This window comes from Malus sylvestris, chromosome 17 (genome assembly GCF_916048215.2).
Source record: "Malus sylvestris chromosome 17, drMalSylv7.2, whole genome shotgun sequence".
In the NCBI taxonomy this organism is placed as follows: Eukaryota; Viridiplantae; Streptophyta; class Magnoliopsida; order Rosales; family Rosaceae; genus Malus; species Malus sylvestris.
In genome coordinates this window covers 12686646-12758734 of record NC_062276.1, presented here as the reverse complement: position 1 = coordinate 12758734, position 72089 = coordinate 12686646, and the positions used below count along the sequence as shown (strand labels likewise).

At 35.8% G+C, this 72089-nt stretch overlaps 3 protein-coding genes and 2 long non-coding RNA genes across 9 annotated transcripts in view; 2 read left to right on the top strand and 3 right to left on the bottom strand.

Moving 5' to 3' along the window:
- The window catches only part of LOC126612050 (serine/threonine-protein phosphatase 5-like), a 9129-nt gene extending 5909 nt beyond the window's left edge, over nucleotides 1-3220 (bottom strand). The window contains exons 1-4 of one of the 2 annotated variants that reach the window (XM_050280352.1): nucleotides 2954-3220; nucleotides 1766-1856; nucleotides 250-419; nucleotides 105-176 (exon numbers count right to left, since the gene is read on the bottom strand). In XM_050280352.1, the coding sequence (XP_050136309.1) occupies nucleotides 105-176; nucleotides 250-419; nucleotides 1766-1844 (321 nt within the window). In that variant the 5' untranslated portion in view covers nucleotides 1845-1856; nucleotides 2954-3220. The remainder of the gene's footprint in view (nucleotides 1-104; nucleotides 177-249; nucleotides 420-1765; nucleotides 1857-2953) is intronic. The other variant, XM_050280353.1, reaches the window with a different exon arrangement.
- A 5829-nt stretch (nucleotides 3221-9049) lies between these two features.
- On the bottom strand, nucleotides 9050-13586 carry LOC126612055 (uncharacterized). 2 transcript variants are annotated; one of them, XR_007618952.1, is made up of 4 exons: nucleotides 13486-13586; nucleotides 12884-13085; nucleotides 10158-10224; nucleotides 9050-9304 (listed from the first exon to the last, which is right to left on the bottom strand). It is a non-coding gene; the product is annotated as an uncharacterized LOC126612055 (long non-coding RNA). The 2 variants fall into 2 exon arrangements; XR_007618951.1 differs by having other exon boundaries at nucleotides 12884-13558.
- A 19572-nt stretch (nucleotides 13587-33158) lies between these two features.
- LOC126612053 (integrin-linked protein kinase 1-like) lies at nucleotides 33159-38975 on the top strand. Its single transcript, XM_050280356.1, has 12 exons — nucleotides 33159-34282; nucleotides 34405-34479; nucleotides 34590-34685; nucleotides 34879-34964; nucleotides 35102-35222; nucleotides 35660-35739; nucleotides 36409-36471; nucleotides 36714-36829; nucleotides 37226-37311; nucleotides 37684-37805; nucleotides 38179-38290; nucleotides 38626-38975. The coding sequence occupies exons 1-12, from the start codon at nucleotides 33959-33961 to the stop codon at nucleotides 38722-38724; spliced, it is 1380 nt and encodes a 459-aa protein (XP_050136313.1). The 5' UTR covers nucleotides 33159-33958; the 3' UTR covers nucleotides 38725-38975.
- Nucleotides 38976-39237: 262 nt separating this feature from the next.
- LOC126612056 (uncharacterized) lies at nucleotides 39238-41781 on the bottom strand. The gene is made up of 2 exons (XR_007618953.1): nucleotides 41587-41781; nucleotides 39238-39556 (listed from the first exon to the last, which is right to left on the bottom strand). It is a non-coding gene; the product is annotated as an uncharacterized LOC126612056 (long non-coding RNA).
- Nucleotides 41782-72083: 30302 nt separating this feature from the next.
- LOC126611313 (uncharacterized) overlaps nucleotides 72084-72089 on the top strand; it is a 7234-nt gene continuing 7228 nt past the window's right edge. For all 3 annotated transcript variants that reach the window (XR_007618805.1, XM_050279534.1, XM_050279533.1), the window contains exon 1: nucleotides 72084-72089. This exon is cut by the window's right edge and continues 383 nt beyond it. The gene's annotated coding sequence lies outside the window, so the exon portion shown is untranslated.

Here is a 72089-nt window from a genome sequence, read left to right as displayed (position 1 = left end):
ATAAAGATATTTCACCTTCTTGCAGTTTAATATGAATCTGATAGTAGGTATTGAAATTTAATTTTTGTCAGAATTTTCAAGAAGAAAAGTGCTGGAGAATGTACCTGCTGAAAATCTTTTAATGCTTCTTTAAATTTCCCCATAGCAAGATAAGCTGCACCTCGCCTGTAGTATCCCTGCAACAACAGAAAACCATCAGAACACAATCACACATGTCTAAATGCACAAAACCTAGGGGATAAAACATGCCTTTGAATATTTGGGATCAACTTCAATAGCCTTGGAAGCATCTTGTATGGCGCTACCATATTCCTCCAGTTTAAGGTGGGCAATTGAACGATTGGCCCAGTATACAGCATTCTGACTGTTTAATTCAATCGCTTGTGTATACAGATCAATAGCTTGAGCAAACTTATGAGCTGATATCATAGAGAAAATATGAGCACACTGATCATACCCCAAAATAAACACACTACAAGTACAAACAAATCAAAATTAATCTCTATGCGAGGACTGCGGCATTCTCGCCAATTGTGAGGAAACAAATAGATAAAGTCAATGTCCCGTATGAATTCATTCAATTCAGTGCACTTGTGTGAGCTCAAGATTCTAAAAGATGCTAGGCACTAGTCAGGCGGCAGATTGGGGCTTAGCGGTAACTAGGTCGGGCTAGGTGGATTTAAGTAAATTTATTATATATCGTATAAATAAATGTCTGCTTATACTTAAAAATACATAATTGCATTGGGATAAATAAATTGAAAATGAGAATGGCATAAGATTATAAAAGTTTTAGAACATAACAATGTATTAAAAGCGTGAGGCGTTGGCAAGGCGTCTGAGGGATAGCCCAGCCTAGGCGTAACGGGACCTAAATTTTTTAATATATACATTGAGCGTACACATATATTATAAATATATATACACACACATATATATACATATATTATATTATATATATATATATATAATAGAGGATGAAAAGCACAATGAACACACATATAACAATGCACGCAGATAGCACACACATCCATTATATAAAAAAAATAAAAATCAGAAGAAAAAAAAGTAGAGAGACAATAGTACAAGGAAGAGGTCTGAAGCAGTTAAAACCTATCCAAAATTTGGGTTTAGGAGTATAAAAAAAAAGAAAAGCCCCTGAGGCGCACCTAGGCGGCTTCAGCGACGCCTTCCGCCCACTCCCTTAAAACAGAGGCGGCAACCTTCACGCCTAGCCTTAGAGGACGCCTAGGCGCTCCCTGAGGCGAGCCTTTTAAAACATTGGAACATAATGAAAACATGGGGAACAAGCATATCATGTGTGTTCATCTAAGTATCCGACAAGTCTCTTACAATTTATCGAAGAAAATAAAATGCAAAACGAAAGTTATCTATTTTCTATCTAAGTGAAAGTCTCGACTTAGGCGGGTCTGGGCGGGCTAGGCATGCGCCTATGCAGGTCTAGGAGCCCTTTCTTAATTTTCAAACGACTAGGGGTTAATCGGAGCGGTGGTCACTTGTTAGGCTTTTTAGAATAGTGTGTGAGGTATAATGTTGGCCACTTGTTAGGATTTACTATTTAGCAACACTGAAAGTAAATCTCACTTGTATCAAATCTATTTTGATTATTTAAATTTTGAGTTGTAAATACACGTACATAAAATCCAAGAAATTAAAAGGATAGTTTATTTCATTGCCATACATATTAAATTAAATTAAAAGGAAAAAAAAGGTAATGACAAATTGTAGAAGCACGGATTATTACCTTTATATGCTTCATTGGCAAGGAGTTTAGCATCTTCAGCTTGCTTAACATTAGCATTATCAGTTTCCATGATGGGCATAAACTTTGTCGTCTACAATAAGTAAAGTGGAATATTAGCAAATTACAGATTCCATGATTAATTTCTCATCCTCACTTTACAATCAATATCAGCTCTCAAGTAAGGTTGAGATGACATATCAGGCAATAAACAGTTCATCTATCCTTCGAACAGACAAAAAAAATTTAAATTGCAATTCAAGAAAATATCAATGACTCGTCAATATGAATACTAATATGCTAGTCATACTCAATGCCCATTAATACTTTTCTAGTTCAACTTAGCACTGAATCAGAAGAATTCATTATACATGTACCTCCGATGACTAAACTCTACGTTGCCATACATCGAATGATTATGATTATTTTCTACCAATCGGAAGCTATATTCTTCCCCAATAGAATGTTCACAGCCACATAATGTTAAATGTCACATCTGCAATTGTGTAAAAATCTCATTCTCCATCGGAATACCATAAACGACATTCAAGCAATTGTCTTTTAGCATCGGACATGGCAAAAACGGATTCCTCCGTTCCTGCAGTTACTAGTGACGGACAAAAGTTAGCTCGTTTAGAGCGATTAACAGCTTCACAACTGTGACACACAGCTTTGGAAGTTCCAAAACTTCGGCGTATGTTAACGCTATCAACACCTTACAAAAGTGTCACAAAAGACACAGACCCATTAACCTTAGAAATCGAAAATGTCCTATTCTATCATGTTTTCTTAATTATTAATTAGTAATTCCAACAACCCATGTGAAGCAAAAAAAATTCTAAATCACCAACAACACAAATTGAATGAAATCCTATGTTGTCCAAAAATGATACGTACAGCTTCAAATTCTAAGATTTTCAATCTCCGAAATTTCGACAAAAATTGGGACCCGAAAAGCAGACAAACCGACCCTTGAAACAACTTTGCTCGGCCAATGTGAATTCTAATTAAACAAAAACCAAACATATGATCCACTAATTCGTAAAATTCATTAACAGCAACCGTACGGAACAGATATTTAAATAGTGCATCAGTTAAAAGAAACAGTTCGGGAAAAATTTACAAAAGAATAATCCTTTATTTTTCTCAGAAACCAAACAGGGAACTAACCCAATAGAAGAAAGTATATACCTATTGCATCAGCAGACAGTATCAGATCTCGGCAGAGAGAGAAGAGATACCAGAGAGAGACAGTTGGAGGGAAAGAGAAACCCTAATTTTATAGGACTCTGGGTTTAGATAGATATACAAGGGTTTAGACTTCAGAGGCAAAACTATGTATGTCTGGGTCTAGAGGGGAGTAAAGGGGGTCTTGGTCTAGTTCATTGTATGTCTGGCTCTAGAGGGGGGAGAGAGAGAGAGAGAGAGATTTTAGGAAGCTTATTTTCTCTGTGATTTAAAAAAAAAAAAAAAAAATTGTCTTGTTAGGCTTTCGTTCATGTGATTCAAAATAAAAGACAAAGTTTACTGATTAGAAATGCAATTTCAGGTTGTAAACAATTTAGTCATTTTGGATTTCACAAGATTTTAATAAACCTTTTTTTAAGTAAGATTTCAAAGAATTTTAATAGAGTTTACATTTTATATGGATATCAACAGACTTATATGGATTTCTGTTATAGATTTTTATGGATTTGTATGAACTTGTCTCGTGGATTTCTTAGGATTTCTAAACATAACCAAACCAATATGAGCATGGTACTCAATCATTTATCTTTCTTTATTTTCCGACCCAATTTGTAAACATCACCGAACCTTATGTAAAAATTCTAACTTACATCAAAACATTGACCCAGCGTGTAGAGATTCGAATATAACAACAGTCGAGTGTATAAATTTGTTAAATTGGCAACAATAGTTACATATTTTCAATTGCAAGGCTAAACTCTTTTGGAAGCAATTCTAGTTTATTCACTCCAACTTTTGATGAAATTGATGAATCGTAAGAATGCTGAGGTCACAAAAAATGCCTTGCTTGGTATCCTCTTTTCCCAGGTACCAAGTATGTGAGCTTTTTGCAGGCTTAGAGATGTTTATGAAGGAAGAAGTGGCGTTGTCACAGTAGTAGTGGTTTACATATTTATCTATTTTGAGTAATACCTTTCACGCGGCTCTGTAGTTAATTGAAAATTCATTTGTTGTTGTGTTAAATAAATATGGAATTGCATAAAGGGATAACAAAAACATGTGTGACCTAAGAGAAAGCCTTTGAACCGGAACTTCGAGACCCGACCAGTTGTTGGAATTGGCTGTGGGGTTTTGTGTTAAAGGGAGATGATGAGACGACATAGTGATAGTGATGAGCGGTTTGAATGCAAGTAGTGAGGTTAGTATGAGAGAGAAACTTGAAAAGAAATCCTAGGGGTGGAGGTGGGATTCTTTATAGTCTTTGTATGTGTAAAATTCACTCACAAATCCTACAAAATCTCTTATTTAATGAAATCCTTCCAAATCTATGACATTTTGAATACCTACAGATTTACACCTTGGATTTTAAATCCTAATTAACTACCCTTGGATTTGGATGCATTCTTTTAAATCCTGTTAAATCCTAATTGACTACTTCATGATTTCAAAGTCTTTTAAAACTCTCTCTTAACATCGTGATTCTAAAGTCTTTTAAAATCCCTTCAAATCTTAATTTCACTACACCCAATGAAAGTGAACAATATTCACAAAAAAAAAAAAAAAAAAAAAAAAAGCAAATTACACTTCCCTAAGTATATAATTTCTATCAATCATTTATAGTCGGAGCTAATCATGCTTCCTTAATTTAAAAAACAATAAAAAGCAAAACATTTCAATAAATTGACAGATCTATCAATTACTTATGCGCGGAGCACGTTCGCCTTATTTGTATTTTTACACACCTAAATTGGAACACTGGTCCAAAGTTTTAACTCAATTAGATTTTTTGTTTTCGAATAAAAAATTTGTGGATATTGGTTTATGAATTTTTCACAGCGTGAAATAATAGTCATGTTACATAATTAAGTAATTTGTCACAGCTGATGATTTTCGAGCCGCCCTTTTGATTATTCCCTCGACTGACATAGAGCTCACGTTTGAATGTTATAACTCACAAACCTTTAGATTACACAAATTTTTTGGAGGCCGATGACACACTCAAAGCTTCCGGATCAGAGGACCACGTACCTACATACGTAGTTTGCCCATCATAACCGCGCTTAATATGACTCAAGCCTCCTAAGTTGCTAACCGAAACACCATGGAATGAGTTATAGAAGACTCCTCTGAACAATACAACTTTGAGTATTTTAGACTATGGCATTGCTTGCATAGTTACAAAGGTAGTGCGATATTTGGAAAATGGGGGTGGTTCCCTATACCAATAAGAATGGTGTAAGAAAGACCAAACAAAGTCACGGGAGGATCTAAAAAGGTCATTCCCAACTTTGGGGTTTCTAACCTGAATATGCAGTTCCCAACGTTGGCTCATGCTAGGTGCTTGAGTCATTGCATAGGACGTTATTTCTTTAACCAAGTTGGCTTGCTTGTGGCTGATTGATGGAATCAGACTGGAACCAGTAAAAAGCTTATAAGGTAATAGCTACACATGATTGAGGCTAACTCAAATCGGAGTTTAGCTCATGCGAATAGCTCATTATGATTACATGCCACAATATTGCTTAATAATCTTTAAAGCATTCAATTATAGATACAACTCAATAATAAAAAATACTTACCTCTTAGAGCGCTATCATGGTTTGTACCAAAGTTGTTCACCTGATGGATGGGCTTTTGAATTGTTTTCCTCATCGAAGTTCGAACCTAAAATGGTGAACCATGCAAATCCAAAAGAAAAAAAAAATTGCTACATACATTGTCCATAGTAAAACGTCGATATTTTTGTCGTTAGGGACTAGAATTATAAGCTGTAAAGTGTTGTAGAAAGATGACATCAGTAGCTTTCCAATGATATAAGCCTCACTATTCAATTATATATGAGGAATTCCAGTTTAGTCCACAAAGTGGAGTGATATGCATAGACAGATTGTTGTTTGCATCTTTATTCGTTTCAGAGTTGCTTTATGTTTCGTGTTGGAACTACGCTTGGGTGAGTTTGGAGTTACAAACACACTTTTCATGTCCTCCGGATTAACTTATTCTTGTACTTTAGCTCATAAATGATGACATGTTGTCTAAACTTAGTCACCTTACTCGTTCATTCTAGATGAAGCATTCGGGATTTTGCAGGATTCGAGATCACGTCAATCCCAGATTGTAGGAATCTACAAGAATATAGGAAACCCATCTGATCCTTAATCAAGTTAGGTTTTTGTGTCTTGTGGAATAAATATATCTTGTTTGGTGCCCAACAAAGTGTGGAGGCACCATGGGTCCGTTTATTCACCTAGTTACGATTGGAGTTCTTTAGTCCATGATCGGACTTCAAATGTGCACTTACTCCAGATAATTTCAAAGTAAATTGGACTATTGGAGTAACAATGTCGTTCGGATTTCTTCGAGTGTGGGAATCTGGATCCATAATCGTCATGTGATAGAGAAGTCATTCAGAATTCATAAATTTTTTCTTCGTACTCCATATAGTATGTCCCCTGTTCTTTTTCGTTACAAACTAGTAGTGGATGAGGACAATAGTAGAATCACGCAGTGCTTTGTGAGTGACCTTGTTTTTAGCTTGTCAGAGCGGAATTGCATTAGTAGGAATCTTTAGGTTAACTGTTAACTTAGTCGTTATTGTGTGTATCCTAAATATATGGGTTGTTCCAGCACGTCGGGTGTCAATTATATGACTTCAGAGGAAGAACTTGAGGAATTTTGCAGAGAATTCCAGCTTATGCTACGAGTGGTAAACGACAATAATGTTCTCCATGTAGCTTAGAATTGCATTCCTGGAAAATTTTACATAAAGCTGGCATCCATATCTTCACGATGGTTTATAGTACGGAGCCCAATTCTTTTAAAGCATATACAATTTAATCTATCAATTTGACAGTGCTGCTGTGATGTACTGTTTGGGTTAACTTGTAGTTTAACTGCTTTGCAAACCAGATTTGAGATCGTTATGTCATCTAGAAAATTCTGTAAAATAATAACATTGTAGATACAATCTACTTCTTAGCTTCCTAGGCGTACATGGCGCGTCACTTGGAAAAATCGAAGAGGTTCTTGCTCTTCGTTTTCCCTCATCTGTGCAGCTATGACACGAATACAGCTTCGGATGTCCTTGTGTGAGGAACTCGATGGGTTGGTTGCGTAGAAAATTCTGAAAACTTGACACAACGATCTTCAACATCATAGAACCTGGCTTGTGTTAAAATTTATTCGGGAAATCAATTTTTTATTCAAAATCTTCTAAGTGCGCAGAATGAGCTTTAAGGCATGATTACATTGCCCCTAGAGCTTTGTATCACTTGCCGCAGTCGGAATGCTAATGGATTTGGATTTAGTTGTATGAAAAGTTGATTGTAAACCTTAGACGAGAGGTCTACAAGTTGAATTTGCAATGAGGCGTTAGTCAGCGCAGAGCCAAACTTGCCCTTACTTCCTTCTTGCAAGCTTTTGTGAATCAAGTTCATCCTAAGTTAATTTGTTTGGATATGATTTTCCCTAAATAATCAAACTAGTCCTAGTTCATACCCAAAAAAGCTAAGTAACACCATTTGAAAATTAAATAATAATGCCACCTTGTCCACATAGCACATCACATTGACCTCCACCATCTCGAACACATTGCACTATATATTCACTCTCTCTAGCTTTCTCTCTCTACAATGAAAAGCAGAAGCCTTTTGAGAAAAGTGTAAAGTGGCTTTTTCCATGGCGGAGCTTTGAGAGAAAGGTATGTAGAAATGAAGTGAACACTGACAGCTAAGGTTTAAAAGCATCCCCAATGGTGTAAGCAAATATAATAGGAAAAATAGTATAATAATTGACGTGATAAGTTGTCTATTAAATTTGTCTTAGGCAAAATTGAATAAGCAAATCAAGTAGGCAAAATTCTATTTTATTATTTCTTTCACCTTTGATATTTACTGATCTGCTATTTGACCATCATACACTATGGCAATGTGGAATCTCAACACGCATCCTTTTGGTGAGTAGCTCGTGCCACGTTTGCGCGCCTGACGATATGCACGGGATAACAGTTTAGTGATTAGATTTTCCTCGCACTCTTGTGATTCTTTTTTATGATCGTACTTCGAGACTTGATTATAATATACCTATTAAACATAAATTGTAGCAATGATTTCTTAATTTTAATTCAATTAGAGCAATGATCCCTTAACTCTCAAAACGTGCAGTTATGGTCCCTCAACTAAAAATTTATTACCATTGGTCATTCAACCTTAATCCAACTAGAGAAATTGTCTCTTAACTTTAACTCAATTCGAGCAATGGTCTCTAAACTTTAATCCAATTGTAGCAATGGTCATTCCAACATTACTTGTTTTGATAAAATTCTGACGAAGTTGACGAAAAGAACCATAGCTACACGTTTTGATGAGTTAAGGGACCCCAATTGTAGCAATGGTCATTCCAACATAACTAATTTTGACGAAATTGATGAAAATGACCATAGCTACACATTTTGATGAATTGAGAGACCAATAGTAATTAATTTTTAGTTGAAAGATCATTACTCTAATTTGATTAAAGTTGAGAGACCATTGCTATAATTTACTCCAACATATATTGTAATCAGTCTTCTTATTTGGTTTGAACTGTAAGTGTAACGCATGAAATGAATCAACGAATTCAAGTTATTGAAAAGATGAGTTTTTCATGCCAAGCTCATGATGTTCGAGTTGACATTGACAGTTAAAAACAATATACTATAGAGGACTTTATGTTATGTTATTAACTGTCACGTTTAAACGAAAGAAAATACTACTACTAAATAGTAATTTTAACGATAAATATCAACTCCCCTCTCTATTTTCATTTTCTGTTTTGTTTTTATTTATAAAAGTTTGAGCTGACATTTTAGACCCGATAAGATAACGTGGCTCGATGAAACAAATGAACATGAATTGGCCATAATCGTACCCGTTTCATAATTATGTCAACCTATTTAACGTAGTTAATAAACAGTTTGTGTTTCAAGCCAACTCGCTAAACTCATAAAATGGCATGTTTGACAATCATATTATTTGCTGAATCATATACAGCTCATAAAACCATATTACATGTTTTTTTTATTTTTTGTTTTTTTAATGGAGTATAACACATTAAAAACCATTTAATTCTTTTAATGAATTTAAGGGTATTCAATCAGGATTTTAAATGATTATCTGAAATTCAATGACACACCCCGTCCCGAAGGAGGGTATGCTGGTCGTCATGTGAGAGTGACGTAACCATTTACACGGTTCGGAAGCTTTAAAGACATAAATACTAAGGTATAATACCCGAAAGTGAAACCTACGTTTGTGAAATTCTGTCAGAACACCGTTGAATTCCTCGTGGCCACCAAAGCTCTGCTCTATCTCGAACCTGGAGGGGCGAAAAAACAAAGTTGAGTGGGTCAGTAAAACCAATCTTTTCAAGACAAAACATTTCTCAAAACGTTGTAACCCCTCTCCGTAAAACCTGTACTTTCCCAGAAAAATAGCATATGTACAAATATACTTTCATAAATCTCAAAACTCATTTCTTTAACACTTTTCGGAAAAATATGCCATGCCATGCCAAACTATAATATGAATGCATCAATATAAATCAGGTGAAAAATAAATCAACTAGAGACCCTACAATGGTCCTGTACGGCTGAAACTATAGCTTAAAATCTCATCCAGCCGGAGTCACCAACTGTGACCTGTACGGCCCTGCCGGAGTCACCAATTGTGACCTATACGGCGCTACACTGCACATAAGTCGGAACTACCTAAAGTAGTCTGTACGACTATAATGGTGTAATAATACGCTCTAGTGCTTCTCTCATCAATCATCTGTGCACATAATCTAAGGTCACCCACCAGTCGGAACCCCTCTAATGGTATGTACAACTGGCATGTCGGAACCACCTCTAGTGGTCTGTACAACATCCACCTACTTGGATCCAAGGCGAGCGTGCGGTGTGGTGAATAATATAAGCACTAATACCAAAGGTGCAGTTTATGAGCTCACAACGCAATCACATCATCATTCATTCATATAAACCATATAAACTCACCTGATACTCACTTTTGCGTCCACGGCACCAATTCACACATATATATGCATCAATTATCAATTCATAACTCATAATATGCATGCATGGCATTTTAGAAATATAATTTCATTTAATTGCATTTTCTGGGAAAAACAGTAGTATATAGGTAATACGAAAACAAAACTGCCCACTCACAGATATGTCGAAGGGTCGTAGCCCCCGAGCCTCCCTTAACTTTGCTCATCGTCCGTATAAGCCTCGCCTATATGAGAAGTAACCGAAATAATGTTATTTAAGCACATAATCAAAACCTTGGAAATAACTTCTCATACGTTGCTCAATTTGGGTATAAGAATATACCACAGTGATCTACTCAACCTCACGAACAACCCCATAATTTTAGAAAAATTTTCCGACCACCCACGCGCCGGCGAGTGCACGGCAAGACGCGCGGCCACGCGCAAGGAACCCTAACGGTAACAGTAACGGCAGTTAGGGAATATTCCGTTAAAAATCAGCATATACCGTTTAATATAACTGACGCCGTTAGCATATTCCGTCAGACTTGACGGAATATACTCCTCCTTCTTCCTTGGTTCGCCGGAGACCGTCGCCGGTGCCGCTGCAACTCGCCGGTTTCTGGAAATTTTTCCAGGCTTCGTATTTCAGTCAATTCTTAACCATTTTTCATGAAATCTTCACCAAAATGAAGCTTACAACATAAGAAACAAAACTTTACCAAGATTTGGACCTAAAACCTTCGAGAATTTGCCAGAGATCCTTCGATAATTCCGGCCAAACTGTGATGCTTCGATCTCGGTCTCCAGACGTCTAAATCACCTCATTCTTCCTCTCCGAGCTTCGTGGAGAGGTCCTTAAGCTCCCTATGAGCTCCAAATACCTTGAAACCTTCAATTCCACGAGCACATGAACAGTACCAAATATTGGGTTTTTTGGTTCTACACAATCCCGACGTCCAAACTTCGTGAAAATGGTACTCCGAGCATCATGAGGGTGATCTAAAGCTTCCCATAAGCTCAGAATCAACTGAAACCCCCACGATCGCAAGAGTATAAACAGTGCCTTCTTTGGGGTGCCTGGGTTCTCGGGTTTTCAAAGGTTTCACGTCCAACAATTGGTATGGTTGAGTTCGCGATGACGAGAGGAAGGAGATGGTACTAATCACAAGCTCGATCTGTGCATAAATGGGTTGGTTTGAGGTTCGTCCGTACGTTTGTACGGACGTTGCAGAAAATCGAAAGGGAGAAGAGAGAGAAAAGGTCAATGGGTGGGTGAATGTGTGATCCAGCCAACCAAGGCAAAACAACAACAAAAATAATTCAAGTCTAAGTCCCTAATTGGTTCCAAAATATTAGGGACTTAACCTATTTGTCCACATTCACAACTTAAGCCATACAACGCCACAACAAAATTCATTAACCCAAGGGCAAAATCATCTTTTCACGCCATCAGAAAATAAAATATTCCAATATTTTGGGATGTGCTGTTACATTCAAGGTGTATTCAATTAGAATTTAAGATAGTTTATTAAAATCCTTAGAAATCCGAGTTATTCAATTATGATTTTAAAGAAGTTTATAACATTTTAGGAGTATTCAATTATAAATTGATTTTAAAGAATTTGAGAAAGTTGAGGAATTAGAGGGAATTGAAGAAATTTCGTAGTGTATTTTAAGTATCCACAAATCTCACCTCTCCCTATCAGATTTCGAGGGAATTGAATCAGAATTTTATATGAAATCTCTACAAATCAATTAAACTCTATAAAAATTCATGGACTTATAAATCCATTAAAATCTCTAAAATTATCAATTGAATACACCCCCTTAAGGTCAAATGACACGTTTAATCCTTTTATTTTATCATTTTTATGTAAGCATTATATTCTACATGTGATTTTGTACCTATGAATATTAGTAAATTTGCATATAATAATATACACATCCGAAAGTATTTTTAAAAATAAAAATATTTCCACACGTGTATCAATCATTTATTAAATTACACATATTTTAAAAATCCAAAATGACATGTACATACATAATTTTTTTAATTTTAAAATGCATTGTATTTCCCACATTTGTCAATAGTATACATAAAATTACACGTATACTGCACGTATTTTGACATATTATTGAAGAAATAAAAAAAACAAAAATTTTAAATAGAACATTAAATTTAAAAAAAATACTTTTTAACCAATTTACCGAATATATATATATATATATATATATATATATATATATATTTCAAGTAAGTATTATACCTATTTTTTATTTTACCAACCTTACCTATAAATATTAAATGAAATAAATGCATCATTACTATGTAAAACGTTTAATATATGTTTGATGTTCAATTGAACTCAAAGTCAAAGTTTAGTAAGTGGCCCTTTACCACAATAGGGGAAATGTGAAATTAGTACCAAGCGGAATATCCTACAAATAAAAATTTAATTTTGCATAATAGACTAGTCAAATGAGCTAGTCAATTAGTTACAAGTTAGTCGGTTATATAAAGAGCAGGCAATAACAAATCCTAACTGACCAATATGTCCAACTAATTAGAGTTTACCCAGATTAGTTCATTATGCAAACAGTAATGACAAAGCAATTATAAAGCAAAGCATGCTGGGTTGACTAGTCAATCTCACCAGTCAACTAAGTACAGATTCGTCAGTTAATCAAACGCAAATCCACATATGAAACTTAGTTCACTACAAGTTATCATAGTCAATGACAATTCAATTCATTGCTCATAATATACAGTGTAAACTTAGTCGTAAACACATATCAAACAACAACTTATAGGATGCATGAAACATATGCCAGTAAATAAGATATGCGAACAAGTTTAAGAGACAAAGAACACAAGAAGTTTTTGGCCAAAAAAAAACCCACCTCTGGACTAAAAAATCGAGAACTCTCCGCTGAATCCAATCCACTAGTGTAAACAAAGTTCATACAATGACCACACAAGCTCAATTCTTAAATCCCTATCTACGAAGCAGTTTTACATTTATGCAACCTTGCCTTACTCGAGATGAACTCCTTCGATCTTCACGAAGTGGCAGCTCCTCCTAAGCTCTTCACCTTGTGGCACCTATATAAACTCAAATCACGAAATGATATGATGTTATGATATGCATATAAAATCTGGATTCAACAACCAGTCAGTTTCTCCGATCAAACAGATGAAAGAAGAAACTGACGAGAATCCAAAATGGGTAAGTTTAAAGATTTGAAACTTGAAGAACTTGACCACAAAAATAAAATAAAACCAAGAAGAACAATGCAACCCTATTCTACAATGAGTGAGTGTTTAATGCATGAACACGGTTTTGTAGCTAGGGTTTCTAATGAAGAACACAAGAGGCAATCTAAGGTTTTAAAACACTTTTTGAAAATGTAAAATTTCTTAGCCAAAACAAATGAGCAAATAAGAAGATTTTAAACAAGCATTTACAAAGAAGGATTTATAAATATTCAAAGAAGAATATTACCCAGAAAAATGTTTGATGCTCCTAGGGAGATCTGAGATGAAGAGGAAAAACAAACCCTCTCAAAATTATAAACTTTCTCTCCAAAGAGGAAATGAAATCCTCTAACCCTGTTAAAACAAAACCTTTGATTGCTGCAAACAAAGTACAAAGAGACACTTGTCAAATGTACAAGCAATCTGAGCAAATCAATGGTGAAAAACTCAATCCCGTCTAAAAGGTGCTAGTCAGCCCATGTGGGCTGCCTTAAATTGCATGCCTAACTAACTGGACAACAACGAGAGATTCTGCTAGTCAAAATGCATCAATAAGTTAAATGAAATGCATATGCATGAACAAACCTTTTGTGCTGATGATTGTCTTTCAGTCAATGCCATTGAACGCATGGTCCAATAAAATAAACCCACAATAGGGTTGTAAGAACAAAAAGAATCTAGGAGCATGTGTGGTATCATTTACAACTTTTGACAAGGAAAGCCAAACAAATAACTCTAAACTTCACAATCTCCCTATTTGGCTTTCCTTGACAAAATATCCCAAAACCTATGACTAAATTTACAAATATCCCCACTCAAGATAACATCAATTAACAGAAAAAAGACCAAGTAACAACTCCTGCAAAAAAAAAAAAAAAAAAAAAAAAAAAATCTTGGCAAGAAACAAGTGAAATTTATCATGGGTTAGGTAGGTAGTAAACCATATGAAACATTATGAAACATCATTAACATAATTTGTCTCCCCCATTTTGTCATGGTAAGAAAAAGACAAGGCAGATATCACACACAATGTCCAAATCAACAGCAAAAAAACACAACACGATGATAACAAAAGCACAGCGGAAAACAAAAAATAGTACATCGTATGAGCATGCCCAAGCCAAATGAATCAATAATTAGGCTAGCAACAAGTAAAGTCATGTCATAAAAATAATTCCAAATAAAGCAGAAGTGATGCAACTAATAACGTGAAGTCCTAAAAGGAAAACTACTTCCCAATAATTAGGTCTCACCTAAACAACTTACTCCCCCATAAGAAATACTCCAAAAACTTTCAAGCTAGAACAAGGGAGATGAACATAGCATCATAACTTCTTAGAATGGAACTCATCCTCAAAGACATAGTCATCCAACCCAAACTGATTGAAGATATCTTCTTCCAAATTATAGACAGAAGCCGCAGTAGTACTAGAGGCGCAAAATTCAAAGCATACAACCTTTAGGGTTTTGATGAAGGGATTAGAACCATAGATAACTCAATGGAATGTTGGAGATATAGTAAATAATTGCAACTTGACATGAGAGAAGCACACAAGAATAGAGTTAGGAAATGAACTTAGTACACACAGAAAAAGAAAAAAAAATCTTACTCCCCAATAACATGAACTCTCAACAAAATACTATACTCCCCTAAAATGAATGCTCTCATAAGGCAACATGACTCCCCCGTAATATCCAGATGTGAAGATGGAGAATAAGGCATAATATCAACACAAAGTGATAGAATGATACATATGTGCACTTAGGAGATACTCAAACTTAGTGGTGTTAGCATAAGTGATGACAAGATAGTCATATGGTGACAACTTGAGAGATGTGATTGAGAAGACTCCATATAAAAAACATATAAGAGTATTACTTGCAAATTGACAATTCCAAATGACCTAAGTAACCTTAAAATTGTTCACTCTTCTGACGAGAACCAGTTACTCGACATAAAAGAAAAACATGCCCATTTAAAAATGGTTTTGTGCAAGAGCACACAACAATGTACCCAAACAATTTGGACAACACACAACAAAAAAAATTGAAATCAAAGAAGATATGCATAATCTCAGCACCAATAAACTACAACAAACGAGATAATCCACAAGGGAGTTAAAACACAAAGTAGTTTCAATATCTATGCTTCCAAGGTGTGATTAGCAATTCAAAAACTTGAGAAATAGACATGCAGTGCAACTCTCAAATGACAAATCTTCAAAGGCATACATGGACAGTAAAGCATAGATTAACACAAGCTCATAATGCAACAATAATGTGTCAAGGTATAGGAAGATGGACATGTGTAACCTTCTTGAAAGAAAGTGAACTTTAGTGTGGAACTTTGAGTGAGGCACCAATTTGAGATATGCCAAGACCAATTGAATGAAGGTGAATATTTATGAGACACCATATGATTTTTAGAAATTCAAATCCATGACCTGTAGAGGGGATCTTGAAGCACAACTTTATGTCCTTGCATGAAAGGCCAAATTGATGGGAATTTCGCATTTTTTATGATATATGATTTCTTTTTTAAGACACTCCTCTCATACAACACTCTCCCATTTTAATTTTTGTTTCAATTTGGGGAGAGGACAAAAAAGAAGAAGAGAAATGACACATGGTTTAAATTAAAGAGTAAGTAAAGTCACTACAACTTAATTAAGACCAAAGTGAACTTAACCCTCAAATCAACCCAAGCTTTTGTGAGGTAAGAAAATTGATTTTTCAGAGGCTATCTGAATTAATAGGGAGAATCTTTGACATCATAGTGGAAAAATTATCCAAGGTTAATCCACAAAATACTAACAATGTATGATAGTTAAGAGATGCATACAGGAAAAAAAATACAATTATCTGATGAGTCAACTGACAAAGCAGAAACATGCACATAAATTGGACATACGAGAAAAACTTGGAAGCTTAGCTATTCAACCTATTTCATTTAGCATAAAGGCAACTAGTTGTTTTTCAGTTGGCACAAAGATTAACGTAAGAATTTTACCTTCGTGATATCTCTAATAGAGTGATGTCGCATGTCAATATGTTTGGTTCTTAAGTGTTGGATAGGGTTCTTTGAAATGTCTCCAAATGGTATGCATTGGCATATTCAAGTCAAGCAACATGAGTGAAGACATCATCAATGTTAACGCCTTCAAGTTAAGAGTAACCTTGAATAACAAGTCTGGCCATATTTTTGATTGCATTTCCTGACCCAACATACTTGTTCATGTATATCCATTTAGTACCAGTATTGTTGATGATTGATGGACGAATGCCAATGGACCAAACATTTCTTTCAAGATGATTTGGCTTTTCCTGAACAACGGAGATCCATTTCTCATCAGTCAACGCTTCTTTGATGTACTTTAGTTCAGATTCAGAAACAAATCACACATGATCAGTCCTGATTTTGACCAGAGCAGGAGAACCATATATAGATTCATTCAGTGTGACATGTATTCAGTGAGAAATTGATGTGAACTGTTATATTTCTCTCTCAAGACGCACATTCAGGTGAACAAAAAGTAGTCATCCACAATTAGTAGACATAAATTGTTCCCATTCATAGATGGAGGTAGAATTGGACCAACAAGATTCATGTGTATTACCTAAAGAGGCATGAATGTTCCAGTATTAGACAATTCCTTGAGGGACATCTTAGTTTGTTTCCACAAAAACCATGACCCACAAACACAAGAGTCAGAGATAAAATGATGTGGCAACCCTCTAACAACCTTTTTCTTGTATAATATGTGTAGATCCTTGATGTTCACATGACCAAATCGTCTATGAAACAACACACTCGTTTCATCAATTGCTTGGTCGAACAATGAAGATTTACCAATTTTAGAAGCATCAAGGATGTAACATCTATCTTTGGACTTTGGGAAGACAAGCATATTATTTCCAATTTTATCGACAATCCGATAGTCACTTTTGGAGGAATACATTTCATCAGCCATTTTGTCACACAACTGACTAATATTGATGAGGCTTAACTTCAACCCATCCATATATCCGACATTCTTTAGCTGAGGAAAATCAAGAATATTGACAGCACCCTATTCAGTTAATTGAGACTTGTCCCCATAACCAAACACAACGTCACCACCATTAAATGGAGCACAAGACAAAAAGACATCTTTGTATCTGGTTATATAATGAGAACACCCATTGTCAAAATGCCACACATTCAGTTTGGTAACTGAAAGTGCATTAAGTATCACAAGACATTTATTAGAAACTTTCTTGATCCATTTAGAGCTTGGCTTCACATGATTCGAACTAGATAATTGAACAAGTTGTGAAATTCTGTTAGTTTTAATGACTAGTTGATCAGCCTGACCATCCAATGTGTCATTCTTACCAATTTGAAACAGCCAATACCTTGGTTGAATATGACCCACTTCATCACAGTGATGACATGTAGGAAAGAATCTTCTCACTGGACTAGGATTGACTTCAGTTGCCACAAGCTTTGATTCATTTACACACTTTGTCTTGGTAACCATAGAGCTTTTCTTTCAACGGAACCAAGACCACTTTTATTAGCATATGGCTTCCCAATACTCGAATATTTTTTCAACCTTTTCAACTCCAATGATTAGTTGAATGACCATGTTGTTAGCATTTTTCAATTTGGTTAATTGCGTCAAGTTCATCTCATGGTATATTACATTGTTGGCCTTCAATACATGAACTTGATTTAGCTTGTTTTCTTGAGATTTCTTTAAGTCCTGAACTTGAGCATCAAAGGCAGCGACAACTTGAGCGTAGAGCCTCTTCCGTTTAGAAACTTGACTTAAGTCCCAAGAGAAATAATTTTTTCACCCAGTTTTATTCCGACAAGTTGGAGTGACTCATTTTCTTTTTGCAGCTCAAAGACTTTTCTGGACAACTCAACATTATCCACTTTAGCATCATCTAACACATGTTCATCAGCACTGAGTTGGCCTTCTTCCACTTAAGCAACAAAAGCAACAATTTGTGCTTCATTATCAGATGACTGGTCAAATTGTTGAAAGTGTTTACTCTTACAATCACTTGAAGGTTCCATAGCTTTATCTCCTATGTAAGCTGGTTTTTTAAAGCTATTGGCACACACATCAGCACAATGACCAGCTATACCACAAGTGAAGCACGATCCAGGCTCACTCGAAGATGTTGCATCTCTAAGATTGAAAAGTTTTGCTTGCTTCTTGTCAAAAGACTTATTTTCTTGTGATTGAAACCTTGGATCTTTCGAAGAGTCTCCAGTTCTTTTAACATATCTTCCTTTGTTCTTGAAAGTCTTTTTGAATTGTTTGTACAAATAAAGCCAAATTATCTTCAAGAGATAAATCTTTTGATCTCACATTAGCTTTAGTTTTTTGAACCCTTTGGAAAGCAACATTCTTCCGCTTTTTCCAGTTTGCATCTTCTATATCAAGAGTAAGAGAATCAAGGGCCATCAAACCCTAAGCATTGAAGAACATTTGAAACTTCTCACTCCAAGCAGCGTAATTTGTTACATCGAATAAGGAAGGAAAGTTAGATGAATCAGCAATTCAGTCACGATCCATAATGAGATTCTACCCAATACTAGTAACTCCTAGAGATCATTCTATGTATATTTAGATTAAGGCTCTGATACCAATTGAAATCCAGGCAGAATATCCTGCAAATAAAAATTTAACTTTGCACAGTAAAGTAGTCAGATGAGCTAGTCAACTAGTTACAATAATTCCTAAACTTGAACACATTTACATATCAGTTCATTATGCAAATGGTAATGACAAAGCAATTATGAAACAAAGTATGCTGGATTGATTAATCAAGCTCATCAGTCAACTAAGTATAGATTCGTCAGTTAATCAAACACAAATCTACGAATCAATCTTGTGTAAGGCAAGGTTGCAATGACAATTCAATTCATTGCTCATAATATGCAGTGTAAACTTAGTCATAAACACATAAAATAACAACTTGTAGGATGCATGAACCATATGCTAGTAAATAAGATATGTGAACAAGTTTAAAAGATAAAGAACACAAGAAGTTTTTGGCCAGAAAAACCCACATCTGGGTTAAAAAATGGTGAACTCTCCACTAAGTCTAATCCACTTGTGTAAACAAGGTTCATACAAAGACCACACAAACTCAATTCCTAGATTCTATCTACTGAGCAGCTTTACCTCTATGCAACATTGTCTTACACAAGATGAACTCATTTGGTTTTCACGAAGTGGCAGCTCCTCCTTAGCTCTTCACCTTGTGGCACCAACATAAACTCAAATCAAGAAATGATATGATGTTATGATATGCATATAAAATCTGGATTCAACAACCAATCAGTTTCTCCGGTCAAACTGTTGAAAGAAGAAACTGACGAGAATCCAAAACGGGTAAGTTGAAAGAAGAACTTGACCACAAAAATAAAACAAAACCAAGAAGAACAATGCATGACACAACCCGATCCTAGAATCAAGGCGTGATGGCCGTCACGTGGACGTGACGTAACCAAAAATGTGAGGCGGAAGCAATAGATAAGAGAAATACGAATAAACAAAAACCAAATACTAGCAATAATAACCAAGTAACGTGCTAGAGTAATTTTAAGTGTGAAACACACAAATTCAGAGCATAAGTACTAGGTGCAGTCAAGTAGGACCATAACTAAATTACAACACCCGCAGGTGAGTCCTACATTTATGTAGTCTATCAGTACGCCGTGGGAATCCTCGTGGGCCACCAACGCTGCTAACTAAAACCTGGAGGGGCGCAAAACAAAATTGAGTGGGTCAGTAAAACCAAAGTTTTTCAAAAACATTTCATTTAAAACATTTCTAACCCCTCGTTGTAAAACCTGTATACTTTCCCAGAAAATAACATAATATGCATATAACCTTCGATATCATTGTGAAACCATAACCCCGAAAATGGGCACTGTTCATGCACACGTAAAATATTATGTTTCAAGGAATTTCAAGCTCACAGTGAGCTTAAGGAGGTCCTCACGAGCTTCGGGGTACGTCGTTGGTAGGATTTGGACGTCGGAGGACTGAGAATGAAACTTTTCAATTTTGGCCGGAACTTTCGAAGTTTTTTCCGGTGAATCCCCGACGAGTTAGGGGTCGAGGCAGGTATAGATGTGTTCATCTCGTCAAGATCTTCATTTTGATATAAAGAGCGTTGAAAATAGTGAAGAAATGAGGAAGTTATGGCGATTTAAAAATTCCTCAGAAATCGGCGACTTTTCCGTCGCTGGCGAAACCAGTCCGGCGACTGGAAGAAGAAGGTGAGGCGCATGGGGGTGCGTGGGTCCGTGCCCCTCCTGGCGCGTGGGGGCGCGTGCAGTCTCGAAATTTTTTTCTAAAAATATGTCGACGTCCGTGACGTCGAGTAAGTCACTGTGGTATATTCATATACCCAAATTGAGCACCGTATGAGAAGTTATTATGAATTGTCGGTTATGTGCTTTAATTAACGTTTTTATAGTTGTTTCGCATATAGGTGATACCTATCCCGAGGACGAGCGCATCCAGGGACGTCACGGGGGTTACGACCCTTCGACTTACCAGTGAGTGGGCAATATTTTCTGTATTTACCTATATACTATCGATTTTCCCAGAAATTGAATTTAAATGAAAGTATGTTTTAAAATGCCATGCATACATATACATGAAATATATGAATTGATAATTGATGCATATATATATGTGAATTGGTGTTGTGGACGCATAGGTGAGTATCAGGTGAGTTTTATGTTATTCATGTGAATCATTGATGATGTGAATTGTGTTGAGAGCTCATAACCTGCACCCCTGGTGTTAGTGCTTATATTATTCACCCGCAACGCACGCTTACCTTGGATCCAAGTAGGTGCATGTCGTACAGACCATGAGAGGGTTCCGACATGCTAGTCGTACATATCACTAGAGGTGGTTCCGACTGGTAGGTGACCTTAGATTATGTGCATAGATGATTGATGAGAGAAGCACTAGAGCGTATTATTACACCATTCTTGTCGTACAGACTACTTCAGGTAGTTCCGACTTATGTGCAGAGTAGTGTCGTACAGGTCACTGTGGTGACTCCGGTTGGTTTGGATATTGAGCTATGGAATTAACTATATAGGACCAACTGCAGGGTCTCCGGTTGATTCATTATGTCACCTGTTATATTGATGCATTCTTAATCTTCTATTGACATTTATGGCATGGCATATTTTCTGGGTTTTGATAAAGAATTGTGATTTGAGATATCTAACATCATCCCGGCTTGGGGCGGATCACTTCCCGGGCCAGTTCCACCACCGTAGCATGATATTGTCCTCTTTGGGCCCCGACCACGCCCTCACGGTTTTGTTTCTGGGAACTCACGAGCAACTTCCCAGTGGGTCACCCATCCTGGGAGTGCCCTAGCCCCCTTCTCGCTTAACTTCGGAGTTCCTACGAAACCCGAAGCCAGTAAGCTCCCAAAAGGCCTCGTGCTAGGTATGAATGAGAATATACATTTAAGGATCACTCCCCTGGGCGATATGGGATGTTACAATGCAACCCTATTCTACAATGAGTGGGTGTTTAATGCATGAACATGGTTTTGTAGCTAGGGTTTCTAATGAAGAACACAAAAGGCAACCCAAGGTTTTAAAACATTCTTTCAAAATGTAAAATTTCCTAGCCAAAACAAATGGGCAAATAAGAAGATTTTAAACAAGCATTTGCAGAGAAGGACTTATAAATATTCAAAGAAGAATATTACCAAAAAAAAATGCTTGATGCTCCTAGAGAGATCTGAGATGAAGAGGAAAAACAAACCTTCTCAAAATTATAAATTTTTTCTCCAAAGAGGAAATGAAATCCTCTAACCCTATTAAAACAAAAACCTTTGATTGCTGCAAACAAAGTACAAAGAGACACTTGTCAAATGTACAAGCAATCCGAGCAGATTAATGGTGAAAAGCTCAATCCCGTCTAAAAGGTGACAGTCAACCCACATGGGCTGTCATATATTGCATGCCCAGCTAGCTAGATAGTAGCGAGAGATTTTGACGCGACAAGGTCACTAGTCGAAATGCATCAGTAAGTTAAACATGAAATGCATATGCATAAACAAACCTTTTGTGCTGATGATTGTCTTTCAATCAATGCCATTGAACGTATGATCCAGCAAAATAAACCCATAACAAAGTTGTAAGAACTAAAACAATCTAGGAGCAAGTGTGGTATCATTTACAACTTTTGACAAAGAAAGCCAAACAAATAACTCTAGACTTCACAAAAGGAGTTGAGCCTTTGCTTGACGATGTGGATTCAAACCCCGTCAGTCATTAATTTAACATTTAATCTAACAAAATTTATCATTTGACAAAGAAAAAAGAAAGTCAAATTTTAAAAACTAAGGGATGTTATAAACATTGTATTTAAGTGTGATTGTGTAAATCCTATATTAGATTTGATACTAGTTATTCTTCCCTATTAAGACTTGTAGTCCTTGGAGGAGAATGATTCGTCCCTCCTTTATTACTATAAACAAAGGCATTGCATAAGAGGAATAACACATCCTCTGCACAACCGTACAAACACATCTCTCTCCCGACTCTCTCTATGTCGTGTACTTTCTCTCTCCCAGTTAGATAAAATAAGCCATAACACGTTATCAGCACGTTCCTGCCACTACGCTTAGGAATCTAACATGAAAGTTTCATGCATCAAACCAGTTCATCAATATCATTACGCAATCAGGTTCTTCCAAAATAATGGTTTTTATCTCAATATTTTTGCAGCCCTGATAGCATGAACAATCACCATAACGCATGACCCAACTTTACGTTTTCCAAATTTTAGATTTTACATAAATTGTATATGCATTATATCCAAAATTGGCGAATTATGTGAATTGATATTGCCATGAATTACATCACATATCTGCTCATGCCGTGAATTATATGTTGAATATGCATTAAATTATAATACGGAAACTGAAAAAAAAATTGGAAAAATATATTAGGCTTCTTGAGCCGAGCTAAATGAACCAAGCCACGGAGCCAAAAGCTCTAAGCTTTGCAACCTAGAAAAACCCGATGCCATTAATTGCGTCCTTGTCCATGACCACCACGGGCATGGCCTGCAGCCACCGCCCTGAGCCTTTGGTCATTGTCACCGATGACCAGAAGTCGTCATCGACGAAAATTGGATCGAGATTCACTTGAATCTCATCAGAATTTGTTGAAATCCGATTTAAAATTTCTAAGGTTTGGTTCTTGAACGTCGAGATTAACCTTCTCCATTCACCACTGTGGTCATCGTCGACCCACGTGACTTGTCCCGAGTTTTCTGAACCCAAACAAAGCCGCCAGAAACGGCGGTGCCAGTTATCTCCTTAGATGCGCACACCCAACACAGTTGGGGATTTGTGTTTGGTTTAACCCACGACCTTTTAGGCCTGGACTCATCTCACCCTACAACAATAATTTGAAAAAAAAAATAAAAATTCTTAGGTCTGCAAACCCAGGCCCGTTGGTGCTCACCCTAAGCCTATATGACACTAGCCCGTTGGGTTATGGTGTCCTTATGCATAACATCACACCATATCTTAGCCTATAGCCGGTACATTAGTGCACCTGCACTGCATCACACTGGATCCCAACCTTTGGTTGATGCATCCGTGTAACCACACACACATGATCCCAACTCGCTGCTGGAAAATTGGTGCACCGCACCACGTGACACTCGATTCACGCTTATATGGGCCATTGGTCTACAGGGCCTGTAACCCACACCCGTTTACCCCAGCCCCATTTATGCATGGGCCGTATGACCATTATTTGCTCAGCCCATCTGTGGGCTTTGGTCCATGTTTTTAGGCCCTAAGCTTAATTGTTTATTTTTTTTAGACAATTTGGTTTTATAATTTTTCACCCACACTTTGATTTTGGCCCAAAATCCAAATAATTAATTCAAATATTCTAGACCTGAAGATATATTTGCATATTTTCTTGTTGCATATTTCTGTATATATAGTTGTGTTTGTTTGTAGGAACATATGAACCTGAAGTTCATAATTCTTTCAAAACCCGAATTTTCTAGAAACATGCTTTGTTTGAAAACATGAAGTTTTCATTAAAAGCATCACCCATGAAAACCCAAAGTTTTTTCATGTAAATTTAAACCAATAAATGTCTATTAGAACCTGAATGTTCTACTCTTATGTGAATGAATTGATTTTTTCTCCATTACACTAACCACATTCTTGTCCATTTATTTTGTGATAAGGACATGCCGAATTTGAACAAACTTAACATCACCGCTTTAGAGGTCTTTGGAAGAAACTACCTTAAGTGAGTCCAAGATGTGAAGCTCTACCTCACCGCAAAGAATTTGCATCTTGCCATTAAAGATGAGACGGACAACCCAATTGGCAAAGCTGAGAAAGCCACTGCCATGATCTTCATTTGAAGACACAATCATGATGCACTGCAGATAGAGCACTTCTGAGCCCTATATTATTGTCATACAACAACAATATAGGCTCAGAAGTTCACTAAGTTTTCAGATTTGAACTTTATTTTACTTCTCACTGAAAAGCAGAATCAGCTGTTGATGAAAAATCATCAAGCTTGGCCTACTGGGGCGATTGATGCGTCTAAAACACACTATAGCACAAACCAATACCCAAAATGCCAACATAGGCGTGGTAGGATGGCCATAAGTCATTCCGTCAAGGTCAACAGAGGCAAGGCCCATCTAAGAAATGAAACTGAGCCCAAAAGCGCCCTAACCTTGTTCCCAATGTCCCAAACTTTAATAATAAGGGCAAATCACTTGACACTATGGATGCAGACATGCGTTACCGCTGTGGTTCAAATGAACATTAGTCCCGTGTTTGTTGTGCTCACTCGAAGGTTATAGCTGAATATCATTCTAATCGTAAGAAGTTTAAATTAAACTTTGTGCAAGTGGATGAATCGGAAAGTACCAAGATGGCAGTTTTTGACTTTCAGGAGGCTATTACCCCTATGGAATATTAAAATCTTAGACATGAACTATTTTTAGTTGAATTTTAGAACCCTGGTGGCCAAATTCCACCTAGTGGCTGAACCTCTCTTGTTTTTTGTTTAAGTTTGAACAATTTCCTTTATGTTTAGATTATTTGTTAGTGATTTGTTTTTGGATATTAAGTTTTTAATTACCATCCTTGAATACTTAAATTATTTTGAAGGATATTTGTTTTAGAACTTTTATGCATGTGATCAATTCAAATTAATTTTTATTTCTATGTATGACTAGTGGGAAAGTTAGTTGTTTGGTAGATAGTGCAACCACGCACACTGTTTTGCGTGAACACGTCTATTTCACTAACTTTGTACCTAAGAATGCACTTCTGACAACCCTTTCAGGCCCATCCAACCTGATTGAAGGATATGGTAAGGCATATATAATGTTGTCCTATGGTACAATTTTTGACCATTGATGAGGCACTTTATTCTCCACGTTCTGGAATAACATTATTGAGTTTCAAAGACTTAGAGATAATAATTACCATGCTGAAATTTATGTCGAAAATGGAGTTGAATTTATGTGCATCACTTTCTACGAATATGACCAACAACGTATTCTAGATAAGATAGATTGTATCCCGAATGGTCTGTATACTAAAACCATACGCCCTATAGAGAGCCACTATGTGGCCGGGCCTACCTCAAGGACCACACACAAAATTACACTTGGGCATGATCGTTTGGGACATCCTGGATGAACAACAATGTGTTGTATCCTCAAATCTTCACACGAGCATCCACTAAATCGAAGTTTAGGTTCGATTCAAGGAATCACATATCAAACCTACTCTATGGGAAAGCTTTTTATTAAGCCTTCTTATAACAAAATTCGTTCGAATCCTCATATTTTTCAACAAAGGATTCACGGGGACATTTGTGGATCGATTCACCTTCCCTGCTGACTATTTAGATATTTTATGGTTTTGGTTGACGCTTCCACACGTGTGCTTGTTATCCATAAGAAACGCTATATTCTCTAAACTATTGGCTCATGTTATCAAGCTCAAGGCTTACCACCCAGATTTTCAAATCAAATCTATTCGATTGGATAATGCTGGAGGATTCACATCTAAAACTTTTGATGACTATTGCATGTCGATTAAGGTTAAAGTTGAACATCCAGTACCCCATATTCACACGCAGAACGGCTTGGCAGAGACATTCATTAAGCACTTACAAATGATTGCTCAATCGTTGGTCATACGTACTAAGTTCGAGATCGCTACTTAGGGCCATGCAATATTACACATAGTCATGTTGGTCCGCCTGAGGCCTGTTGCGACCTAACCATATAACGCCCTTCAGTTGGTTACCAGATACGAACCTGACATATCGCATCTGCGCATTTTTTGTTTGGCAGTCTATGTGCCATTTCGCTGCCTTTACATACAAAAATGGGGCCTTAACAAATGATGGGAATCTATGTCAGATATGACTCTTCTTCAATTATTCGTTACTTAGAACCTGTGACATGCGATCATTTTACCACTCACTTCTTAGATTGTCACTTCCACGAGACAATATTTTCGTTGTTAAAAGGAGATAAGAACGTCACCGTTTCTGAAGAGCGACGTGAATTATCGTGGACAACTCCCATTTTGTCTCATTTAGATCCCGCACCGCTCAGTCTGAAACTGAAATACAACGCAAATTAGATCTTTAGAGTGTAGCTCAGAGGATGTCATATACTTTCACAGATCTAGCGCAAGTGACAAGATCACATATTCCAACTGCAAATGTGCCTACAAAGATGAATGTACCAAATGTACGACAGACTTCCTTCCTAGAGGCTTGGGACGCCAATTTGGGCGATCCACTTACATCAATAGCTAGCCAATCATTTGCCCCTACATAAAAGCATGGCAGACCTCTTTGTTCAAAAGGATTCACACCCCTGGAAAAGAAAACCCACATCACAGGCTGTTGAGCTTACCGTGAATCCGATTGTCGCCTACTCATTCTATCCAACTCATGAGGAAATTCTATATTATGGAAGTGTCTTTGAAGAGACGAATCCACCTTAAAGAATCGAGAGATTTTGATATATTATGCTAGCTTGAATGATGTTTGATGTAGAAATGAGATGATCATTGACGATGCATAAGCATATACAATAGCTACTGAGATCATGTTGAACGATGACATTGAACCCCTTTTTGTTGATGAATATCAACGTAGAATTGATTGGTCAAACTGGAAGCAAGCAATCCAAGTTGAACTCAATTCGCTTGAGTGTTTGGACCCGTAGCTTCTACTCTTCCACATGTGAAGCCCGTTGACTACAAATGGGTTTTTGTTAAAAAACATAATGAAAAGAACTAAATTGTGCATTACAAAGCTTGTCTTGTTTCACAAGGCTTCTCACAACGCCCCGGGATTGACTATGATGAAACTTATTCACCTGTTATGGATGTGATTACTTTTTGCTACCTTATCAGTTTGGTAGTTTCCGAAAAACTAAGTATGCAACTGATAGACATAGTAACTACGTATATCTATGGGGATCTTGATACGAAAATTTATATGAAAGTTCCTGAAGGACTTACTTTAACTGGATTAAATAATTCCAAACCCCAAAACACGCTCTCAATGCAGTTGATGCGTTCACTATACGATTTGAAGCAATCCGAAAGAGTGTGGTATAACCGTCTGAGTAAGTATTTGACTAGTCAAGGATATGTGAACAACGAACTATGCTCTTGCGTGTTCATTAAGAAGTCACATTTCGATTTTACGATTGTTGCAATTTATGTTGACAACATTAACCTCATCGGACCTTCTGAAAAGCTCAAGAGAACTGTTGCGCACCTGAAGTTAGAATTTGAGATGAAAGATCTAGGAAATACTCAATAGTGTCTCAGTCTCAAGATAGAGCACCGTTTTGATGAAATCTTAGTACATCAATCGAACTAGGATGATGAAGTATTTGAGTACTCCTATGGTCATTCGATCGTCAAATGCAAAACGAGATCCCTTCCGTGAAAAAGGATGATGAAGAGATTTTGGAATCAGAAGTTCCTTTCTAAGTGCAATAGGCACTTTATTGTACTTAGCTTAATGCACTAGACCCAACATCTCCTTCACTGTTAATCTTTTGGCAAAATACAGTAATGCACCTACACGTAAACACTGGACTGGTGTTAAAGACATATTTTGTTACATTAAGGGTACTACGAATCTGGGCATGTTCTATTTATACGGATCCTCAAGTGATGCCGTACCTCCTCATTTGGAGTCGATTATCACCATGTTGGTTATCCCGACGCATGATACTTATCTGATCCGCACAAGGTGTACTCTCAAATGGGTTATGTCTTTACCGTTTAAGGCACTGCAATATCTTAGAGGTCAACTATACAGACCTTAGTTACCACTTCGTCTAACCATGCTGAAATTTTTGCCTTGCACTTATCTACTTGGGAATGCTTTTGGCTGAAAGCAGTTGTGGACCATATTCGAAACTCCTGCAATCTTTACCTCGTCGTTGACATCCCGACGCCGATCTATGAAGATAATGCAGCATCCATTGAACAACTCAAGAAAGGTTACATTAAATGAGACAACATTAAGCACATTGCGCTGAAGTTCTTATTCTCACATTAACAGCAAGAGCATCAGAAGATTGAAGTTACACAAATCCATTCACAAGACAATCTGGTCAATATCTTTCCAAATCACTACTAAAGGCGATGTTTCAGAAGTTTGTTCAAGGAATAGGTATGCATAAACTTTCTGAGTTGTAACATTGTTGGTTCTCTTTGGAATTATGTCGAACCCAGAGGGAATATCCTAGAGTATATTTGCTTGATCTTAATGTACTATTTTCCCTACGACTAGAAGCATTTTTCCCACTGGGTTTTTGCTACCTAACAAGGTTTTGACGAGACACCCACCTTGGGTTGATCATATCCCTAGTAACGTCCTATAGATGTTTCATTTGACTTTGCATTGCTCATGCATTTTTTTCTTAGACTATGGGTTTTGTTCCTACTTGGGTTTTACCATAGCCATAGGGTTTTTTGTGAGACTTAGTTCCATATGCAAGTTCCTACTTTACTTTGAGACTAGCTTGTTCCCAAAATAAGTGTCGACGAGTTGACTTCCTCAACTTTACATGATGCCGAATCTACTTGAGTATTTATACACTCAATGGAGAGTGATATAAACATTGTATTTAAGTGTGATTATGTAAATCTTATATTAGATTTGATACTAGTTATTCTTTTATATTAGGACTTGCATTCCTTGGATCATCTCTAACCCTTGGGGATAAACCTTCAAAATTTAAGCCATAAAATTTTAAGCCATAACCCAGAAACTGTTTTTCTCCTCCAACCCTTATGACTTAAAATTTTAGCTCGAGATTATTAAATAATGATTTTAGCCTAATTTGTTTTTAGTAACTTTTTTGAAAATAAAATTTATGTAGATTATCCTAATTTATTTTTATGAACATTTTAATCTAAAAATATTTAAATTCTAATAAGCAATTAAAAATCATACAAGTACATATACTCGGCAGTTTCTGACACGACACGAAAACGACACGAAAATAACGGGTTTTGGGTCAACACGATAACTTATCGGGTTATTATCGGGTGACCCGTTAAGAACCTGTTAATAACGGATTCTTAACGGGTATACACGTGGATAACCCGTTTCGACCCATTAAGAAAAAATTTATTTTGATAATTTTAAAGTTTAATTACTAAAATATTTATTATAAAATACAATAGCCATATTAATATATACAATATATTCTATATTAAATATATATAGTTTTGTATTATTATTCTATATAAGTTTAAAAAAAAAAGTTTTAGTTATTATTTATTTTTATTATGAGAGTTCCATATTATCATCATTAGGATAAATTTTACTTAACATGTTGTTGTCCAAAATTAAAATAAACAAATATAGTATTTGTATAGGTAAGAACTAAGAAGACATACATACAAGTATGGAAAAATGTGAAAGAATATAAACACTCGTGATTCATCATTATTCCTGCACGAGTAGATAATGGTTACACTTACATTATCGTTTAGATTTTTAAAATCCTCCAAACCTTTATGAATAATGTTTTTTATTTGATGGCAAAATTAGTAAAATTAATAATAATTATTGTAGAAGTGTAAAAAATGAAAAGAGAAAAAAATACAATCACTCATATTGACAAACTTTACAACTTTCATGAAGGGGTTAGCTTTGAAATCCAACACTATAATTCATAAACCTTAAATTTATATTTAACCGTCGATTGTTATTTACGCTTTATTCTTCTTACTGAATTTCTTTCTTAAAATTTTCCTTTTTGAAAACATGATCATCTGGCGGATGTAAGAAGATGAACGGTTTAGATCTTTGATATCACGTTTTGATATTTACGGTTAACTGAAATATGAGTCGATGTCATATAGTTTGTAGAAACTTTATAAACATCAAACAATAATTTCACTAATCGTAAAACTCTGAATATAATATCAACAATCCAAACCGTTCGTCTTCCTGCATCCTCTAATAGATCAAGTTTTCAAAAAAAGAAAATCTGAAAAAAAACAAAATTTGATGAGAACAATGAAGCGTAAATGTAAACAACAATCGACGATTAAATTTTGATCTATGATTTATATGATTATAGTGGCGAATTTCGAAGTTAAGTTCTTCATGAAAGTTGTAAAGTTTGTCATTACGAGCGTTTATATATTTTTTTCTATATTTTTTTACACTTCTACATTAATTAAAAAACTATTAAAGACTTTAGGTAAGTGAAAATGTACTTAAAAGAAAAATGCGTTTTTATGTTTTGGATGTGACAATATGATATGTATATACTTATTTAGTATTATGTTTTTCATTTGATTATTTATTGGTTTAAAATATATTTTCCTTAACGGGTAACGGGTCAGGTCATATTACCTGTTGATATTATTAGGTCGATTTCGGGTCGGGTCAGTTTATTCATTTATTTTAACGGGTGTTACACGACACGACCCGTTAAGATATTGGGTATGACACGAAAACGACACGAACACGGAAAACACGATACGAATGCCAGGTCTATAGGTATTTATAAAGTTTTAAATTAAATTTGATTCAAATAATTTTCTTATATTATTTTAGAAAGATTTAATTTTGGGCCATCAAATCTTTTTTTTTACTATTAAATTTGATCTCATTTGATCACAGCCATTAGATTATAAGTAAAAAACAAAACAAAAAAAGTTTAAAATATGACAGTTTGGTGGGTCCAAAATAATTTAAGACAGGCTTAAATCTTCTACACAACCCTACAAATACCTCCCTCCCTACTCTCTCTCTCTGTCAGATAAAATAAGCCACAACAAGGACCTGTTTATTTTTATTATAACTTTTTAACTAAAGGGCAATTTGTTTTCTATTTAAAAAAAATATTTAAATAATTAAAAAGACGCATATAAAATTACGAAAACCGACCCATTGCCAACATGATTAGTAGATTGTGTCCGTTCATCGTATATCGTGCGGTCAGTTTTTATCAGGTACTGTTTGTGATTAATTTTAAATAAAAATATTTAAAATAATTTATGATTACACGATGTACGATGAACGAACACGATTCACGAATTCTCATAATCCTCACAAAGAAGATCTGACGAGAATCCAGATTCGATCCATTGCGGCTAAGTAATGGGTTGGTGGGTGGTGGCCCCACTCATGCTTCTTCTAGTGAAGAAAGGAAAAAAATTAGGAAAACTAATGAAAATGGCTTGAAAACTTTGAGTTTTAATGATAAGGACAAAATAAAGGGTGAAGTGAATAGTACCAGGATTGACTTTTTAGTGTAAAAATGTGATTTTTCGTTAAAATGAACAGTACCGGATACTTTTCGTTAAAGTTCTCAAAAAAAATTCTATGTGACTAGAACACGCACCGTAGAATGACAGGTGATGTTCCCGCTAATAACCTATACCTATATTCTTGGCATAACACTACTCTTTTTACAATTAACAAAAAAGAAAAAAAAAACAAGGCCTAATCGGATAAATGGTCCCCGTGGTCAACAGGTATTCGGATGATAGCCCCTGTGGTAAAAAAATTCGGATTTAAACCCCTGTGGTCTAAGTCTGTTAGGATTTATGCCCTTCGGTTAAATAATGCTGACGTGGTTGCCACATATATGCCACGTGGCAAAAATAATAATTTTTAAAATACCTGAATTAAAAAAAAAAAAAAAAAAAAAAAAAAACGCAGAAACCCAGAAAATCCCCCCCGCCCTTCGCCCTCCGCCCTCCGCCCGTTCCCCCACCCCGCCGGACTTCTTCTCCTTCTTCTTCTTCTTCTTCCCGCCGGAGACCAGCTCCCCCCCCCCGACGGAGCCCTCTCCCCGCGCGACCCTCCTCCCTCTCCTTCTTCCTTCTTCTTCTTCTTCCCGCCGGTCTCCCTGCGCGACTTCTTCTTCTTCTTCTTCTTCTTCTTCTTCTTGTTCTTGTTCTTCTTCTTCTTCTTCTTCCCGCCGGAGACTAGCTCCCCCCTCGCCGGAGCCGTCTCCTCGCGCCCTCCTCCCTCTCCCTCTTCCTTCTTCTTCTTGCAGATCCGGTTTGTTTGTTTGTTTTTTTTTTTTTTTTTTTTTTTTTTTTTTAATTCAGGTTTTTTTTTAAAAAAAATTAAAAATTATTATTTTGCCACGTGGCAGCCATTTGGCAGCCACATCAGCATTATTTAACAGAAAGGTTTAAATCCTAACAGATTTAGACCACATGGGTTTAAATCCTAACAGACTTAGACCACAGGGGTTTAAATCCGAATTTTTTTACCACAGGGGCTATCATCCGAATACCTTATGACCACGGGGACCATTTATCCAATTAGGCCAAAAAACAATTAAAAGCAATGGCCGACTTCCAGACCTTGGCCGACTCCTTCCCGGATACTTGTACGGTCCACCCCCCACTCCCACCCATCCCTCCCTTCCCCATACATCTCTCTCCCTTTCTCTTTCGTTTTCAATATTTCTTCCTCTTTTTTGTGCTCCTCCTGAGAAGGACACAAAAAACGCTGGAAATTCATCAGATCATAAAATCGGAGGTCGAAGACGGCAAATCTGGGTCGATGGAGGTGGGTGATTTCTCATAAGGTAGAAGAGAACGAGAGAGAAGAGGATAAACAAAAAGAGGAAGAAAGGTGTCGCCGGTGGAATCACAGGGCTGCGATGTGGGTGAATGATTTCTGATAGGGTGGGCGGTCGGCATGGTAGAAGGAAGTCGAAGAGTTTTTTGACGTCTTTCTCTTTCAACTATTATGTTAGGGATATATTAGGAATTTTGTTGACCAATTTATTTAATGCCTACATAAATAACAAAACGTGGCAAATTTTTTATTTTCAACAATGATATTGACACATGGTAATATTTCATTGGTTGGGAACTCCACGTAGGCTAATGCGCCGGTTGGCTAGAAAAATTTCTCTCAAGAAAGAGAGAAGAAAAGCAAATTCCGGAGTCCACCTACACCTACTAAGCAGCTACCTAGCGACCAAGTCCCTCCAGTCCTGCCCAAGTCCTCCCTACTTTATTCTTATCCTTCTCCAATCCCACCGACTCTCTCTCTCTCTCCCCTCTAGCATCTTGTTCGTTTTCTGACTCTCTCGCTCCTCTCATTCACACCCAATTCCAATTATCCTTCTCCACACATGGAACCCGTGCCACAGCAACAGCAGCAATCAGCAGGAGGGCCCCGCTTCACTCTGCTGAAGCAGTCGTCGCTGGCGCCGGACCGGGACGACTCGGTGACGCCCGAGCCGGTTGACCCGCGGGTGCGGCTCATGTACATGGCCAACGAGGGCGACTTGGACGCCATTCGAGAGCTCATCGACTCCGGCACCAATGTCAATTTCACTGACATCGACGGCCGCACCGCCCTCCACGTCGCCGCTTGCCAGGGCCAAACCGACGTCGTCCAGCTCTTGCTCCAAAGAGGCGCCGTGGTCGACCCGCGTGACTGTTGGGGCAGCACGGTAAGCAATTTCACTGCAAATTTTGTCACTTTTCTACATTCGTCTGTATATATGTCTGTATGTGTGTGTATGTATAGGTTGCTAACAGTGTAGTAACTCTGACTGATTTATTTGTTGAACAGCCTCTTGCAGATGCAATTTATTACAAAAACGATGATGTGATCAAACTTTTGGAGGATTACGGTGCTAAACCTCCGGTATTTACTGGAGTTTATGTCATCTATTATTGTTTGGGTGTGCAAAGTTTGCTTCTTTTGTTTCTTTCTTTTCTAAAAATTAAATATTTTGTGGTTTTTGCAAAAATTAGATGGCTCCAATGCATGTCCAGAACTCACGGGAAGTCCCCGAATACGAGATTAATCCTAATGAGCTTGATTTCTCCAATAGTGTCGAGATAACCAAGGTATGTCTCATATGAAGAACATTGGCATTCGTTTTTGTTTTGTTTTTTGAGGTCTAATTCAAGTTCACTATGACACAATGAATGAGCTTGGGATAAATTATTCAGTTGAGTATGGATTGGTATTGATGGAGGAGTTAAGTAGGACGGTTTAATGGTGATATTGATCTTTGATTGCAAATGAAATGTATGTCAGGGAACCTATCGTATTGCATCGTGGCGTGGAATTCAAGTTGCAGTTAAAACGCTTGGGGAGAAAGTATTTGCTGATGAAGATAAAGTGTAAGTTTGTCTTTATGCATCAATTTTTGTGTGAACTCTTATCACTACTTGACTTTTGTTGTAATTGAGATAATGAATTAAAAGGTCTTGAGTCTTTCTTTTCGGCTGGAGTTTTAATTGGCTCAATGGAATCTCAGAAATGCATTCAGGGATGAGCTTTCTCTACTTCAGAAGATACGGCATCCAAACGTTGTCCAATTTTTGGGTGCTGTAACACAAAGCAGTCCAATGATGATTGTCATAGAATATCTATCCAAGGTTAATTGAAACATGCGAATTGAATTTTGCTTTATATCTTTCTTTTAATATCATCATTCATTCCTACGTCTTCCACATTTCATTATTTTGCATCTGAGTATTTGATGTTGACTTGTTATAATTTGGATAAGTGATACTTTAGTACCAAGTGAAGGGCCAAGTGATGGGTTAGTATACAATTAGGTCCTTCAGCATTATGCCAAAAAGTGTGACTTTTGGTAGCTGACTTAGAGTTTTAAATGCCTAAACTGTTGGATTGCATTGAAGTTACAAAAAGAGAAAGGGCATTAATGGACCATTGACACACTGTAGATTGTAGGACAAACAAAATGAGACAAATGTATTATCTGTTTGTTTAGCATCAGACAATATTTGTAAAAATGCAACATAATTGTTGATCTTCTTTTTCATCTGAGCTTCTATTTTTACTTTTGCAGGGAGATTTTCGTGCGTATCTTAAAAGGAAAGGTGCATTAAAACCACCATCAGCATTAAAGTTTTCACTCGACATTGCTAGGTCAGTCAAGTTGCTTGTACTCTGGATTTGTTTGCAAGTTTTCTTGGCGAACATCACAAATGCCATATCTTGACATGGGATCTAAATCATCTGATGTTTCCATGCTGTATCATCAATTTGGAGTTTGATTAGCTTTCTTGTGGGGAACTTGAGGCATATTCTTTGAATGCTTTGAATAATTTACTGCAAATGTAATTTCCTACATTATTCTGAAATAGGTTATCTGACTTGAAACATATCATCCCAAGTTCCTGGATTTCCTTTGTTTTATGCGGGACAATTTTTTTGGGAGTTGTCAGCAGTTGAAAAATCATAAGGTCAGCTGCTTAATTGGCATTACCTCTGAGGATTACAGTCCGTATGGACTCTTCCCATTGAAATTGCGAACTCTAGATCCATGTAGGGCTAGAGAATTTCTGGGGAGGGAATTCAAATATTGGTTATATCATTGACTGGGATTGAAAACCCAGTTGGGTTACTTTTGGTGTTACCATTTATTTACTGGGGTCATGCTTATCTTTGAGTGATCAATGTAAACAGTATTTAAATGAACTTTTGTGTTTTAGAATTCATAGTGCTGGGAGGTGGATGATTGCTACATGTTATAACCGATTATTCATTGCATGTGTTCTTTTATTTTAATGAGCACTGTACTGAATTACACTGCAGGGGGATGAATTACTTGCATGAGCATAAACCTGAAGCAATAATTCATCGAGACCTGGAGCCCTCGTATGCTCTCGCACTCTCTCTCTTTATATTTATTGTTGCTGTTATTTTTGCTAGTAGAGAAATAGATGTTTACCAACATAATTTATATCTAATCTGACTCATAAATAAGCGATCGGGGGTTTATTCCTCTTAGCCTGGCATATAAAGCATCATACTTAAATGTAGCATGGATCATGCGCTATCAATAACTAAATGATTGAAACTTTTGATAGTTTCTTAATTGTTCGTGAGTAAGATAACAGAAACATATTGCGGGATGATTCGGGCCATCTGAAAGTTGCAGACTTTGGGGTGAGCAAGCTACTGAAAGTTGCAAATACAGTTAAAGAAGACAGACCTGTGACAAGTCAAGACACTTGTATGTTGCCTGCTTTTTAAAAAGTTTCATTCTTCATTTCTTTGATCAATGCTATTTTGTGCGTAAAACTACGTAGCCATCTGATCAATTTTGGCCTTTACTAAGAAATAAACCCAGCTAGGCTAGATGACATTTTTGCTAACTTGAGCTGAGAGAGTGGATACTGCTTTAGTTTACTGCATGTGTAGCTAACCCCAGTAAAATCCCCATTTACATTCTGGTGTTTCACTTAAATCTGTAGAAGCTGAGTCTTTGCCTTGAATGTTAGGCATAACAGGATTAAGGCTTAGGGTTCTGTAAACATGTAACTGTTTCAATTTAGATTATAGACTGTAGACTGTAGCTCCCATCATCATGTCTTCCTGTTGCTGATATAATAACATCTCTAATGTACAGGGAGATATGTGGCTCCAGAGGTTTACAGAAATGAAGAATATGATACTAAAGTGGATGTTTTTTCGTTTGCTTTGATCTTGCAAGAGGTACTCTCTCTCTCTCTCTCTCTCTCTCTCTCTCTCTCTCTCCCACCCATTCACCCCCATTGCTGAACAATATTGCAGTAACTACATATAGCTGTTATATGAAGGTTATTTCTCCATACATTATCTTCTTGCAATATGTTTGTAAATTCATCCTAATGTCCAGTTTTTTAACTTGTATTGTTGTATATGGGATGGACTTCTTTCATGTGTGGTATACCCTTATTGGAAATTTTCATGTTAATGAATATCCTGTATTAATCCAGCACTCAGTTGAATTGATTTGTATTAATGTTTTCCAGTTGAGAGGTGGTTTATTCTTGACGGTCTGAGAAAAAGTTTTAATGATTGAAAAAAATGTTATGTTATTTCCAGATGATTGAAGGTTGCATACCATTTTCTACAAAGCCAGAAACAGAAGTTCCTAAAGCATATGTTGCAAATGAGCGCCCACCATTTAGAGCACCACCAAAGCATTATGCACACGGATTGAAGGAGTAAGTTGTTTCCATACATTTGGTCTTGTTCTGTATATATGAAGTGTCATTTTCCTTTATATATAGCCAATATTTTGTTTGTTATAATGATGTATTATGGTCCCAAAGAGTTACTGTGGTATTGGGGACGAGTTTTTTGACACTTCTTCTGGGCAGTTTTGGCTCCTTAATTCTTGAAACCAAAAAGCAATCCTGATAGGAAAAGCTGTGTACTTTTTCTTCTCTCCTTTCCAAAAAATGGTTATATTGTGCATGTCCAAGTTTTAGAGAGAAAATGCCTTGTTACGATGCTCAAAATACAGACATATTCTCTTCTACAGGGTTAATTCCTTATTAAGAATGCTTGCTTAAAGTTTTTGTACAATGTGTACAGGTTAATCGAGGAGTGTTGGAGTGAGGACCCATTCAAGAGACCATCATTCAAGCAAATAATTAAGAGGTTGGATGACATTAATAACCAGTTTGCTCAAAAAAGATGCTGGAAGGTTCAAATCTCTCTCTGCTTTAATAACTCGTTTTTCTGATTGCCTTTCCTACATCTTCTGGAATTATTTCTGGTTGGTACACACAGGAGAATGTGGAGTTTTTTTTTTTTTTTTTTTAAAAGTGACCTGTATTCAAGAGGGTACTCCACGTGTCATAGAATAAGTGGAGTGATACGGAAAAATATATTATTTGCTCGACTTGTGTTATGACATGTAGAGTAGGTACTTGGAAAAATCTCTCAACACACTGGAAAAAATTTTCTCGTGTGTATATTGAGTCAAGTGCAAGTCAATTTGCTTAAATACACTTACGTAATATTGTGTATTTCGCACAGGTCACGCCACTTACATGTCTCCAGAATCTCGAGTCCATGTTGAAGAAAGATCGGACGAGTCCAAGCAGCCGTTCATCTTCCTGCTCTACAATGAGATGAGCTACTACAGCCGTATTTCGTGTAGGCATTAAGCTCTTTTTTGCCCCAAACAGTTCAAACTTTTTTCGACAGAGTAGTTGTGAGATAGTTTACCTTTCATAGGATTTCAGTTTCTTAGGCGGACCAAGAGACGCTGTTACACTTCCCTATTCTTGCTTAAAACATTTGTAGATTTTCTCCGAACCGGAACATTTCTTTCTTTTTTTCCTTGTTATAAACAATCATAATGAAATCTCCATATTTTGTTTGCTCTTTGGATTTTTTTCCAGTTTTATGTTTTATTCTTCTGATGAGACTCGACTTGCGAAGTCTTCAGACACATCGTCGGCAGACGGGTTATATTTACGCATGTCCATGTGCTTGCTTATGGTTTGGAGCCCTGACTTGAACGCTGAAACCTGTGATTTAAACAACTTCAATGCCCAACGCCGTTGGTCTAGAAATCCAGAGACATTTGGGAGGAGACCTGCAGCTGTAACTTCTGCAAGCTAACCAAGCCAACCAAACTGAAAATTTCGGAAAGGACCTAAATTGTGCGCAACTTCTTTGGCACGTGGTGGCCAACCATACAAATCCACGTGAATGTTTCTCCATATTGGCGTTGTTTGATTGGCATGAGACGCACTAATAGCAGTGTACTCGTTCCATGAAAGTTTCTCCAGGCCAAAAGCTGGGCAAAGCCCTTAGGAGACAGACCTCATCATGCGTCTACTCAAAAGGGTTGACATAGCACTAAAGAAACGCAACTGGGGAAGGGGAATAGGAACACAAACTTGCCTGGCGTTCAAGGTAAAAACTCTTAACCATTTGAGATATAAGCTCCTTGCCACAGCTGCGCAAAATACGAACAAACACATAAGCATCTACTATCACATTGAAGGCACTCCCACGAGCACAAGAACTCTCATAGTCGCATTGAGTGAAATTGTAGAAAGCTGTCACAGCAACAGGCGCATGAGGTTGGATCTCTGTTAAAATTGACAAACCAACAAAACAAAGTGAAGAAGACGATAATATTTGTAAAAATTTGAGTTTTCCTTGATCAGATGCTAACTTTAGAACACCTCTCTAAGATTAAGTAGTAACTTTCTCTCTCACTGCAAATTGTCTCAGTTGTTTTCCAGGTATTTTCTTCCTACAGTTGTTCCAATGTGTATCCGCTGCCATCGTTTCCTTTTCTGCCGATATCATTGGTACAGTATTTTTTCTGGATATCATTATCATTGTCAACCTCCTCATCTTTGTTTCCCCATCCACCACTATCATTGCTACGATACTTTTTCTGGGTGACATTATCCTCAACCTCCTTTTTGTGGTCGCCAGAAAACCTTTTATAAAACTGCTTAACCTTAGGGTGCACCTTAATCTTGCTAGGATGGAAACCGGATATATACAGGCCTTCCAAGCTTTTCACACGGGAAAGAGTTACATAAACCATTCCATATTCGAAAGATTTTGAGAGATTGGTGTAAAGACAGTCCAGAGTCATGCCCTGGCACTTGTGAATGCTTGAAGCCCAAGCCAGTCTGAGAGGTAGCTGCTCTCTTTGAGCAACTACTGAATCTCCCTCTGTCACATCCCATGTTTTTGGTTTTATCACCTTTATTATCCCCGAATCAAATTTAACTATTGGTAGCAGCCCACCATCACATATGCTCGTCAATCCCACATCTTTGGTCTTACGAAATGCCATAACAGTACCAGTAGCACCATTTACCAGGCCACTCCTAGTATTCAAATTTTTTAGCAGCATCACCCTTGCATCTTTACATAAGCCAATTTCTTTAGGCGCAATCACCTGTTCAAGCTGTCTCTTCCAAGGATCGTGACCACTATCAACTGAAGTATAAACAACAAGTTCATTACCCAAGCTCTCCAATCTACTTGCATTCACTCTATTTACGTCTTGAATCCTTGGATAGAATTGTACTGCAGAAGGATCTGGCACAGAATCTGCGCAAGAATTTTCTAAAAACTTCAAGTCTTCAGGATCAATCTCCCCTGTTCTAATACCCTGAAGTATCTTGATCAGTCGAGGGTCTGACTGCCGAAAAACCTTTGTAAGATTAACTTGTAAATCAAAGCTAGATTCCCAACAGTCTGCTTCAAATGCAAATTCCTTACTCTCTGAATTCCACTCAGTTTTTACGGGTGGTAACTGAAAGAAATCCCCACCCACAACAAGCTGCATTCCACCCCAAATTTCATCAACTTGTCGTATGTATTTTGCAATGTATTCAAGACTATCAAGCAACTCCCCGTCAACCATGCTAATCTCATCTATGACCAACGCCTCAGCTTTCGACCACTTCCTACAAGCCTCCTTATTCGAGAGAACCCTACTCAGCAAAGTATCCCTATCATCATTGCCACAACCAATACCAGCGAAAGAGTGAAGGGTCTGCCCACTGATAGCACAAGCCGCAACACCAGTAGGTGCCGTGACAAAAACCTTTGAAGGTGTGTGACATCTTTTCAATAGTTTTATGATGTGCTTAACCAACATTGTTTTCCCGGTCCCCGCGGAACCGGTAATGAACACAGATTTCCCCTCAGAAATGGCAGATATGATTTGTTTCTGCTGTTCAGTCCACTTAACTCTGGGGTTTTTGGGTTTGGGTCTGAATTTGTATTTATCTTGAACACAATCTATGCTTTTTCCACTAGTTTTGGTGCTAAAATTTCTCTGTGCAGAAAATGCATAGGCAAAAAACTTCACACAGCATTTTTTCCACTCAAACTCCTTTCTGGGTCCTCAGGTCTTTTGTCTAAAAACGCTTCTTTTTCCTCAAATAATCACATTTAGCAACACTAACAGATGCAACAGTTGATTTGAAAAGCAAGAAAAGATTGGAGCTTTACCTTTCACATCGTGCTCTGGAAATGGACGGGGAGAAATTTTAGGACTTTCCGGGCAAACCCACAAGTGATCATCTCCATTCTCCAACATTTATCTCTGACAGAGAAGCGTTTAAATACTAAAGGACCGAAAGGGTTTCTCTGATTCTTGCAAATGCTGTAACGCTCCTGGTTGAGGGTGACGGATGGCGGAGATTGGGCTTGTGCCTTTCGTTTTAGGTCTTTTAGGCTTCATGAGCAGCCTACGTTGACTTGGGCTTCACGAGCAACCTTGGGTTAGATTTCTTATTTTCTCCACTCTATTTTTCTTCTCACGCGCTTTTGTTTTTGTGTTTTTTTTAGCCTTTGAACTGAATAAATGGAAAGAGAGTTAAGAGACAAAAATAAAAGAAGTGCAGAGAAAAAAGACGGGAGTGATAATTAGTACTCGAAATAAATTGCACATAAAATAGGCTCTTGAATTGAAATTGTAAACACAAAAATCACGTAGCAAATAACAAGAGACCTCGTAAGTATTGAAATCCAATTAAACTGAGAGTGAAGATGTTTAAAGCTCAAGTGGTTTTGAATATTTATCCTCGCACTCTAGGTCCTAAGTTCTATTTCTCTACCCATGCAATCACTTGTCTATACTACTTATTAATAGAATACTATTTGTCTGCCAAAAACTCATAAAAACAACACTATTATACCTTTCTCTGCATAATTAAAAATATATATATCAAAAAAATAAAAATTATAGACGTTAATGCACATATAACTATTATGATATGTTTTTACCATTATCTGTGAAGACACTGTATTATATTTCAAATAATTCCTTCTGTTATTTGTTAGGAAAAATGAGAAACAAAATACAAATGAAAAAGAAAGAAAGAATGTGATTACTATATGGTTCATATCTCCAAAAAATACCTGATAATTTACAACATAAATATGCTACATAGAAATAATCAATTGAAAGTGTTGGGAAGAATTAAATCTCAGCTTTTGATATCATGCTAATTGTGATTAATTACCTATAAAGGAGATTTTAAATCTATATATAGTGGATAACTTGATATTAGGATCTGGTTCCTCCAAATTACAAACCCTAGATAGTAGATAGCCAAAGCGAGGTACGGAAAGCAAACATTAAGCATGCATACAGCGGACCTGTAAGTGGAATATATCTAAACTACCTATAAATAAAAAATTTGTTGTCAACTAAAAGAGGGTGAAAAGACTATTTAGTCTTCAATCACAAAAAAAAAAAAAAAAAAAAGAATTATGGGTAATAATTTAATTTCACAAAACCAAATTTTGTTGTTTTTTATTTAAGTCTTTCCTACATGTAATTTTACTATTATCTAATATTAAAAAAAAAAAGACAAAAACCTCTCTCCCCACTCCACTCCCACGTTCTCTCTCTCTCTCTCCCTATCTATCCTCCCCGTTTTAAAAACAAACAAAAAAAAATATTCACACACACAAAGTATGTAGACATATGCTAGTATGATATGTTGTAACATATAAAATATTATAATATCGAGAAGCCGTTTAGCACTTACAGACAAGTTATTATATGTAGTAAATAACGAGTCACTACCTATTAACAATACTATTTTTACCAACTGAAAGAGTAAAATTAAAGAAAAATAATCAAAATAAAAGTTATGGACAATATAGTAAACTGAACACAAAATATTATTTTTTTTCAAACCCTCACAAACAGGTAGCCATATCATTTGCGCCCTTTTTTTCCACATTTCTTTCCCAAATAAAATACAATTTTAGTGGTGAAATAGATATCCAAAAACAGTCACTAAATATATGAACAACCTTTTTCAGCTACAAAAAATCGTTTCAAGGTCGTCACAAAAAGCTTTAGTGACCATTTTATATGTTTCTCTCTTTGTAATTTTTATTTTAAAAATTTTAATAAGCATATAATAGCATGTGTGCAATTGCTGGTATGCTATATATAAAGGGAGAAGGCAAAAAAATGAAACTTTTATAATCTCAAATTACCCTTCTAACATTAGAATTTCAAAAGAAAAAATAATTCACAAAAATAAAAAAAATATCAAAGTAGTGAGACTGTGTGTGGTTAGAAAGTTTATTATTTTTTCAAGTATATTATTTATTGTTTTGCTTTTTGCTTTTTGCTTTTTTACTTTTTTACTTTTTTAAACATAAAAAGTAAATAAAAAGGAGTTAATTGTTAGCAAGAGGTTAGTACATATATGTGAGAGAGAGAGAGAGAGAGAGAGAGAGTGTGTGTGTGTGTGTGTGTGTGCAATTGCTGGTATTCTATATATAAAGGGAGAAGGCAAAAAAATGAAACTTTTATAATCTCAAAATTGGCCTTCTAACATTAGAATTTCAAAAGAAAAAATAAATTCACAAAAAAAAAAATATCAAAGTAGTGAGACTGTGTGTGGTTAGAAAGTTTATTATTTTTTCAAGTATATTATTTATTGTTTTGCTTTTTGCTTTTTTGCTTTTTTGCTTTTTTACTTTTTTTAAACATAAAAAGTAAATAAAAAGGAGTTAATTGTTAGCAAGAGGTTAGTACATATATGAGTGAGAGAGAGAGAGAGAGAGATTGTGATGTATGAAAAGAACAAGGTAAAGAAACGTATATGAAGGTGAGACCGAAAATGACCAAACCAAACACTAACTACAGAAACGAAAATGGTGAAAGTTAGTACACTCACTTATTAGTTGCATTACATGCATTGATTCCCTAGCACTGCTCAAGAAATATTTGTCATCATTTACCAGCATGTGTACTGCTACTGCTTTTAATTCATGTCCAACAGACGGATTTATATATATTAAACTAAACATGGTAAATACCAAAAATATATATGACAATATTTGGGAATTTCTTATATATTCATTAATCTCCAAAGTGGAGTATATATGAGAGTTACAACTGGCATTACATATGTATTTCACCAATGTGGGACAATAAACTACTATTTACATTTTAACTAATATATAACTCGCAACACTCCCCCTCAAGTTGGTGCAAAGATGCCACGTATGCCCAACTTGTCAAGCGAGTTGAAAAACCCACTATTAGACATAGCCTTAGTAAGAACATCAGTAAGTTGATCTTCAGATCTCACAAACGGAAACATAATAATTTTACATCCAAAGTTTCCTTAATGAAATGTCGATCAATCTCCACATGTTTTGTTCGATCATGTTGCATTGAATTATGAGCAATCTCAATAGCAGCTTTGTTATCACAATGAAGTTTCATAGCACCCTTAGGTTTAAACCCAAGATCTCTCAACAATTTTTTCAACCATAACAACTCACATACACCATGAGACATACCACGAAACTCAGTTTCTGCACTTGACCTAGCCACCACTTTTTGTTTCTTGCTTCTCCAAGTAACTAAATTACCACCCACAAACGTAAAGTATCCAGATGTAGATTGCTGATCTATGATAGAACCTGCCCAATCTGCATCTGTATACCCTTCAACATTCAAATGATCATTTTTGGAGAAAACCAAGCCTCTGCCATGAGCCATCTTCAAGTACGTCAAAATACGGGTTACTGCAACCATATGAGCTTCACTAGGTGAGTGCATAAACTGACTTACCACACTAACTGCATAAGCAATGTCAGGGCAAGTGTGAGACAAATAAATTAATCTCCCCACAAGTCTTTGCTACTATTCCTTATGAGTAGGAACTTGATCTGGAAATAAGCCCAGACAATGATTCTGCTCAATCGGAGTATCAACAGGTTTGCAATCTAACATACATGTTTCAGCTAACAAATCAAGAACATATTTCCGTTCAGGCAGAAAAATACCATGCTTGGATCGTGCAACCTCGATTCCAAGAAAATACTTCAATTCACCCAATTCTTTCATCTCAAATTCAGTAGCTAGGTACTTTTGAAGGCGTTGTATCTCCTTCTGATCATCACAAGTCACTATCATGTCATCAACATAAATAATCAATGCAGTTAGCTTATCATTTTGTCGCTTTAGAAACAAAGTATGATCTGAATGACTCTGGATATACCCAAACTTCTTCATTGAACTTCTAAACCTCCCAAACCACGCTCTAGTAGATTGTTTCAAACCATACAAAGCCTTTCGTAACTTGCATACAACACCTTTTCCAGGAGATGTTCCAATGCCAGGTGGGAGATCCATATAAACTTCCTCTTTAAGATCACCATGAAGGAAAACATTCATAACATCAAACTGCAACAAAGGCCAATCCTGGTTTGCTGATAAGGATAAAAGAACACGCACAGTATTAAGTTTGGCAACAGGAGCAAAAGTCTCCTGATAACCCACCCCATAGGTTTGAGTATAACCCTTAGCAACTAATATGGTTTTATATCGGTCAATAGAACCATCTGCTTTGTGCTTAATAATAAACACCCATCTACATCCAACAGCTTTCTTCCCGTTTGGTAAAGGAACCAAATCCCAAGTAGAATTCTTTTCCAAAGCTTCCATCTCAACTTTTATAGCATTAACCCACTTAGGGTCAGACAAAGCATCTTGCAATTTTGTTGGAATTGATACACTAGATAGCTGACATATGTAAGATGCATACGATTTGGACAAACGATGAGTAGACACATAATTGTTGATAGAATATTTAGCTTTGGCATGCATATCAGGCTCATATTGTATTTTAGGTTTTCCACGATTAGCTCGTGGAGGCAACTGATAAGTAGAAGAATCGTCAGAATTTACCTCATGTATGCCACCATATTGTACCAAACTATTAGAAAAATCATCACTGGATGAACCATCATCATGCAACTCGTTAGACATATCAGCAACAGGTAACCAATCATCATAAGGTAATTTGTCTGACATACTAACAGGCAACTCGCTGGGCACATCTGATCCATCGTCAGTAGAAATAGTTCTGGGAATGACAGGTCACCAATCATTATCTGTAGCCAATTGATCAGTATCACGCAACATAATAGGTTCTGTTTCCAACTCTGCCTGTAACACATCATCCATACCATCTCTTCGAATCTGCACTTCACTCTCACTCCCCCTTTAAAGTGGAGAGTCGGAAGAGGGCTTCACAAAATACGAAACTTTAAAGTGGAGAGTCGGATGATAACACTTATAACCTTTTTTATTGTTAGCATACCCAATAAAGACACATCGAAGAGCACATGCATCAAGTTTACTCCTCTGATGGAAGTAGACATGCACATTCGCAATACACCCAAACACTTTCAGATAAAGCTTTGATACAGAAACAAGATAAATGTGTTTTTGTAGCACATCAAGCAGTCTGAAAATCAAGAACTCTACTTAGAACATGATTTATCAAATACACAGCAGCCAAAACAGCATGACCCCACAAATGATTAGGAACACATTTATCCAACATCAAGGAGCGAGCAACCTCCATTATTTGACGATTCTTCCGTTCGGACACACCATTTTGTTGAGGTGTAAACGGAGTAGTCGTCTGGTGAATAATACCATGATCACGAAAAAAACATGCCAAAGTGTGATTCACATATTCTCATCCGTTATCAGATCTGAAGACCTTAACCTTGGTCTGAAACTGAGAAGACACCATTGTACAAAATTCTTGAAGAAGTAACGGAACATCACTCTTATTCTTCATCAAGAACACCCAAGTTAAGCGAGTACAATCATCAATAAAAGTAACAAACCAATGGAATCCATTAGAAGTAACTTTCGCCAGACCCCACACATCAGAATGTATCAAATCAAATGACAAAGTAGCTTTAGAATCACTTACGGGAAAGGAAGCCTGATGACTCTTAGCCATGACACATGTTTCACATTTGAACTCTGAATCACTACAAGTGCGAAACAAAGAAGGAAATAGATACTTCATATAACTGAATGATGGATGTCCCAATCGTCGACGCCACAACCAAATTTGATGTCTATCATCCATTTTAGCACTTAAAACTTGATGATTATTTGAACCGGAAACAACAGTATCCTCCATAGTCAAGATGTACAAAACCCCTATTCTTTTACCACGACCAATTATCTTCTGAGTTTGAATGTCTTGAAAATAACAATACGTAGGGTAGAAGTGAGCAGAACAATATAAGGTATCAAGAAGTTTTCCTACCGACAAAAGATTGCACTTAACATCAGGAACAAGTAAAGCACGAACCAGTGATAAGGTTGAAGTCAGAGAGATAGTGTCTTCACCCTTCACAAGGGAAGATTCTCTATTTGCACTAGTAATATACGGATCATGAACATAATCATATAACTCATCAAACACTCTAGGGTCACTAGTTACATGATCAGTGGCCCCAGTATCAATTATCCATTTATTTGTTCCACCAAGATGCATAACAACACTATGATTATATTGAGCCATTAAATAAAATCACGAATAATAAAGGCACAAAAGATATGCAGCGGAATGAAAACAATTAACCAAAACACTGTAGCAATCACTGTTCATGGCACTGTAGCAGAGACTATTCATGACACTGTAGCAATATGTTCACAAAGCATATCACTATTTACGCACTGTAGCAAACAATGTACTGTAATGCAACACTATTCACTTTGTTTTTTTTTTCAACGAAGGAAATCACGAAAAATGTGGGCACAAAATTAAAGCACACAGGTCACCAGGAGCGAACTGCTCTGATACCATATTAAACTAAACATGGTAAATACCAAAAATATATATGACAATATTTGGGAATTTCTTATACATTCATTAATCTCCAAAGTGGAGTATATATAGGAGTTACAATTGGCATTACATATGTACTTCACCAATGTGGGACAATAAACTACTATTTACACTTTAACTAATATATAACTCGCAACAATATATACCTCCTTGGACGTTGGATATTTAGTGTTTGCATCTAAACATATACATGCATGCGCATGTACAGATAAATAATGACTTAATCGGCTGTGAATTTAAACCATTGATAATTTGATTGTTTTAGCTAGCTAGTTTTGGATCTTGATCAAGTAAATTAGTTGTATGTATATATACATTGTTAGGACATGCATGCAGGATCGATGAAGCACGGACAGAACCAAGTTGAAATGAACTTTGTGGCCGGCAAATTCATGTTGGTTGGAGTTTGGACTTTGGACTATATAGTGTGTGAAAATTAATTACGATCGAAATGGAAAAAAGACGGGACAAAGGGTCTCGTTGTCTGTGCATGGCCTCAATTTTTTAGCCAAGCGGTGAGCCTTCCAACTTGAGGACCTTCTTCACTTGTTTAAATATTTCCTTGAATTTATCAAGTGTTCATTCTCCAAATTTAAAGTAGTAGGACCAACTCTAAATACCCATTAACTTCAATTCGATCCCCCTCGCTTCTAAGTTCCGATGGCTTCGCATTTCGTGCCCCTAGCCATGCCACTCACGCGCCACTCGATTCCGGGAACGATGATTTGAGATGAAGTTGAGGTTGTTTACGTAAGAAATGAAAATCAAGTCTTTCCGAGTCAAACCGGGTACTGTCCCCATTTAATCATTCGTGCACTCTATAAGTATGGGGTTTTTATATAAAAGGCACCGATGTTAAGAGATGAATCATTTAAGGGAAATTTTATTTGAACCCTGATTTTGTATCTCTACACTCAATTTATAAAATTTATCCATCAAACACTCAAATTTACCCTTAAAATCAATAAATGAAAACAAATAATATTAGAACTCAAAACTCACCCGAAGAGCAACAACACTATTCTATCTCTACACCCCTCACTTTTTTTTTTAGGTGAACCCAACGCCCCGTTGTCGTCGTAGACAATGGCCTCCACAAATTATGGTAATGAGAAAAACACTTAAAAATCTCATGCACAATATGATCCAAGTGAGTTGAATCTATTGGGAAGAATTACCACTAAAACTTAATGTACTCCGTATTATTTTTATAATCATGTTCATCCTGATTCATAATATGAAAGTCTACTGTTGGATCTTTTGTCTTCTGCATATCAACCAGATAGAATACAGTTATGTTATGCAAACTACAAACGGTTGACGTTGATGGATTGGAAACAATGCTCCCTCCGTCAATGCTGATGATGATAGAAAGATAAAAGAATTACAGGCTCCAATCGATTAGTAAAGAGAGAGACGCCGGCAAGGAGGGTAATTGATGGAAGAGAATAGAGCGATGGTAGTTTCAATGTTGGCACAGGCAGAGTGTTGTGGTGGTTCCTATTCATTCAAGAGGTAAAGAGAAGATGGAATGGTGGTCGTTGAAGTCGTCAAGAATGTGCCAATGCTTTGGATTACCGGAAAATACGAAGGGGTGTAGAGATTAAAAAAAAAAAAAAGTGTTTCCTTTAGAGTGGGTTTAAGGTTCTAAAATTATTGATTTTAATTAATTTATTTATTTAAGGGTAAAATTGGATATTCTATAGATAAATTTTTAAGTTGGGTGTAGAGATACAAAATCAGGGTTCAAATAAAATTTCCCAATCATTTAATATAGAGGAATGCTAAGGAGACATTTTTAAAAGTTAACTCTCTATGGCATTTCTATCACCTCAAATTTTTTTGGCACAATGTTTATAATGTTAGCACGAGAATTAATGTTAAACTATGAATGTGACAGATAGTCTATAAAGAGTCTCACTTTAAGAAAGTCTCATTAGCATTTCTCTTTAATATAAAGTTGTGATTATTTTGTAAGATGTATGATGGAGTAGGCTACATGTGAAACAATTCTACGTTGGTTAGTTGGGTGTAGCTAGATTTGAAACTCATTCTGATACAATTTTCAAGTTTGAGAGAGAGGGGAGAGGTCCAACACTTAACCACCGTGGAATTAATAGGTGTTAGACTTTTATGCAAAAAGTTTCTACGCAATTAAAAATATAACCGTTAAATAAGTTGTGATCTATTTCGTAAGATAATCGATATGAGCTTTTTTTTTACTTTGTCAACACCTAAGGGAGTAAATTGGATTTCATATGAAAAGATAAATATGGGACCAAAATCAGATCCAAGGAGCAAAATTGCTCTCAGGATTATCCGCCCTTTAATATGCCAAGATACACGCCAAAGGACAAGGATTAGTTCGACGTGCCCTCGTAAACTATCACCATGCACGATGTTTCGGCTTTGGTCCATTACATTTATACATGTTTTAAGTTTAATGTCAGAGAGATCATCTTTTAAACTATATTTTATAAAAAGAAAATTAATGAAAATGGCTTGAAAACTTTGAGTTTTAAAGATAAGGACAAAATAAAGGGTAAAGTGAATAGTACCAGGATTGACTTTTTAGTGTAAAAATGTGGTTTTTCGTTTTAATGAATTAGTACCGCAGACTTTTCGTTAAAACTCCCTTTTATAAACCATAGGATGTGGTTGTTGATAGTTTCTTTTTTAAAAAGAACTGTTATTAGCACTTTAAAATCTCATTGTGCAATTATCTCAAAAGTTCGTTTTTCTTCCTAAATATAAAAAATGGAGTAACAAATAAGTGGAGCACCAATAACAATTTCGGTCAAGATCTTCGAGCTGCCGTTGAGGGATGACTTGACTGTCCTCAACCAAGCGCAATCGGGGACGGATTTGGATCCTCTCTTGAGGCCAAAGAGAGGATCCCCCTGACCAAGGACTGTGAGCCGTTGGATTTTTATCCAACGACTACAAACAGGAGGGTCCCTTTAATGTTATAATAATTATAGCCATTGGATGAAAATCCAACGGCCGACTGTTCTTGGTCAGGAGGATCCTCTCCTTGGGCTCAGGAGAGGATCCAAATCCATCGGGGACCATGAGCCTAGCTACCTTCTCTTTTTAAATTCTTAAAGGATAATGCTAGAGAGGCCATTTATTTAAATAATGAAGTCTTACTTTATTGCCACACCATGTGGTTTAAAAAATATGATTTAAAAATATGGTCTCTCTAGCATTTTCCTTTAGGTGGTGTTATCCACACACATATATTTACTTCTTCCACACTCCTCTTAATTTTTGGATTTTGAATCGAATGAATTAAAAAAATCAATGACAAAAAATTAACAAAAATATGTGTAAGAGGTAAAAATGGATGTGTGAATAACACTCTTATTTCCTTTAAGTTTTTTTTAATAAAGCATTAGCTTAATTTTATATTAATCGATCAAAAGTTGATTAATATATAAGAAGGCAGCATTCATAAACAAGGTGTGGAGCACCAAAAGTTGCTGCCACAGCATATACGCACCAATAACACCATCATAAGCTTTAAGCTAGCAAGTGATCATTTATCTGAGAAATTTTTCACTGTGACGGTACACCACGTGCTTTAATATAAGTGGTGGGAAATTGTATTTTTTAAATTATTAACTTTTTAGTATACATATTCCATCATTGGTATAGTAACATAAGATGTACCACCTTGTGTTCTAATCACATTGAAAAATCTCTCCATTTATCCAGATATTGATTAGTAGTATCCAAGTTCCAGTCCTTGGAAGGGGGGGGGGGGGAGGGGGGAGGGGAAAGCGCCCTTCTTTGAGGTTATAATGATCAACGTCATGCATGTGAGAACCAGTGGCCGAGAAAGCACACCGTGCAGAAAAGCACACGCACACAACTTTGAAACTGGCTTTAATAATTAGGGGATCTTGATAAGGATTAAGGAGAGCTCATGTGTAGGATCATGCATGTTGATCACTGCATGGCAATGTGATTAATATATTGATTAGATAAGTTAATTACGTCATGGTCAATGCCTCAGGGTTCCCTCCGCTCAATGCTTAAACTCTTCCACATAATCATCATTCGTTTGATATTTTACCAAAAGACAAAGTGGATTAGTGGTATGGCTCTCAAGTACAGATATTGATATATCACGTGAATCATGTGATTACATTAACCTGTCACATGCATGCCATGAGTGGCCATAACATTAATAAATTCCCAATTGCTGAGGTTTTTTTACTATATATATATATCTAGGCTATTAACTCACATTATGCATGTTCTAAAGTCTATATATAGCTACGTGAGTGGAGATTTTTCAGTATCGGGAACACATGCCATTATACTAAGTGTAATAATACAATTGGTTGGAAACTTGAAAAAAAAATTCAACAAATTGTATTATGACTTAGCCAATGTACAGAACCGAGTTCTTGACATACTGAAAAATTTCTCCTACATGAGGAAGGAAATCAAAACGCAAAAGCTAGCCTAGCTAGCTAGGGAATCACTGTTCAAGGCTGTCATACCCACCCGTTGGAGGTGAGTGTTTCCTATTAATTTGAATATTTAAAACGTGTTTAATTTCACCTTATTAAGAGACGATAATGATGAAGAATCTCTCACCAACTTCTTCTATATACAAGTAACTGCTTTTGATGCTCTACTTATGTTACAACCTCTTGCTACAAGACTCTATTTTACATATTAGCACCTATACGTTGGCTTAAGATATTGGATATTTAAGATTGAAATCTTAGATTTGATTCTACTTATGAGGCAAAATATCGCAAGAAAAAATATTGTTCGACCAAGAAAATTAAGATTTATATATTAACTTAAACCGTCTTCATTGCACAAACCAATAAGCTCAATACCATCCTTTTTGAACTCAAATATAAAAATATAGCTAGGTCTAAGAATATAAATATTGAAGATGATCTCAGACTCTCAAAAACAATTTGAGGTTGCGAAACTGAAATTGTAAATACAAAAGCCATTGAGATGAGGCAGATGATATCAGTGTTCTCAAACATACAAACTCAAGGGTATCTTCATCATGAACAAATAATAGATGGAGTTTATACTTGATTGTGTGTTTAACGAAAAAAAAACAAAAAAGCTGAACAAATACATTCTTTTACGTATATAGGGCCAGAAACAAAACAATCTTGAAAGGCACGTTTGAAACAGCAAAACAACTCCATAAAAATGGTACACATCCATTATACAACCGATTGCCTATTGGATTTTGCTAGAATTCTGACCATTGATAGTGCGTCATACACTAATCTGCAAAATCTCGCTGTATAACGTGAGTGATCGATCGTAACATAATTCACTTCTATTACTGTAGACTGTTTATTTTATCATAATTTTCTTTTCAGAACTCAGAATAACGATAGAAACGTAATTAATCAAGGAAACGCATGCTGGTTATCTTGACGCGGATCCTAGTGCAAGTTTGATTTGATATATGAAATGAAACCAGTAAGTGAGTGAATAATCATAAACTCCAAGGGTATTCGAACAACGCAGCACATGCGTCAGGCGCAGACAGAGGACATAAAAATGGAAAGAAAAAACTCAAAAAGCTGCTCACAAAAATTATTAAATAAATAAAAGGCGGGAAACAGCCCGAATTTCTTGACTTGTAAAAGTGGATTTAGATCCTCTCTGAGGTAACTAGTCGGAATCCTCCTAATCAGTATTTATGGATCGTTGAATTTTTATTCAATAGCTATAATTATTATAATTTTTAGAGGATCACTCTGTTTGTAATCGTTGAATAAAAATTTAACGATCCACGAACATTGATCAGGAAGATCCGACCAATTACCTCGAAAAGGATCCAAACCCGTCAAAAGTAACCAGAAAGATAAAATTCAGAACCCAAAAAATGTAAAATAAAAAGAAATAAAGAGAAAACATTATTAATTGTTGGAGAAATATTTAGGGGATTCTTTAAAAAGTGTACTTTTTATGGTCTTGCTAATATTTTATATTTTTGACATAAAAATTAAAGAATTTTAACGAAAAACTCTCAGGACTGTTCACTTTAACGAAAAATCACATTTTTACACTAAAAAATCAATCATGATACTATTCGCTTTACCCTTTATTTTGTTCTTATCGTTAAAATTCAAAGTTTTCAGGCCCTTTTCATTAATTTTCCTTAAAAATTAACTTTAAATTGTAAAATAGTAGAGAAGTCATGGAAAGTTCCACTATTAAAAAAAATCCTTAGCATTTCTCTATTGTAGCAAAACAAACACTCCCCTCATGCATCCTTCTTTTCTTTCTTTCTTTCTTGCTTTTCTGGTCAACTGCTTTCTTTCTTTGTTGATACAGTACTATCGATCAAAAGATGAGAAGCCCGCACAAAGCCCAGGTAATATTTTGTATTACAGCTCAATCTTTTCAAGCATGCAGATTTTGAACGTGTTCAATGTGTATGATCGTGCAAGTTTTTGTCCAAAAGCGCTCCAATATATTTCTAACCTAGCCCTAGGGCTAGAGGTACAACTACAAGCTTATCATATATGAATGTTCAATCTTGAACCAACTAATTAATTAAATAAAGGCAACAAGCAATTGGCATGGGCTTGTTCTTTGATTTACACAAGTCTACCAGAAATATGCATATAGGTTCCAAGAATATTTCTCTCATTTTATTTTGTGGAGGTAATCTGGTAATTTGGAGAAATAAGAAATAAAATGTTGTTGCTTGCTTAAATGCCAAAGCAAAGTACGGGGGAGTTACTTTTGGAACTACTGGAATACTTTGGCTACGAAATATCTTGAGGAATTTGGATATGTCAGAAAGAAGCCATGAAGTTGTATTGTGACAGTAAAACCACATGTGAGATCCCAGCTAATCCAATTCACATGATCGAAGGAAACATGTAGAAGTAGATCATTTTTTTTCATCAATGAGAAGCTGGACTAAAAGATTATTGAAATACTTATAGTTAAGTCTAAAGATCAATTTGTAGATGTTTTAGCGAAGGCACTATCGAATAAGATATTTGTAAGACTTGTGGGCAAGTTGGGCATGTCTGATATCCATGCACCACTTAAGGGAGACTGTTAGAATATATGTATAAGAGTGTGAATATTGTATTGACTGAGATTTCTTTCCTTAATGCGTTTCCTAAATTAATTGTCAAGGTTTATCAACTATACATATATATATACTTCTTCTAGTAAAAAGAATAACATTGAAGCATTCACAAATTCTAAGCGTGTACGATTTATAGTTCAAGCCCCCAAATAAATCATGAGTAAAAGAATATTCTGACAACCAATTATGAACAATATATTAATTCTGTATCCAAATAAAGAAAAATGAAATGATCACACCGATGCTCGTAGAAACTCTTAACAATATTGACATGCTTGTATGAATTGCAAAAATTAGACATTGAAGAAGAAAATGAATGAATCTTACAGAGGAAGAAAGAGAGCATAATTGTATTTCTCAATATTCTGTTTGTTACAAAATGCTAACAAACTCACTAAAGTAAGAGAGGGAAAGTCTTTATATACAACATTTCAAGATTACCTTATGACATAAGCAATTGTTAACATGGCACTTGCTTATGTGTAACATGTATATCCAATACTCCCCCTCAATCTTAGCTGGGATTTCCCAAATTAAGATTGTTATAATGTTTGACAAAATCAGGATCGTGCAAGCCTTTTGTAAGTATATCAGCAATTTGATCTTGTGTAGGCACATATTGTACTTCCATATCCCCTTTCTACACCTGTTCTTGGACAAAGTGGAAATCAGTTTCTAAGTGCTTAATTCGAGAATGATGAATGTGATTCATGCTTAAGGCAATAGCCGACTAATTATTACAAAGTAACAACGGAGGATTAGGTATGACAACACAAAGATCACTCAAGACTAATCTGAACCATGCTATATCAGCAGCAGCATGTCCAAGGGTCTTATATTCAGCTTCAGTGGAGTTGCGATAAACTGAACTTTGTTTCTTGGATTGCCATGAAACAAGATTATCACCCGATAGATAAAATATCATGTAATGGACCGTCTTGTATTGACATCTGCTACCCAATCCGAATCACTAGAATCTCTGATATCAATACCATTGCCAGAAGTAAAAGTTAACCCACACTTCATAGTTCCTTGTAAAAACCGAATAAGTCTCTTAACTAAACCAAGATAGACATCAGTAGAAGCATTCATAAACTGACACACAGTGTTTACTGCAAAAGTAATGTTGGGCCTTGTGAAAGTTAGATATTGTAGAGCTCCTACAAGACTCCTATAAAGTGTAGGTTCTGGTAGCAAGTCACCTTCATCAACAAGAACATAACTATGTGGCTTACACATTGACATATTTCTCCTGATTCACAAAGATATCACCATTGGATTTGTACTTAATTTGCAATCCCAAAAAATAGGTAAGTGGCCCCATATCTTTTAGATCAAACATAATACCCAGATTATCAATAACAGATTGAATGAGAACATTATTGGACCCTGTAAGTATGATATCATCGACATATAATAACAAGATGATTAGATCAATTCCAACTTGTTTCACAAATATACTTGAATTGGAGAGATATGCTTTAAAACCCACAATTGCCAGATAGCTAGCGAACTTGGCATTCCAGGCTCGTAGAGCCTGTTTAAGTCCATACAAAGACTTAACTAGCTTACACACATGTGTGGGACAATTAGGATTGACAAAACTTGGGAGGTTGCTTCATATAAACTTCCTCATGTAACTTGCCATGTAAAAAGGCATTTTTTACATCAAGTTGTCTAAGGGATCACTTATGAATTGTAGCCAAGGCTAAGATCTATTAAACTAAATGGTAAATACCAAAAATATATATGACAATATTTGAGAATTTCTTATATATTCATTAATCTCCAAAGTGGAGTATATATAGGAGTTACAATTGGTATTACATATGTACTTCATCAATATGGGACAACATACTACTATTTACACTTTAACTAATATATAACTCACAACACTCCCCTCAAGTTGGTGCAAAGATGTCACGCATGCCTAACTTGTCAAGCAAGTTGGAAAACACAATATTAGACATAGCCTTAGTAAGTACATCAGCGAGTTGATCTTTAGATCCCACAAACGGAAACATAATAATTCCAACATCCAATTTTTCCTTGATGAAATATCCATCAATCTCCACATGTTTTGTTCGATCATGTTGCATTGGATTATGAGCAATCTCAATAGCAGCCTTGTTATCACAATGAAGTTTCATAACACCCTTGGGTTTAAACCCAATATCTCTCAACAATTTTTCCAACCACAACAACTCACATACACCATGAGACATACCACGAAACTTAGTTTCTGCACTTGACCTAGGCACCACTTTTTGTTTCTTGCTTCTCCAAGTAACTAAATTACCACCCACAAACGTAAAGTATCCAGATGTAGATCGCCGATCAGTAATAAAACCTGCTCAATCTGCATCTGTATACCATTCAACATTCAAATGACCATTATTGGAGAAAACCAAGCCTCTGCTAGGAGCCATCTTCAAGTACCACAAAATACGGGTTACTGCATCCATATGAGTTTCACTACGTGAGTGCATAAACTGACTTACCACACTAATTGCATAAGCAATGTTAGGATGAGTGCGAGACAAATAAATTAATCTCCCTACAAGCCTTTGATATCGTTCCTTATGAGTAGGAACTTGATCCAGAAATAAGCCCAGACGATGATTCTGCTCAATCGGAGTATCAACAGGTTTGCAATCTAACATACCTGTTTCAGCTAACAAATCAAGAACATACTTCCGTTGAGACAGAAAAATACCATGCTTGGATCGTGCAACCTCGATTCCAAGAAAATACTTCAATTCACCTAATTCTTTCATCTCAAATTCAGTAGCTAGGTACTTTTGAAGGCGTTGTATCTCATTTTGATCATCACTAGTCACTATCATGTCATCAACATAAATAATTAATGCAGTTAGCTTACCATTTTGTTGCTTTAGAAACAAAGTATGATCTGAATGACTCTGGATATACCCAAACTTCTTCATTGAACTTGTAAACCTCATAAACCACGCTCTAGGAGATTGTTTCAAACCATACAAAGCCTTTCGCAAGCTGCATATAACACCTTTTCCAGGAGATGTTCCGATACCAGGTGGGAGATCCATATAAACTTCCTCATTGAGATCACCATGAAGGAAAACATTCTTAACATCAAACTGCAACATAGGCCAATTCTGATTTGCTGCTAAGGACAGAAGAACACACACAATATTAAATTTGGCAACAAGAGCAAAAGTCTCTTGATAGTCCACCTCACAGGTTTGAGTATAACCGTTAGCAACTAATCTGGCTTTATACCGGTCAATAGAACCATCTGCTTTGTGCTTAATAGTGAACACTCATCTACATCAATCAGCTTTTTACTCGTTTGGTAAAGGAACCAAATCCCAAGTAGAATTCTTTTCCAAAGCTTCCATCTCAACTCTCATGGCATTAACCCATTTAGGATCAGACAAAGCATCATGCAATTTTGTTAGAATTGATACACTAGATAACTGACATATGCAAGATGCATATGGTTTGGACAAAAGATGAGTAAACATATAATTGTTGATAAGATATTTGGCTTTGGCATTCATATCAGGCTCATATTGTACTTTAGGTTTTCCACGATTAGCTTGTGGAGGCAACTGATAAGTAGAAGAATAGTTAGAATTTACCTCATGTATGCCACCATCTTGCACCAAACTGTTAGAAGAATCATCACTAGATAAACTATCATCAAACAATTCGTTAGACATACCAGCAACAGGCAACCGGTCATCAGAAGGTAATTCATCAGGCATACTAACAAGCAACTCATTGGGCACATCTGATCTGTCGTTAGTAGAAATAGTTTCGGGAATGACAGGTGACTAATCACTATCTATAGCTGACAGATCAGTATCACATAACATAATAGGTTTTGTTTCTAACTCTGCCTGTAACACATTATCCATACCATCCCTTCGAATCTGCACTTCACCCCCTCTCCCGCTGAAATGGAGAGTCGGAGGCTTCACAAAATACGCAACTTCCTCGTGAAAGTTGACATCTATGGTAATATAAGTTTTCTGAGTCGGAAGATGATAACACTTATAGTATTTCTGATTGTTAGCATACCCAACAAATACACATCGGAGAGCACATGCATCAAGTTTACTCCGCTGATGAGAGTGGACATGCACATACGTAATACACCCAAACACCTTCGGAGGAAGTTTTGATACAGAAACAAGAGAAACATGTTTTTATAGCACATCAAGAGGTGTTTGAAAATCAAGAACCCTACTTGGAACACAATTTATCAAATACACATCAGCCAAAATAGCATGGCCCCACAAATGATTAAGAACACATTTATCCAACATCAAGGAGCGAGCAACCTCCATTATTTGACGATTCTTCCATTCGGACACACCATTTTGTTGAGGTGTAAATGGAGTAGTCATCTGATGAATAATACCCTGATCACAAAAAAAACATGCCCAAGTGTGATTCACATATTCTCCTTAGTTATCAGACCTGAAGACCTTAACTTTGGTCAAAAACTGAGTAGATACCATTGCACAAAATTCTTGAAGAAGTAAAGGAACATCACTCTTATTCTTCATCAAGAACATCCAAGTTAATCGAGTACAATCATCAATAAAAGTAACAAACTAACCGAATCCATTAGAAGTAAATTTCGCCATACCCCACACATCAGAATGTATTAAATCAAATGGCAAAGTAGCTTTAGAATCACTTATGGGAAAGGAAGCACGATGACTCTTAGCCATGACACATGTTTCACACTTAAACTCTGAATCACTACAAGTGCGAAACAAAGAAGGAAATAGATGTTTCATCTAACTAAATGATGGATGTCCCAATCGTCGATGCCACAACCAAATTTAATGTCTACCATCCACTTTGGCACTTAAAGCTTGATGATTATTTGAACCGGAAACAATAGTATCCTCCATAGTTAAGATGTACAAACCCCTTATTCTTTTACCACGACCAATTATCTTCTGAGTTTGAATGTCTTGAAAGTAACAATATGTAGGGTAGAAGTGAGCAGAACAATATAAGGTATCAAGAAGTTTTCCCACCGACAAAAGATTGCACTTAACATCAGGAACAAGTAAAGCATGGACCAATGATAATGTCGGAGTAAGAGAGATAGTGTATTCATCCTTCACAGGGGAAGGTACTCTATTTGTACTAGTAATATACGGATCACGAACATAGTCACATAACTCATTAAACACTCTAGGGTCACTAGTCACATGATCAGTAGCCCCAATATTAATTATCCATTTATTTGTTCCACAAAGATGCATAACAACACTATGATTATATTGAGCCATTGAACTAAATCACGACAAAAAATACGTAGCAGAATGAAAACAATTTACCAGAACACTGTAGCAGATCACTGTTCATGCAATGTAGTAGGGACTATTACATATGTACTTCATCAATGTAGGACAACATACTACTATTTACGCTTTAACTAATATATAACTCGCAACAAGGTCAACTTTACAGTAGTATGTCGAACCATTGGACTTAAAATTTTTGTATAATCTAAACTTTTCTCTTGGCTAATTAAAACCTTGTGCCACTAATTTAGCTTTATGTCTAGATTTAGTACCTTCGTGATTTCATTTAATTTTATACACTCACATCAAATATTGTTTTTATCCATAGGAGAGGGAACTAGAAGCCATGTACCTTAAGTTTGAAGTGCATCATATTTTTCTTGTATAGCCACTTACCACTGAGGTAATTGAGATGCAATTTTGAAAGTTGAAGGTTATGTAGAACCTATGATATCTGCAATGAAAGTGAATCCACCAAAAAATTGATGATCCTTATTGGAAACAAGAGATTGCACTTCAGAAAATGTAGCTGCAAATGCTGAGTAATCTTGTCTAGTTATTGCACTAGTTATGAGTCTAATTTGAATACCATGAGGAAATGAATTGGAATCTGCATTAATGGAAGCTAAATAACTAGCTTGAGGTAACACAATTTATAGTTGATGGGGAGAATGGACATGCAACATGACAAAGGAACTGGAAGGAGTAGCAACTAAGTGTGAAGAACTATGAGTAGGATCCTATACAAAATGAGAATCGTGTAAACTAGAAGCATTACTAGCTTGGGAAGTTGATTGTAGATCATTTGAACTTAGCTGAGGACTGAGAGATTCACCCTAAGATTAAACAGCAAACTACGTAACATCTTGTCTCAAACTAGGAATATTCAAATTAACTACAATAGGTCTTGTAGAAGTACTAGAAGTATGAACAAACTTTGTAGCAAAAGATTGCATCAAACTTGACAATTGCAAATGGAAACAATATTCATCATGAACAACATGTCTGGAAACCAATAACTTCCTTGTGAGTATATTAAAATACACAACTCCTTTGTAGCCAAATGAATAACCCAAAAACACACATTGAATGGATCTAGGCTAAAGCTTATGAGAATTATATGGCCTAAGATAAGGATATATGGCATAACAAAAAACCTTCAAAGAAGATATCTTTAGGTGTTTATGAAACAGCTTTTGAAAAGGTGAAACCATACTGAGATTCTTGGTAGGCATTCAATTAATCAAGAAAACTACATGTGCTACGACATGATACCAGAACTTATGTGGAAGTTGTGCAGCTGTCAACAATGTAATAACAATCACTATAACATGTTTATGTTTCCTTTCCACTAAACCATTCTATTGGGTGTATACGGACATGATATAAAATGTAATATGCCATGATTAGCAAGACAGTCTTTAAAAACAGTACTAAGAAATTCACCACCACCATCAGATTGTAAAACTTTAATCTTGGTATTGAATTGAGTTACAACAAAAGCATAAAACTTCACAAACATATAAAAAATTGTTGATTTATTCATTAAAGGAAAGATCCACACAAATCTTGTAGGTTCATATAAAAAAGACACATAATACCTGAAACCTTCAATTGACACAACAGGTGAAGGACCCCAAACATCACTATGGAATTTATGAAAATGAACCTTAACTCTATCTAGTCTTTCCGGAAAAGATAATTCGCTTAGTTTGCCACTAAAACAATGAGAACAAGGTTGAACATGTACATGATTATTAAAAGAAACATCAAAACTCATAAGCATTACTTCCAAAATTTCATTTGAGGGATGCCCCAGTTTGTGATGCCACAATGAAGATTTAACTACTTTTCCCAAGAATGCAGAGGAAGAAGAAAAACCTTGATTCAGCATCATTGGAAACACGTGTATAGGAATCCTAAACAACTCATTATTGCTAATCTTTTTGTGGTAAAGTATCACTCATGTTGTTTTGTCCTGCACATAGAACTCAGAATCATCACAAATAAACCAACTGTGATTGTCTTTACATAACTGCTTTACAGATAATAAATTGATTGTTAACATGGGAACATGTAAAACATTTCGAAGATATAATGTATGAGAGGATGTGTTCAAGACAATGACATCAGGACTCATGTGATGTGAGGCTCTAGCGTCAACTATCCAGGAACCATCACCAGAAGATGTTTATGCAGTCAAAGCATTTATAGAAGATGACAGGTTATGTGCTGGAGTGCCAGAGAAATTAAGAGAAGACTGGCCTTAAGTCACATGTGCTGGATAAACTTGAGGAACTAGTTGAGAACTTAAAGAAGTATCTAGATAACCAAAATTGTCAAACACCTGAACATTGGACTGAGGAATAAGAAATTGGAATTAAGAAGGATAGTCCTAAAATGCATAATGAGCATTGAGAAAAAGAGGAAGAGGATGAGGAGCTCCTTGGTACGCATAGTTACTCCTATGTCTGCAGTCCATGGCAATATGCCATCGTTTTCCATAGATTTGGCATTCTTAAGAAACTTGACTACTATCATTTATGTACAAACAGGTGACAGCTGTATGTCTCTTTCTGGAATAAATCTGGCACTCAGGAATCACATTTTGCCGAGTAAAAGTATTACCAAACCAATAGTTACCAGATCTATTGCCATTGAACTTAGACTTATAGCCACTATTACCTTTACCTATGTAACAATTTCCTCCAAAATTATTATTACCAGAAGGACTACCATAATTATTGCCAGAAGATGGATAGCTATTATTGCAAAAAGATCTATTTCCCTGATTGCCAAAGTTATTGCCATTACCAGAAAAACCATTGACAATAGCAGAAAGAGATTGTTGATAACCCTAAGAACCAGTTGAAATAGAACTAGAGTTGGAAGAATCAAGAGCAATAAAACCATAACCAAAGTTTGGTTGAAATGAAACTGAGGAAATAGACCCATTTGCAATGGAGGAACTGAACCATTAACATACATTGTTGCCATGCTATGAACAAGAGATTGCATTCTAGTCTCTAAACTTTTTTCCACTCCCAAAATCTATGTCCTAAATTCTTTTAAAGAAATAGGTGTTTCTTTGGCTAAGATCACATTTCGAATCATGTCAAAATCCGCTGGAAAACCAGTTAATGTAGCAATATTCAAATCATTATCGAAGATTTTTTCACCAACAACAATCAATTTGTCTTTAATTGTCTTTATCCTCAATAAGTATTTATCAACATATCACTTTCTTTTTTAATAGTGTGTAACTCAGCCTTTAAATGATTCACACTAGTACTAGATACAGAGATGTACCAATCTTGTAAAGCAATCCACACTTCATGATAAGTTTTACAACCCACAACATATTCCATGGCATCATCACTCAAAGTAGCAATTAAAGACTTAAGAGAGCCATATCAGTTTTAACCCATGTTTTATAAGCATAATTGATATCAGTAATAACCCCTAACTCAAGAGTAAGGACATGCTTTGGAGGACAAATAGATTCACCAGTAAAGTGATTAAAAAGATCATACCCACGTAGAATAGAACAAAACTGGAAATTCCACTTGATAAAATTGTCATCATTCAACTTTATAGTTAGCATTCCCAAAGGATTTTCAAGTTTAATCGAGTCAGACATGATTCTTCAGTAGAGAATAATGCAGCAATCAACAATATGACCAAAAAATACCCAGATGCAAAAGTGTAAAAAAAATCTCCCAAATCATAGGATTTAACAAACAAGAAGAGACAATCTTGATGAACAATTGGTTATCGACCTTAATTCATCCAAGAACATGAAATTATTGGCATCGACCTTGAACATAGATGAATCCAAGATTTGTAATCAAGATAGCATATAAACAAAATTTGAAAAAAAAAATTCAAAAAATTTCTACAACATTACAAATATGAAATTGTCGATAAAGATGAAGAAAACCTCACCGAATGGAGCAACGGAAACCCATCTAAAATCCAAAGCGTAAGAATAGCTGGCTCACGATACCATCTTAACAATCTTGACATGCTTGTATGAATTGTAGAAATTAGACATTCAAGAAGAAAAGGAATGAATCTTACAGAGAGAGAGCACAATTGTATTTCTCAATATTTTGTTTGTTACAAAATGTTAACCGACTCACTAAAGTAAGAGGAAATTCTTTATTTACAACATTTCAAGATTATCTTATGACATAAGCAATTGCTAACATGGCACTTGCTTATGTGTAACATGTATATCCAATAGAAACATTATAATATGCACTATGAAAAATGGAAAAAAGAATGTATGTCAAAAGACGCCTTATTCGAATGGATAATGTTAGGTAGATCAAACTTTTAAATTAAATTTTGTGAACCAAATGATGTGCTTGTTGGTGATTGGATTGTACTTAAGTGTTGATTAGCTTACTTACTTCCTATTAGTGACACATCATTTGGTTTGCAAATTTAATTTAAAATTTTGGTCTACCTAGTATTACTCAATTCAAATATCTTCTTTTGAAATAGAAAAATGAAATAAATATATCATGTATCGATCTCCATCATATACGAGCTCGTTTGGATGTGCTTTTAAAATAACTGAAAGCGCTTTTAGTGAAAATATTTTTGGAAACAATCCTTAGTAAAAATGCTAGTAAATCCTGGATAAACACTTAAAGTGTTTCCTGGAAGAAGCACATAATTGATGCTTCTTGTAGATAGCACTTTAAGGGCTTTTGAAACCCAAAAACATTTTCTCTAATAGTGCTTTCAGTCATTTTAAAAGCACATCTAAACGAGCCTATCAATACATTCTACACAACCTTAGCACTTTGGTTAATATTTGTAATACAAATTAATCCTGTAATAGACATGACACTTTTGTTATATAATATCGGGAAGGGTGGTCGAAAAATATAGTAGCTCTTGTATTGTTGTCACAAGCCTCTTTTAACACGCTAGCTGCTTGTATTTTTCTCCTTTTGTTCAGTAGGCAAGCAAACAATATTTACTTACTCTTGTATTTTAATTTTTGGTACAATTCGTGTCTTTATCCATGGGACACACATATTTTTAGGAGCTGGGGCCTATGACACCTCCCTCAGTGGTGCGGAACGCCTGTCTCCATCGTTACATGAATGCATGGATACATGCATACATGGCCATTACATACATGGATGCATGATAGATTACAGATACACACCATACATGCATAAACATTCTGCATCACCATGCATGCTGCCATGCATATATAACAGCATATATAAGCATAACACGTGTATAATACATGGTGATGTTGAATTGTGAAAGGTAGTGGGGGAACTGGGGAGGGATGTCGGGTATAAAAATATCAAACGGTCACCATCATGGCTTGCAACCTCCCATAACTTTAATCGTACTTCCAATGAGCTCTGGGCTCACTCTCTGACAAGTCAAAAACATATACTCGCTTTATTATACCCGTACCTAATGGAAGTATCTTTGTCATAGTTATATGTATCTTTTGCAGGCAATGAGAAAACCCTTCTATTCAACTCCTTGTAAATGTAAGATCTTGGTAAACTATTACTAAATACTATCACACAATTTGCAGACTCCTGGTACGAACTTGAACAACCTGCGAACAATTAAGGAGGAGTTGGGAGCATATTGTGTTTTCGGCAAAAAAAATTTCAATACTCAAGTTAGTGTTCGATGGATATTGTGTTGAACTTAGAAGAAGAGGTATAGAGTTTGTATCTCAATTACCTCTAGGTTTTGAATGAGTGATGCTTAGGCCATCTCCAACCAAAGGCTGGCCAGAGGGATCGTTTTAGCCCTCTGGCCTTCCAATAAATTAATATTTTAATGAACAGTACATGCCATATTTGCCTCCATCTCCAACAGAGGGCCAAAGGGCCATATGGCTTGTTTTAATCCTGTCACATAAAACCGTCTCCAACCGAGGGTCAAACATAATTTATTATTTAAAAACTACAACTTAAATTCAAATGCTACGGCTAAGTGACTTCAGCTAGCATGGAGTAGGTGTTTAAGTTTTATGTTGTATAATTTTTATGTTGGTTAATGTAATTTAATTTTGTTTCATATTGTTTAATGTTGTTTCATGTTACTTAATTTAATTTAATGTTGTATAATGGCTTAGGAAGTTATAGAAAAAAATATATGAAACAAATTTTGTAAAATAGAAGTTATAGGAAAAAAATATGAAACAAATTTTGTAAAATAGAAGTTATAGGAAAAAAAAACATAATTTAGAAAAAATATAAAACAAATTTTGTAAAATAGAAGTTATAGGAAGTCATAGGAAAAAAATTGTGTAAAAATAAAAAAAAATTAAAAAATAAAACTGTAAAAAAATAAAAAAAAAGGCTAGTTGATGTCAGTTAGCCGTTGCATTTGAAATTTGTCCTAAAATTCTGATAAGAATGCTAGAATTTCTGGCCCAGCCTGGGGCTGGCTGGCTGGCCCTTTCAGATTCTATGGGGCCCATGAACCCTCTGGCCTAGCCCTCGGTTAGAGACGGTTTTCAGGCTATTTTCGGCTCTCTGGCCCTCTGGACCCTTCAGTTGGAGATGACCTTATATAGCTTTTGAGGTTTGGGTCTCTGTGTGAGATGTGAACTAAGGTTATAGATGTATCTTGAGAATCCATGAGTGAATATGATGTTGTGATTACTCTCAAGCCGTGTTGGCTCTTATCTTTGCCTAAACTCCAATTTTGGACTATGTTTAGGTCTCAAACAATGTTGAGGATCAAGTTCATATCTACGATGTATTCAGACCTAGATTATCTTTCTTAGGCTTGAGCTAGGGCTTGGAACCTTCAATCATGATTATCTATGAAGACTACGATGTATTCAGACTTAGATTATCCACGAAGTATTCAGACCTATATTATTGCTTATTGGGACGAGTCATGCTTATTTGCGATGGTTAGGGCATGTCTTATACTGTAGACATATTGAGACCAAACTTGTTTTGCTGGCTAGATCTGAAGAGGACTTCTGGTGATGGTGATTGCGTCTTTTCTGAGTTCTGACCATGTTAGTGTACCAATAAACCCTAAGTTCTTGAATTCTCATTCATTTTCTAAATCTAACTTACACTTAGTTTATGCATCATATAGCTCTTGACTCGCACTAACCGATGACATTATTTAACTTAATCCTTTCTTGGTTCCAGGGATGTCGAAGTAGTTGTACTCTTTTCTAAATCCATTCCCGATAGCAAATAACTATTACAATATTTTGAAGGTGTGCGGCTACAAGGGAGTTGAAAGGGGGTAGTTGACCTACTCACCAAATATATAATACACATAGTGGTGCATAAATATAATTTTAGGGCTGGAGATATATTGTATACGTCATTCAAGTGATATAAATAGAGAAAGGTAGTGCTGCATGACCAATCTAGCTAGTAGAAGATGAAACTAGCTAACTATATAAGAAGCTAAAAGTTAGAATTAGCAGCAATTTTGTCTTGGTAAATAGCTAGAAGTTACATATTATTTAAGTCCAGGGGACCATCATAACATCGATATAGCTAGACTTAAATAAACACGTATGCAAATGTGGTCCATACATATTACATATGGTGAAGGGAGAGGGTGATGTAAATTGAGTAGGGCCTGGCCTTCACCACAAGGTCTAAAGGTTCACACAACCAACAAAAGTTAATTCCCCGACCAAACGGGATTTGTCTCATAAACTAGGGTAGTATTATTCACATATCTATTTTTTACTTTTCACATAGTCTTCTTAATTTTTAGATGTCAGATTGAAAGAATTGAAAAATATCAATGACAAAAAAATTAACACGGGTGTATAAGAGGTAAAAATAAGTGTGAATAGCACTTGCCCATAAACTACTGTGATTTTTTCAAAAAAAAAAAAATATATATATATATATATATTTTTTTTTTCCACATGATAAATTTTGTTAAATTAACTGTTATAATTAGCCATCGACGGGGTTCGAACCCATGCCGTCATGCAAGGATTCAAATTTTTATATATTTAGTGATATCAAAGGAGAAAAATTTGAAAGTAGAATATCGAGTGCAAAATGTTTTAACTTGAATTAAGTTATATAATAGGTCAAATATAATAAATTAGTATTGCACTTGTAGTTATAAGAATTGAATTTAAGATTTCTCACTTACTGTGAAGAAAAAAATATCACTAACTCGTAGTATCCAATAACAAATACTCTTAGCTACTTGAATTGTGAACTCCAAATTTTTACTTAGGTAATTCCAAAGGTGTTAGACAAGAAAATTGTTTATGTTGTCCCCTTGGCAAACCAACAACAAAAACAGCAAATAAATGAACAAACTAACTAGCTTAACTTAATTAGTGACCAACTTAAGTACAGTCGCGTATGTTCACGCGATGCCTTTCAACGTCTGTTGTGTTGATTTTAGCTTTTGCCTGCGTCGGTAGCAGAATCCTTGTTGCTTATGGTTACAAGAATAACCGAATATGGTGTTGGTGGTGTTGACAACTTTTTTAAGAGCAACGATTAATATTTTCCTTATTCTTTTATACTCTTATCATATACCGTCCAAAGGTTAAAATGAAAAGGATTTGTATTACCATTGTTAATTAAAATGGATTCCTTTTAATTTAATTCTCTTTTCTATTTTTTCATATGAGTGGGCGGGGATATAAAAGTGAAAATAATGAATATTCTTAATTAATTGAGCTACCACTTCTTTTAAAATTTTCATTGAAATCTTACCACACACATGCATACTCAATCAATTACATAACATATAACATTATATGCCACCTTGGTATCTAGGATTGGGTTGGATTGATTAATGTTTACTTTTACATTTTGTTTAAGTTTGAGGTAGAAGATGAATTAGCCTTGAACGATATATTTCCTAATCTTTTAGAACCAATCCTTGCATGTGGTCTAATATCTTAATTGTTGGGTTTCTACCCATGCGTGTTAGGTTCAAATCTCCCCCTCCCTTGAATTAATGTAACAGTTTTGAATCCTCACCCCTCCTATAATAGTAATAATTAAAAAAACAAAATATATACTAATCCATTTAATTCCTTCTACTTAAAAAAGTAAATTATTCATGCAACATATCTTAATCATCACTCGATTAGGTGCGCTCCATAATATTTCTCATAATTGAATCGACTATTTGCTAGTTTATAAATGATCATCCTTGCAAAATTTTATTGAAATTGGAAGACGTTTAGTTATTTAACTGTAACCGTATATAGTGTTGTTAATAAACCATGAAATGTTCACAATAACGACTAAAGTCTAAAGGCTAAAGGGCTAAATGATTTATAATTTGATTGAATTTTTTCAAGCATGATCAATGAGAACCTAATATTGAAGGATTTGAATCATGAAATTACCTTGTGGAGCGGACCCAAATGAATAAATAGTGTCTATTAAATTATTGATTGGTTAGCTAGCATTTGAGAGCGGAGCGGACCCAAATGAATAAATAGTGTCTATTAAATTATTGATTGGTTAGCTAGCATTTGAGAGCTTTTATATAGTAACAAGTGTTGGAAAGAATTCGCCTATGTTATAATGTTAATACATAATGACAAAGTTTTTTATTGTTGTTAGGAAACATAATAATAAAACCACGAGCTGGTGGCCTAATAGTAAGGGACGGATTACGAAGCTTTCTTCAAACTAAAAACTAGAGTTCTTGGGTTCAAAACCTGCTGCTGGTGTGGAAGCCAGACTTGTGGCCAAGGGGAGGTTGAAATGCCTCTGTAAGTCTTCCCGACCCCCGAAAGGGATGGATTATCGTGACTTGCCACCAGTTGTCCCCTTTTTTTTTTTCTTTTTTTTTTTTTTGCAAAAAAAGGAAACCTAATGATAAAGTTAAGGTCAAAATTTAGGGTTTAGATATAAATACTAAATGTATAGACGGATAATGAATGCTAGTTGACTAAATTTGTAAATTAAATGATGTGTCATTAATAGAAAATAATCACTTTAATCAACACTTAAGTAATAATCCAATCATTAACTTTCATGTTATTTAATTTACAAAATTTTGTCTACAAATTTAGTCTTCTTACCCAAATATTATATTTACAAAAATCATTCAATTTGGAGATCTTTTAACCATTCATATACAACAAACAAATAAACGGTCAGTCATAAAGATGCTACTTAGACCATCTTCAACCGAAGGGTCCAGAGGGCCAGAGGGCCGAAAAACTCCTGAAAACCATCCCCAACTGAAGGCTAGGCCAAATGGCACATGAGCCCCACTGGACAAAAAATGACCAAAGGACCAACCGGCTGGCCCAAATAAGCTAGCTAGCTAGCCCAAATGAGCTAGCCAGCTAGCCCTGGGCTGGGCCATAAATTTGAGTATTTCTGTTGGATTTAACCAACAACAATATAAATATAATGCTAGGCCAAATTTTCAAATGCAACGGCTAGTTACCGTTGGATTCAATTTTTTTTAGGCCAATTTTTTTTTTATGAATTTAAAAAATTTAAGTTAATGGTGTTTTTAAATTTAATTTGTAGTTTTTAAATATAAGTTGTAGTTTTTATATTTAAGTTGTTGTAGTTTTAAAATTTAAATAATAAATTATGTTTGGCCATTTGGCCCTCTATTAGAGACGGTTTTTTATGATAGGGCTAAAACGAGCCATCTGACTAGCCTTAGATTGGAGATGACCTTATTACCAAAACCGTTAATTAGTTTAACACGCATGGATGACTACACAATTTTCAAACTTAATGAATTTTTGCATATATAATCTTTAGATAATGATAGAGAATGAACAAATTCGATTACAATGTTCTTGCAGTGAAAATATATTAATCTTAAGTGAAAAAACAAATAAATTTTTATGAGAAAATACAAATATTATCCAAATGAATCTTCATGGGGAATGCATATTTTATTCATATTCACTTACACAGGTTCTTTATGCAAAAGTTTATTTACTAAAAAATGGAATCTAACTATCAAACGTTACATTATTATAATTCATAAATATGTTTTAAAAATATGATTTTTTTAGCATTTTCTATTCATATATAATAACATGAATAAAAAAAAATAGAAATATGGTAAGTGCGTGGGGGATGGGGATGACACAGATAGGGTAGTTGTGTTCGGTCACTTTAGCGTTTTGGTAGGGGTCTCTCAGGTCGCTGTCAGTCATAATAAGGGGGAAGCAAAGCACAGTGCTTCTAATGCTCAGGAGGGAGGAAGTAGGATTCTCTTTTTTTTTTTTTTTTTTATTTTATTTTATTTTTCTATTTGATCAATCACGGTTAATTTATGTTAATATTTTATATTAATTTTTTTATAGTAAGATAAAATAAGATAATATAAGAAGAAGAAATAAAAGAAGATGGAAAGAGGAGGGAAAGAATCCTAGTCCAAGAGAGAGACATCGAC

Bases quoted from the DNA above. Each gene is read 5' to 3' on its own strand.
- LOC126612053 (XM_050280356.1), top strand. From the start codon at position 33,959: ATGGAACCCGTGCCACAGCAACAGCAGCAATCAGCAGGAGGGCCCCGC. The intron at 34,686-34,878 runs GTATGTCTCATA...AATGTATGTCAG, and splicing joins ATAGTGTCGAGATAACCAAG to GGAACCTATCGTATTGCATC. The intron at 35,223-35,659 runs GTTAATTGAAAC...TTACTTTTGCAG, and splicing joins TCATAGAATATCTATCCAAG to GGAGATTTTCGTGCGTATCT.